Source organism: Cyprinodon tularosa, unplaced genomic scaffold (genome assembly GCF_016077235.1).
Source record: "Cyprinodon tularosa strain WSP-4 unplaced genomic scaffold, ASM1607723v1 ctg878, whole genome shotgun sequence".
In the NCBI taxonomy this organism is placed as follows: Eukaryota; Metazoa; Chordata; class Actinopteri; order Cyprinodontiformes; family Cyprinodontidae; genus Cyprinodon; species Cyprinodon tularosa.
In genome coordinates, this window is record NW_024039649.1 from 213,952 (window position 1) to 286,040 (window position 72,089).

The 72,089-nt window shown below is 42.6% G+C and overlaps 2 protein-coding genes across 3 annotated transcripts; both read left to right on the top strand.

Moving 5' to 3' along the window:
- Positions 1-584: 584 nt before the first annotated feature.
- Positions 585-27,773, top strand: glyr1 (glyoxylate reductase 1 homolog (Arabidopsis)). 2 transcript variants are annotated; one of them, XM_038273574.1, is made up of 16 exons: positions 585-691; positions 5,134-5,170; positions 6,697-6,776; positions 6,870-7,008; positions 9,301-9,411; positions 12,106-12,189; positions 15,120-15,173; positions 17,526-17,576; positions 17,659-17,732; positions 17,806-17,905; positions 18,921-19,031; positions 23,879-23,980; positions 24,054-24,216; positions 24,327-24,506; positions 24,580-24,704; positions 26,769-27,773. In XM_038273574.1, the coding sequence occupies exons 1-16, from the start codon at positions 654-656 to the stop codon at positions 26,841-26,843; spliced, it is 1,524 nt and encodes a 507-aa protein (XP_038129502.1). In that variant the 5' UTR covers positions 585-653; the 3' UTR covers positions 26,844-27,773. The 2 variants fall into 2 exon arrangements, with proteins under 2 accessions (XP_038129502.1, XP_038129503.1); XM_038273575.1 differs by lacking the exon at positions 12,106-12,189.
- An 8,670-nt stretch (positions 27,774-36,443) lies between these two features.
- rogdi (rogdi atypical leucine zipper) lies at positions 36,444-70,959 on the top strand. Its single transcript, XM_038273573.1, has 11 exons — positions 36,444-36,621; positions 39,607-39,678; positions 40,744-40,826; positions 47,571-47,625; positions 47,704-47,784; positions 54,187-54,282; positions 54,365-54,463; positions 55,549-55,662; positions 55,741-55,790; positions 67,266-67,392; positions 70,337-70,959. Exons 1-11 carry the CDS (start codon positions 36,547-36,549, stop codon positions 70,376-70,378), a joined length of 894 nt encoding a protein of 297 aa, XP_038129501.1. The 5' UTR covers positions 36,444-36,546; the 3' UTR covers positions 70,379-70,959.
- The last annotated feature ends 1,130 nt before the right edge of the window (positions 70,960-72,089 follow it).

The window sequence follows — 72,089 nt, forward strand, 5'->3', positions numbered from 1 at the left end:
GGATGGATGATGGATGGATGGATGGATGGATGGATGGATGGATGAATGGATGGTTGGATGGATGGATGGAGAATGGATGGAAGATGGATGGATGGATGTCAGATGGATTGATGGATGGATGGATGGATGGATGGATGGTTGGATGGATGGAGAATGGATGGAAGATGGATGTTGGATGAATGTTTGTCTCATGATAGATGAGACAAAGTGCATCTATCTCAGATTTCTGGGTTTTGAGTGATTAAAGCAGACTCTGACTGATACTAAAATTATTTTATTATTATTTATTATTATCATTTGACTTTTTGAACATCTGTTTGGTTTCAATAAACATGTTTAGCACTGTACATAAAAGAGGAAACTTACTAACAAAGCATTCAACATTATTTTACTTATCATAACATATTACTCTAGTTAATTAATTAAGTGAAGTATGAAACATTTTAAACATCTGTGATTTCAGAGCTTTTCATCTCATATTTCTGGTTATAATAACGTATTTTTCATTCAGTATAATATGTGTTTATGTTGTTCGGTTGTTGAATCAGCCTGGGGGACTAGGATGGGTGTTACACACGCAGGGAGGAGGAGTTCCGGTGGGTGTGTGGCGTCTTTTCCTCTCATTCAGTGCGACGTTTTATTTAAGTTGAAAGATGGCGGCGGTGCATCTCAGGATCGGGGATCTAGTGTGGTGAGAAGACCTTTAAACACAACTAAACTCTTCTTTTTAGGCTTAAACTGTTTACCAGGCTGTTATAGTTGCTAGTTTGAATCCCCACAGCCAGACCGCGGTAATCAGAGGTTACTAAGTAGAGAGGAAGCGGGTTTTTGGGCAGTTGGTGTTCAACCCAAACAAATTGCTAGCCTAGCTCAGTTAGCTGCCGTTAGCTCCCAGTCAGCGAGCCAAACTTCTAAAAGCAGCGTTGAAATGTCTCATAGTCAGCTCCCTCTGTCACACAGATGCTGTGTGCTTTGAAAAACAGACAGTTGTTGGATTTATAAAGCTCGGGGTTTGAGTTTTTAGTTGTTGTTGTTGTTGACATGTTGAGCTAGCTCTGCTAGCATCAGAGCTTCTTTTCCCCAGCGGATGTCGTTTGGCTCTGAGCCTGCTCGGCTTCCGTGTTATTAACTCCGCGTTAGCTCGGGTTTATTTTACAGCCTCTTTAGCTGTTTGGTGATATTGCCCTTCTAACTGCATACAGGGAATTAAACCATAAAACACGTATTATTTACTCTCCATTAAATAACGCAGTGGGTTAGCGACCACAGTTGATCACATGCTGCTTAAATGACAGCATTGGCCTCTGTTGAACTCTCCTCTCCACCCTCAGAGTTCCTTTATTCAGACGCCTGGATAATCTGTTATCGTTTTCCTGGAGAAGTTAAGCTATATTTGTAGGAATCCAAGGCCTTTAGATGTTAACTAATGTGAAGCTGCAGAGGGTTTTATGAAAACAATCCGGATGAACTCAGACACGGCCTTGTGAAACTGGCAGACTTTGACCAGCCTTCTACAAACACGTTTTGTACACAACTAGTTTCCAGTGGGACAAATGAATCAGTCCTCATCACCAAAACAAACACATCTATTACATTTAGCTCTAAGGCCTCTTTGACAGAGATCTGTTAAAAGCAAAAACCGGGAAGAATCTCCCTCTGGTTTTTATGGATGTTTCTGGATTAATTTGTTATTTGGGTGTTATAAGAAACCTGAACTATATTAACCTGGAGTAAAAACAGCATCACGAGTTTACAATGAGAACACACATAAAGTTTGAAAACCCATAACTAATATATAACATATTATTGCCTAATGAAAAAAATTAGGCAATACTAGGCAGTTAACTCGGGCCCCAAGTTCCTGGGGGGCCCATAAAACTCTGTTTACATGTATGGTTAATACAACTATTCCTTATTTGTGCACATTAATTATGTTTTTGATAAAAATGCCATCAGAACTCTTATAATATTAATATTATAATACCAGTGTCCACCATATTGGATCAGTCCATTTGCTGCACATGTTCAGAAAGGTCCAAACAGACAGCAGCAAACTAATTGAAAACTAATTTGTTGCCAACTTAGCGCTTTAGTCGCTATATTTAGCCACTTTTCAGACCCCTCTAGCACTTTGATTTCTAAAAAGCTCCTGGCGCCAAATCTAGAGACTTTTTTCTGCTACTGGAGACTTTGGAGACAACATCTAAAAGCAGCGAACTCTGCTCTCCAGAGCAAATAGATTGGTAACCCCGCCTCCTGCTCTCCTCTATCTTGTCTGCTGTCATGATTCATGCAGCTATTATTTCATCCAAATGAAAAATGGAGAACAGATAAGCAGATCATGGCTTGTCTACAGTGAAAAGAAGGACTGGGTTATTTACTTTGGCCTTTTTAGAAACACAGGAAGGAGCAATCAGCTAAGTGAGCTTAGTGCTTGGAAAAAATCGTTCATTCCTTTAGAGACGGCATGAAAAGTCAGCTGAGTACAAAACATAGAGAGGAAAACAAGAAGAAAAGGGACAAGAAGAGAGGGACACAACCTAGAACAGATAATGGATGTCTATTCTATTAACATTTCTCTATCTGGAGAATGGGGCTGTTTGATGTGTTGTCTTCTCAGTTCAGAGGGCCCCCTGCCTGTCTTTGCCTAGGGCCCCAAATTTCCTAAATCCACCCCTGATTATTTTCTGTTTAGTTTCTTTCTCTTTATACATTTGGCTCTAAAAATGTCCTAAGATAATTTTTGGAGGTTGGTTAGTTGGATTTCTATCCAGATGTTCTGCCTGCAGCTCATCCAGCTGTGGTTTAAAAACAGCGTTGCATTGTTACCAGTGAAGCGCTGTAGGTTTTCACACCGTTACTGTCTGTGGCTGTTTCTGGGTTAGCGAGGCATCAGTCTGCAGCAGCAGGTGGGCTTTCATAAAACCAGGGGAAAAAAAGCTTGATTCTTTCTCTGAAGTTTTATTTCAAAGACTTTAAACTAAAAAAAATAAAGAAAAACACTTTACCAGACTGTGTTAGCTCTTTATGAAACGTCTAAACGTGGGATGTCAGCCAGAGCAGCTTTCTCTTTTAACTCTGTTGTTGACATGGAAATAATGAATTTATTCGATTAAACCAAAATAACCACATGGGCCACTTATTTTCAGGGTTTCTGTGTTTGCTGTGATCCCAAACAGAAAAACGATTTCAATCATTTGGGTATAATTGCTGCTTGGAATGTTTTTTTTATCCCTGCAGCCAAAGAGAAAGGCTGGCGTTGTGCAGCTCTGTCATTTTGTTCAAACTTTTCTGTGCTTTAATAACGATATCGGCATATGCCCAAGTTAGCTTGGAGCACAGAGTGTCTGTTAAATCAACACTGTGTAACTTAAAGGTGGTGAAAACCAGGATTGAATGCGGCTGTTCATACTCCCTCCTTACGTTAATATCTGTGACGTATATCCAACTCCAGTTTTCATAAACACCTCGTGATCCTCTGCTAACGAGGCCAACCAGCTGCCAGGGTTCGGGGACAGTTTCCACTCCCAGATCCCAGTGAAAACAAATGAAAACATATTTTAGAATAACCTTTTCTGCTCATTCAGGTTGTGTTTGTCTGATATTCAGCTTTCTTTGATGGCCTGAAAAATTTTACTGTGGCAAAAAAAAAAAAAAAAAAAAAAAACTAAAACAAATCAAGAGCAAACTGATTTTTGTCCATGGACAGAAATAATGGGACGGAAGGCTCGATCAGATCTAAAATGTTTTTAATGTAAACATGTCAGATGGAAGATTATTAAAATACGATTCGGAAAGAAATTTCATTCAAATTGAGAGTTGTTTTTTTTTTATCAATTAGGATAATCTCCTCTGCTGATGGATGTACATCAACATGACCTTTCTCTCTTTGCTAACCTTCATCCTAAATATAATGTGTGGATCAAGATCCTATCCTGCCCTGTAGCTAATCAGCGTTAGCATACGGTACAGCTGAGCCCTTAACTTCACTAAAATGACCAGCAATAGCAAAAGGATGATATAACGAAGGTCCATAGTGGAAAAAACTACATCAACAGACACGACTGAAGCACCAGAGAAAAAGAAAAATGGAGAGGCTGCAGCAGCGGATGAGCTGAAGATTACCGGTTTGTTTACAAACAGGCGGCAGCTTCTTCTGCCTCTAAAACGTTTCCAGAAATCTAGCTGCTTCTGCTCATTAAATAATTTAATCTGACCAAACGCTCGGTACGTGTTTTCACACATCAGATTGCATGATTTTATTGGTGTCCATGGAAACACAGATTTTAAACTTCCGATTAACCAAGAGTTAGATCGGATCGGCGAAAGTTTGCACATGCAAACACAGCTAATTTAAATTTGCACTTTAATTGCCACAACAATCCTAATCAGGAGGTAAATGTTAGATATCGAGTTATAAATTTTTTTTTTCAGGGTGATTCTGATTATTTCGACATCAGTCTGACGATGCCTGATTCTTCATGGCGATGTTGCTTTTTTCCTTCTCCATATATATGATAAATTGACACAATTAGGGCTGCAACTAATGATGATTTTACAAACCAATTAATTTGTTGCTTATTATTTCGATGAATGGATTAATAATCGGAAAGCTAAATGTTCCTTAAAGAGGATTTTCTATGAAATTAAACCCGGTGAAACAAAAACGTTTCTACTTGAGGAGTTTAAGTATTATAGTATAAATGCTGCTCTAAGTGGGTCGCTCTGGCAACTAAAGGCATGTTTTACTATATGCTCTAATCAATTACTGAATTAGTTTTTTGATTATTTCAATAATCGATTATTTCGAACTAATTGTTTCAGCCGTAGACACAATGATAACAAACGGTTCATCAGTCTCAGTTTTAACAAAAGAAACGTTTATTGACGACTCAAACAAAGCATTAACAATGGCTAGCAGGTGAAGGCAGCGGTGCTGATGAGTCTGCGAATGTTGGTTAAGCTAAGCGTCCAGTTTAGGGGAGGGTAGATGTTAGCTAATCTGAAGCTATAAATGTTTAGCATTTTACTCTCAGAGCCCAGATTGTGCTGCATGTGATACTGCAGCCTTTTGATTCTGTTTTTCAAACATTTCTGCAGCTGAGCTAATGCTAACGTTAAGTGTTATTTCAGGGGCAAGCTGGGCCGTTACCCACCATGGCCAGGAAAGGTAAGAGAAAACCCCGAATAGCTTTAAAAAGCAAAGAACTATGGAGCTCACAAAGCTCCTATGTATAAACCAATCACAAGAAAGCACTCCACATGGGATGACTTGCATCCAGATCCTCCAGACCGCCTGCACAAAGCAAAGTCTACATCCTCCACAGTTCTTCCCATCCTGCTCTGCTCCGACTTCTGCTCTAAGCTGTAGTTACTGATCTGTCGTTACTATATCTTAATTTGACAAAACGGATCTTCTCGCCGTTCTTTTTCCTGTTTGGTGCGATTGCACTTGGCCGGAGTGGAGCATAAAAATAGCTCAGCTCCATATTTTGATGGTGAAGGATGGAGACCAGGGCCCTATAATTTCCGCGATCACTGAATCGCGGGCGGAATCGCAGAATTGGCAAATTTACGCAGAATCTAGTGTAAACGCGGGATTTCTACATTTGGAATGAAATTCTGTTTATGTGTGGGAGAAGAACGTACGTCGGGGGCAAATGCACACCGGGGGACGCAAATCTGGGCGACACAACGCCTCCCGCTCCGTCATTTCCGCTCACCCTCCCCCATCAAAACATTGAAAAAAAGGCGACACGGCTCTCCACAACTCCGCTTTCGGCGAAGAAGTTGAGAAACACGACACTAAGCCTTGAGTACAGAGCCGAGCCATTCCCTCGTGACTTTTACGTGTCAGGGGAACAATTGTTTTGCATGTTTTCTCAACATTCCATTGATTCCATTGAAAGTTAGCTCACAGGGATTAGTCCTACAACTTGAATACTTGTTTCAGTAACTTTTGATCAAAAGTTTTTGTCTGTTACATGATGATAAAGTCCGCTTTAGTTGTATAACTCAGGAGTACTGAGTAAAAAGATAATGGGGCACTTTTATTTATAAGCATTGGTTCATAACCATTAATATTGTGTTAGTACTTAGAGTGCAGCGTTATGTTGCATCATGCAGTAAAAGAACTGAGTAAATATGTTTTTTTACCTCAATAAATTTAAGGTCATTCCTATTTTATTTGTGTACATTTTAATCATTAACATTAAAAGCACATTCTTTTTACGACTGAAATAATAGTAAAAGGTAAAAAAAAATTGCATTTTCAAAAATTAAAACGGAAATAACTGAATTTGGGGAAAAATAAAACGGATTTTATAGGGCCCTAGGAGACGTTCTGAGGAGTAGCGGTGGGTGTGAAACAGTTCACATTGTTTAACATGAATGCACAAGGTCTTCGCACGATGTTCGTGAGCGGGGGGGTGACAGAGGATGTGGAATCTGGGGCTAAGTCATCCCACGTGGCATGCCTTCTGGTGATTGGCTTATACAATGGAGCTTTGTGATTGGTGGCCAACCACTCCTGCTTTAAGTCTCATAAATCCACACACAAAAGCAGTGGAGTTTAAAGACCACTGGCACTTTTTAATTTCATTTATAGTTGTTTATGGAGCAGAAATACTTTGGTGAATCTTGTACTGTGCATGTTTGAATCACATATGTGTATTTGGGAAAATAATTCTCTTTCAGATAGTAAGCCCCCCCAAGGACCTGAAAAAGCCCAGGGGCAAAAAATGCCACTTTGTGAAATTCTTTGGAACTGAGGACCAGTGAGTTAAAGCCCCGCCGTAGCTGCTCCGATGTTTTCCCTGCTTCTCATCCTTTACCACATGTCAGAGTTTGTGCTTCTTGTTTCTGAGCAGCGCCTGGATCAAAGTGGAGCAGCTGAAGCCCTACCACGCCCACAAAGAAGAGATGATCAAGATCAACAAAGGAAAACGGTTCCAGCAGGCAGTGGACGCCGTGGAAGACTACCTGAAGAAAGCCAAAGGGAAAGATCAGGTAACTCAGAGTTACACTTAAGTTACACTTAAAGGAATAGTACACCCAAAACATGATTAGCCTTCATTTTCTACTCACCCCCATGCTGAACAACACTCTGGAGTACTTTTTTGATATCTCAAATGCATCTGGAGATCTGGGAGGCTTTTTGCTGTCTGCTGACATTCAAATAATGGAGGTCTATGGCGCCCGAGGCAGAAAGGTCCATAAAAGTCCACAAAAAACGTGTCAATTTTCCTCAATACTGCTCGTCCAATGTATTCCAAGTGTCCTGAGTGGGTAGCATCCAGAATTTACTCGAAGTCATTTAGAATGTTTTTAGAGCATAAACAGTAGTGTATAGGATTTCCTAAAAGCGCGTTCACGAGTCTACGGAAACCGCGGCAGACCAAACCAGATGAAAGTGCGCATTCAGCGTCTGCTCTGCCGATAATGCAAGCGTAGAAGAAGAAATGTGCTGTTTACCTGTGCAAAGAAAGAAACAACGAAAGAAAAATGTCTGAGGACTTCAGTGTTGAGGAAGAGCATGAGTTCTTTGCCGAGCTGAATGCGCACTTTCATCTGGTTTGGTCTGCCGGCTTCCGTAGACTCGTGAGCGCGCATGTGCGCGCTTTCAGGAAATCCTATACACTACTGTTTATGCTCTAAAAACATTCTAAATGACTTAGTTTCGAGTAAATTCTGGATGCTACCCACTCAGGACACTTGGAATACATTGGACGAGCAGTATGGAGGAATATTGACACGTTTTTTGTGGACTTTTATGGACCTTTCTGCCTCGGGCGCCATAGACCTCCATTATTTGAATGTCAGCAGAGAGCAAGAAGCCTCCCAGATCTCCAGATGCATTTGAGATATCAAAAAAGTACTCCACAGTGTTGTTCAGCATGGGGGTGAGTAGAAAATGAAGGCTAATCATGTTTTGGGTGTACTATTCCTTTAAAATGTTTGGTATCATAGAGCAACTAAAAGGGAAAAAGGTTTTAGAAATTAATTTAAGAGCAGCTAAAACATTCGGCCCCCTTACTGCTAAATCCCTAAATAAACCTTGAGAAACAGACAAACCTCAATGAAATGAATGGATCCAGCTGCAGCTGCCCCGGTTCTGCTCTCTTAGCTTCTTTAGAGCGAAATCGGATTATAAATCCCAGCAGAACCACCAGGGAGGAAGTTCTGGTCCAGTTTAAAGTAGGTTCCGGTCCATCATTGGACCACTTGCAGTCTAGCATGACAGGCTGGACAAGGAGAGCACTGATGGCAGCGGCAGGCAGTAGACCTGTGGTAGCTCTGGAGGAGCTGCAGTGATCCACAGCTCAGGTGGAAGAACCCTCAGCTTTCTGTCCCGTTTTCCAGAACAGAACTTTCTGGTTGATGTTAACTTCCAGCTGGACAAAGACTGTAAACATGCGTCCAACGGGCCTAGTCAAAGTCCACACCTGTATCTTAAGCTGGGCGTACACTGGACGATGTTTTAAAACTTTGAACACAGCTACAAGCTCACACTGTACAACTAAACCGCAGGGTTTAGAAGTTCCCAGCTCACCATGTTTGTTCTCAAGCTGTGCGACCCGACGCTCTGATGCGATCTATCTGCTCGCACTGTACATCTAAAAACCAGGTGGGACTCAGCTCCGCAGTGAGATGGCGCTACTCAGACTCGTCTATCTGGAAGCCAAACGAGTAGAAGAGGAACATGAGGCTCACTAGAGTGAAACGCGCTGCCTTGGATATTTGTGCAATTTAGTGCTGAAAGCCCTAAAAAGAAAAGAAGACGACATATTTGGACAAAGACATGGCTGAGCAAACGTGGCTACTACGGTCTGTCAGTTTGACAGAAAGAACTCAATTTCACTCATTCCGATTCCTGATGGGGGGGTGGTCGTTGGAGGCTGATCGCCCCTCGTTAGCCCCTGTACAGCTACACCACGCACCATCAGGCTGGGAATTGGCCTGAAAACGGCTAAAAATCGTACAGTGTGTACTCGGCTTTAGACCCCTAAAGAGGAGAGACGGGGTTTCAGGTTCCCCTGAATAAGTTTATGAATACTCTGAATGTGTTTATGTGCCGAACTTTCCAGATTTTTGTTTCCTGTTGCGTTAAAAAAACGCAGAATGGTTTTTCTGATTCCCAAAGTTGCGTCGTTTTCCATCTGTCGTAAAAATCAGTTCTGCTGGTCTGCGAACCCACAGCAGCTCAAAGGTTGAACTAGTTCTGCAGCAGCTAAAGTCGGGTTTTTAAATCTTCTTAAAAGCTTTGGATGGACGTGTAAAATGTCTGTGTGTTTCTGGCAGAACTCTGACAGTAAAGGAGAATCAAAAGGCAAAAAAACCTCCAACAAGCCGCTGAAGATTCTAGAAGAAGATGACGAGGATCTCAGCGCGTTGAAGGACCCGTCAGAAACGGTTAGTTGGACTTCATGTCTGCTCGAGAAAATATTTTCCTCCGGTTTCTGGTTGTGTTTCAGTGAAACACCGTCTGTTTCCTATGAAAAGCTGGTGTGAATCGGGCCGTTCTCACTCTGGTTTCTTAATCCACAGTCAGTCTCACTTCAGCTTTACAGTGTTCCTTAAGATTCGGCCAAATAAAACCCTAAAAAATCATTTATAGACACAAATTTATTTTAGTTCATCGGTTCCAGTTAAGTCTCTGTTAGACATTAAAGACCATTGAACTGCTGGCGTGTTAACAGCCTGTTGGTCTGGGAAACTCAGCCTCTGCGTCTAAAGCTGCGTTTTCACCAACGCAGAGGATTCCCACGTTATCTCTGTAGAGGGCGAATCTGCAGTGGAGCGACGGTGGCGAATTTAGGGAGGCAGGCGGCTCGGTTTTGGCCGGTTGGTGTCATTTGGTCGCCGTCTTGTCTGCAAATGAAGTGGAAAAATCAAATCTTTTGTTGGCGATGCGAAATCAAGTCAGTGACTAGAATAGAATAATAAGTAAAGTAGATTTATTTCATTACTGTACTTAAGTACTTTTTTGAGTATCTTTAGTTTATTTGCGTCTTTTTTTTGGAGGCTTTAGTTTCCAGGAAGCTGCTAATTCTTCGTTCCTTCTGTTCATCTTAGCTTTTAATCCTCTGTTGCTGTTTTTCATCCATCATGGCGGACAGCAGCCCTCAGGACTGAATCTGGACGCCACTGATCTGAAGATTTATTCACGTTCCACAGATGAGAGAAACTCAGAGCAGATATTATTACTAGATTATAATTTATTAAGGCGTTAGTTGTTACCATGTGGCCAAGTTGTTCAGTAGGATGAGTCTCAGATCAGAGTTCTAGTTTCTTTATAGTCATAGATTCAACCTTTAAGCTCTATTCTATAGTGAAAGAATGAGGAGAATTAAGACTCTGTTTTCTTTTTGGTTTGTTTCTAAATAACAAATCATAATCTAAATATGTCCTTATTTCTGTGGCCTTTTATGCTGAACTTCTTTCCAGGTGGTGTAGAATCTATAGCAGGTGGGTCTATGCATCAGTACATCACTTGATTTCTGACAGTTACAGGTTCTAATTTTATACAGAAATTTTCTGAAATGGGAAGATTTAATTTGCATTTTTTTAATGCTCAAATGCTTTAAAATGCATGTACTTTTGAATACTCGAATATTATCAAAGGTGAGTACTTCAATGCTTCAACCTGAGTAGATTATTGACTGAGTTCTTTTAATTGTAGCTGAGTAAGATTTGATGACGAGTATCAATACTTTTACTGAAGTAGTACTGCTGAGTACTTGGTCCATCACTCACTATATGTGGCTGTGAGCTACAGTGAAGGAACTTCAGCAGAGAACAGCTTATTAAAGAATGGAGAAAATAATGTTGACGAAGGATAAAGTGGGAATGTTGCTTTTAAAAAGTCGTTTTCATTTAGCTCTAGAAGGACTGTTTGGTCGTCTTTCCTCCAGCGCAGACGGATTCCTTCAGGAGAGAAGGCGTCGTCGTCTTCAGCTACACCCCGTCCAGCAGCGGGATGAAAGTGTTAGACTCCTGAATTTCCTATCATCAAACATATTTTTAGATTAATAAATCCAACAACCTTGAGGTTATAGTAGATCTTTATAGAATTCAGTGTGATTTAAGGAAATTTGATCCCATTACTGGATGTGAAGCTGATTTTAGTAAAGATTAGCTTCTGATTATCAGTTGGAGCTCTTAAATTGTCTAGGGCTGCATCTAATGATTATTTTATTGATTGATTAATAATGTGATATCAAAAGGTTCCTTAAAGAAGTTTTTTTTTTTCAGTATGAAACTAAAACTTTTCCACTGGTGGAGTTCTGGATCAATCCTGTTGATAGATGGATTTTTTTTTCTTAAATGCAAAATATGAAGATATTTTTAGAAGTTTTATATAATTACTCCTTAGTGGGTTTCTCTATCAGTTAAACCCTTTAAAGGCCATTTAAAGTTTTTGATCAGATGCATTACCCCCCCACTTAGTGAGGTCTAGAAGCACTAGATCTATATCCAGCCATTCAGCAAAGATCCTGCTACATGGCGGTACATGTAGCAGGAAATTAAGTTGGGAAAAAGGTTAAAAAAGGAAAAAAGCTAATTTAAAAGTTAATAAGTCTAGTTAACAATTATATTTAGGTTTATAAACTAAAAAATGTCAGTGCCAGTATCGGCATTAATGCCTCTAAGGTTATGTTGGACCAAAACAAATGTTTTTCTTTTCTTATAGAAACCTTTTAGTTATTTTTCTTAATAAATTCGGGCAAGTTGGGTGTTTTTGTTGTTATGAGTTAATTTTTTGCCATCAAAATATCCATATTTTTACAAAGGTAATAAGCTCTGGTCCTGGATAACACTACTAGCTTAAAATTTAGGTTTTCAAAGTATTTCTCTGAGCTTCCTATAACGGGTTACGGTATGTTTTAGAGTCTCTGTACTCCAGTTAACGATCGATCGATTACTAAATTTGTTAACGATCTTTTCAGCCGTAGTGTCGTCTAACCAGGAGGATCCGTTCTCCGTCATTCAGGCGGGTTTGGGGTGTTCCTGCCTTCCAGCCGTTCCCATAAAGAAAACATCCGTTCAGTTTCAGCCTTTTCTTTGATTTTTAAAGGTGAACATGTTTGTTTTTTCCTCCTTAAGGACTTAACTGAATCTGACCCTGAGCCGTCTGCTATTGAGAGGCTGGGGGCCGAACCTGGTTCAGGATTCAAATGGGAAAGCAGTGTAGGTGAACCCCTCCCTGCCCCCCCCCTGCTATCAGCCTGCCCTGCCTTGCTGTCTTTCTACCTGACCTTAACCCTAACTTTGGCTTCAAATCACCGACTGCAGACCTTTCCCTTCTGACCTTTGACCGCTGATGCTGTTTGCTGGGTGTCTGTGCTGTGAGACGGTCAGTGAACGGCCGGATGGTTTTTAGAACATTTGGCCTGAAATGAACCGTCCTGATTGGTTTAATATGAGGAAAAAAGAAGCACAATGTGAGAGCGGGGACATGGGTCCAGTTTCCCCCACTGAAGCTCTGGAGCAGACGGCTTCTGAAGTTGTGGGCCGCTGTAGGAACCAGATCTGCTCGGGTCCTGCTTCATGCCAGAGACGTTACGCTACGAGTGGCTGAACGTTGCCACATGATGTAAAACACTGTGGTTACCCTGAAAACGATAACAATGCAGCGTCTGCGGGTCGAGTTAAAAGCAACTGTAGCGTTAGCGTGTCTAATAACGGATGAAGTTTTACCTGATTGAAAACAAAGCTGAAAAAAATCTGTTAACGTGAACAAAGATATGATGATATAGAGGTAGGTAGCGCTGTGGCAAGCTGTGCTCAGTAGATGGATCATTATTTATACCTAAAACTAATACGTTCGTGGTAATTGAATTAATTTAACATTAATCTATAATTTTCGTCGTGATCATTGAGTCTGGGAGCGGCCATTTTTTCCCAAATATAGTAGCCCCTCCCTCCTGCCATCTTCCAGCAGTGACGTCACCGTGCGGTTAGCCTAGCGCCATTCTCCCCGCTTTGCAAGCTAAATCAATGGGAACTACTAGACACATCTGCAATCAACAACAATTAGTGAAGATTTCCAGAGGACTTCACCATTGAAATTCACCAGAGCTATAGTGAAACTGACAATGCCCACGTGCATGGCAGCTGGATGCTGGAATACATCGGGGAAAAGTGGAAAAAAAGAGTTATTTCAGAAGTTTTAATTCTGAATGTGAGCGACTTTTCCTTTAAAGCTACAGTGTGTAATAATTACAGGGATATACAGTCATAAATGTAATATATTATACATAACTGTTATTTATCATCATCTACGAGCTCAGCCTCTTAACCTTAATATTTGCGTCGCCTTAGAATTTGTTATTTATAATTACATAGGAGCGGGTCTCGCAGCCATGGAGGCAGACATTTTTGCGCTACGGCAGCGCAGAGCCAACAAACTAGCGATTGCCAGATCGCCAATTACGCTCGAAAATAACTACGGCAAGTTGAGAGAGATGAACTGAGACGGTACTGAACAGTAGATGACAGTATTAAAATTATCTATGTAAACAAACCTCATCACTTGAGAAGGTAGGTGATGCGGACGTTGTGGAAGACATTTTGTCCCGTAACGCTCGCCGTACTGTTGGGGGGGAGAAGCGGTGGGGGGGAGATGTTCATGTTGCTGTGGTCTGCAGTCTGGACGTTAGATGTCGCTGAAAATTACACACTGTAGCTTTAAATACCAACAGGCTATAAGGAAATTTAGTTCTTCTAACTCTGTCAACAGCAAGTAGAATAACTGTTTTTGTCTAAAATCTTTGAAAATCATTTTTAGATGTTCCATTTGTCTTCGTCTGCTCTCAGAAGGTAATAAAAAAAACTTTTTTTGTCACCTTGTTAAATAGCAGAGCTCAGTCCGTCTTAGAAGGCAGGACTTTCATTCAACACTATAATTGTTTTTTATTTTCAGCTACTTAGACTTTAGATCTACTTTAGATCGCCAATGAAACATAAAATATGGGCAAATATGGAGAACAATATGTAAAGACTCCAGAAGCGATCTGATTCTTAAGAAGCTGGTGCAATACAGTTTGTGTGAATGTCGTTGCAATAATATGATGTGACAAGAAAGTGCAGGGCCCCGAGCAGATCTGGTACCTACAGCGTCTCAGTGCTGAGCTGATGCTGGAGCACAATATGGCTTTTTCCTCCTGAACTAAAGCATCCATTTCCCCTCACTGGAGGACATTGGCAGCCCCGCAAAACTCATCTAAAAATAAACCATTAAATGAAATTAGGGCATTAAATAAACTGTGGATTTGATTCCCTTTGGAGCAGGTTGGTAAATATGGAAGCAAATCGTTGCCATATTTCAAATGAAAAAGCATTTTCAGAAATGCTTTTTCATTTTAATAATTTGGCTGCATTATTTGACTCATAAATAAAATTAGTAATCAATCATCCTATTTGCATTTTCATTTTCTTCTTTAACACCGCTCATCCTTTTACTTAATTAAAATGAAAAAGAAAAAGATATTTGAGATTTATTTTTCAAAATGTACCCCAGCAAATACAAACCAAAATTCTATTTGAAATGTAAAATTTGAAAATGAAAATGCAAATGCAAATAGGATTGATGACTAATTTAATGAGTCAAACAATGCAGCTACATTCTTAAAATGAAAAAGCATTTCTGGGTTTAGTTTTCTAGAAATGCTTTTTCATTTGAAATATGATAACGATTTGCCTCCGTAGGTGAAATGATCTGCATCAAACACCAAAAAGACCTGACATAATAGAAACAGCCTTTCATTAGAATAATGCAGCGAACAGAAACTGTAAACTATTTTAACATATGATGCAGATTTCCTCTGGTTCTGATCTGATTGGGACCCAAACAGGAAGTGGTTCTAGTTGACCTGCTGGACGCTGATTGGAACCGGGGTCTCAGTTTTTACACACACGGAGCTCCGCCTCTCAGCTGCCGTTTGCCTTTTCTCCTGAATCCCTTTCAAAATATATTGGTATGAAAATCTGACCAATCAGGACGTTAAGATTTAATCCGACATGTTTTCACTGATTGAACCGTTTGGGGTTTTTGTGTCTCTGCTCGACTGTTCTGGGTTCATAGAAACACTTTCCCACTGAGATCTCTCTCCTTACAGCCCGTCAAGGATGACCCACATTTCCATCACTTCCTGCTTAGCCAGTCTGAAAAGGTAAGAATTTTCCTTTTTTTTTTTTACTTTGCCTTATAAGAAGTATTCACACCCTTCTGCCTGAGCTCTTTAGTTGGGCTTTAACAGAACAAATATATAAAAGATGAAGCTTTTGTCCAACCATCCCATTACTCTGCAGAGCTTTGCTCTGATCACATATTTCCATTTTCATAATCCTAACCCTGCTGTCGTAGTGAGGACCGACTCCCTTCCTTTGGGTTTCAGTCACCTTCTTCCCTTTCTCTGGCCTGACTGACAGTAACCTAAAGCTACCGTCTACCACCCAACCTGAACCTAAACTTAAGGCCTGAACACACCGGCTGCCTCTGACTTTCTAATCTCTGATTCTGATTTTCTTCCATGTCACACTGACTGCGTATAGAGAGGCTCTGACCAGCCAGGATGGGCAGATCTGTGCAGATCTTTTTTATATTCCATCTCTATGCTACACAGATTAAAACAATGACTTGGACTGATGATGAAAAGTTTTTAAAAATAAATAAGCCATCAGAGTATTCTATAAAATAAAGCTCTACCTAACGAGTCTGTCCTGCGTCTCAAACCAGAACATATAGAGAATGTTCATAGATTAAAAACATGAGATTTCTATTCAGTTTATTTCTATAGCTCCAATTCACATCATGTCATCTCAGGGCACTTTATAGAGATAATTCAACCAGATCATCCAGTCAGATTGATTCACAGTTTTCTATCTAAGGAAAACCAGCTGATTGCATCGACTCATTGACTCTTCAGCAATCCCTCACACTAAGCATGCTTGTAGCGACAGTGGAGAGGAAAAACTCCCTTTGAACAGGAAGAAACCTCCAGCAGAACCAGGCTCAGTGTGAGCGGCCATCTGCTGAGGCCCACTGGGGTTCAAGGAGACAGAAGCAGACATAGAAAAGTTGCAGTAACGCTAATAAACATTAGCTTGCCTGTAGTAATCCCAGACACGGCGCCGTCCTCTCTGATGAGGCGGAGTCTGGTGGTTGATACTTTTATTCACTCCGCTCCGGCTTTGCACTGCCGACAAACTGCTGAGAAGAGGATGGTGGCGCCGGCTGCGGTCCGCTCTTCTTGTAGTCAAACACCGAGCAACTTTCCTCTCTTAAATTGATCCCGCGCACGATATATTGCATTGCGCACTATTGGCATAGTGAAGCCACACTTTCGACCTGGTTGGCTTTTTAAAGGGGTTCCACGACGCTCACAACCAGTACACAACAGATACACATGAACCCTGGCGTTAGGCGTGACCACCTATGTATTTTTCCTGGATGACGCAATCACGTTAAATGTTACCAATCACCGAAACTTGGCACTAAAGGGAGAGGCATGCTTTGATACTACTACTTTTGATAAAACCGAAGCGTTTCGGTTGGTACCATAAAAGAGCCGATGTTCGGTACCCAGCCCTAGATGTGGAACAGCTGTCATTGTTTAACATGACAGACAAGTAGGCCGCACGATGTACATAAGCGGGGTGCTGACTAGGGTTGTCACGATACTAAACTTTTCAACTCCATACCAATACTAAGGAAAATATTCGATACTCGATACCATTTTCGATACGACGAGGATAAAAACAAAGACTCCAAAATTCTACAGAAATATTCTCATTAATAAATAAATACAATAAAGGTTGTATGCTGTGCACAATATTAAGCAAGCTTGATATAAAACTAAAATTAAGTGTTCCTTCCATGGCTATGCTTTGCAAACATAACAGTAACACTAGCCAAACCGGTCAGCTGCACCTCTTACAGAAAAAAACTCTGAAACTGAAAAGTGCGTAGAATTATTCAATCACACAGTGTTCTGAAAGTGCATTTTCCTCTATTCTGCACTTTAGATGAATGACTGCTTAGGTGCCACTGGTGGAAGCGCTGTATCCATACTTTTGAAAACGAGTATTGTATCCGGATACAACGTTTCAGTATCGATACTTTTTCAGTATCGATACTTTTGACAACCCTAGTGCTGACGGAGGATGTGGAATTTGGGGGTCACTGCATTTCCCCCCCACGGTATACCTCACATGACTAAGAACCCACGTTTAAAGCGGGTTTAGTTTTCTTCCAAAGGCAACAGTGTAACTGGGTTTTAATGTAGGGCTATCTGAGTAAAGGTTCTGAATACCAGTGCCAGCCCCGTCATTTAGCGTAACATTCTGCCCTGTTAGCCGCTGAATCAAAGAGAGTTGAAGTTCATCCCAAATGCTCCTGAGGAGGCTGTTCCACATCATTCTATAAAATCCAAAGATCAGAGCGAACTTTGACACCTTTACTCCACAAGGAGCCGTTCTACATGAACATATGAACAGCTCTGTTTTGTTTTTTTTCCCCACAGCCAGCGTCATCCATGGAGCCCATCAGCAAGCGTCTGAAAATCATCGAAGAGGTAAAGGACGTGTTGAATTTCCCACAGGAAGTAAGTGGAGCTCTTCTTTACTGCGGTATTGACGAGTGCTTTCATGGCGCAGGTCACAGGTTCCACTTCTATCCAAGCAGCAGACAGTACAGCCATCAACGGCAGCATCACGCCCACAGATAAAAGGTTCGCTCTCATTTTCAGACCGCTTCCACACCTGCTCCGTACGGTTTATATCAACCATGGTCTCACCCTGCAGGATAGGCTTCCTGGGCCTCGGCCTCATGGGCAGCGGCATCGTTTCCAACCTGTTGAAAATGGGCCACGTCGTCACCGTGTGGAATCGCACCGCAGAAAAGGTACGGCTGAAGCCCAAGAGATGCGTCTGCATCTCCTCCTGCTTTTAGATGGACGCAGCAGAATTTAGCAACAACTGGTGAGCAGGCCTGGGTTTGATGTCTGATTGAAAGGAACGGGAGCAGAGATGCACTGGAAATGAAGCCAAAAGCTCAGATTGTTCAGCATCTTTTTACAATTAAAGCTTAGAGTATTTTTTTTCCTTTAGGTTCTAAATGTTAAAGAAATAGATTTCAAAGAAAGCATGCAGAGTAAGATCCGATGTTTTGACTCTTTAAAGTAAATGTTCAATGGCTTAATTTAAAACGGAGATGCAAATTATCGTTTAATAAGCTAAAGAGGACGGATAATAAGCAGCCATTTCTTTAAACACCTGAAGTTTTTTTTTTTTTTTCGTTTTATGGAGATGAGTTTTCATCACATAAAGGATTTATTTATTTTTTTACAATATGCCGAGTTGAAAAATAGTGCATTATTATATTGAGGCAGCTGTTAAAGGTGTGATTGAAGCTAAACAGAGTTTCCATTGTCGTAGTTGAATAACGGTAGTGGGGGAAATGCACTGGCGTAACTTTCTGAAGGACTGCTGTGGACATGTCAACATATACTTTGGGCAATTTCCGCTTTTTTTCCCCCTTTCCGCTGATTTACTTCAGCTAACAGTAACTGGGTGCAGCTAACTGCGTTCAGAGCGTTTTCAGTCTGTGTTTTCCACGCTCTCCTGTCCCTCCTCTCGGTAAAACATCATCAGATCTGTAGCTTTGGGAGATTGACTGCGGACAGAGTCGCTACGATTGAAATGAAATGATACGTTTTTTAAGGTTAACCACGGCACGTCAGATCTGGAGTAGTTAGCGTTAGCTGGCAAACAGCCTAGCATGGCTAATGTTAACTTCTAAGAATGTGGGTAAATGGTCAAATGTATTTTGATGGTCCAGTAAAATGTTTAGAGCAGGATTTGGTACGAAGTGCTGAATGGACCCGTCTGATCCTGATCCGTCCTCTGCTGTGCTTCAGTGCGACCTGTTCATCCAGGAGGGGGCCAGGTTAGGCCGGACCCCTGCAGAGGTGGCCTCCATGTGTGACATCACCTTCTCATGTGTGTCAGACCCCAAAGCTGCCAGGGATGTGAGTATCTCTCTGAGGCTTTGAGAGGATGTGTAGCACGCAGTACTAGGGCCAGGCTAGAGAAATACCAGGATAAAGTCATTATGAGAATAATGTAACTTTATAAAGTCATTATGAGAATAATGTAACTTTATTAAGTCATTATGAGAATAATGTAACTTTATTAAGTCATTATGAGAATAATGTAACTTTATTAAGTCATTATGAGAATAAAGTAACTTTAAGTCATTGTGAGAATAATGTAACTTTATTAAGTCATTATGAGAATAATGTAACTTTATAAAGTCATTATGAGAATAATGTAACTTTATTAAGTCATTATGAGAATAATGTAACTTTATTAAGTCATTATGAGAATAATGTAACTTTATTAAGTCATTATGAGAATAAAGTAACTTTATTAAGTCATTATGAGAATAATGTAACTTTATAAAGTCATTATGAGAATAATGTAACTTTATTAAGTCATTATGAGAATAATGTAACTTTATTAAGTCATTATGAGAATAATGTAACTTTATTAAGTCATTATGAGAATAAAGTAACTTTAAGTCATTGTGAGAATAATGTAACTTTATTAAGTCATTATGAGAATAATGACTTTATAAAGTCATTATGAGAATAATGTAACTTTATAAAGTCATTATGAGAATAATGTAACTTTATAAAGTCATTATGAGAATAATGACTTTATAAAGTCATTATGAGAATAATGTAACTTTATAAAGTCATTATGAGAATAATGTAACTTTATAAAGTCATTATGAGAATAATGTAACTTTATAAAGTCATTATGAGAATAATGTAACTTTATTAAGTCATTATGAGAATAATGTAACTTTATTAAGTCATTATGAGAATAATGTAACTTTATTAAGTCATTATGAGAATAATGTAACTTTATTAAGTCATTATGAGAATAATGTAACTTTATTAAGTCATTATGAGAATAATGTAACTTTATTAAGTCATTATGAGAATAATGACTTTATAAAGTCATTATGAGAATAATGTAACTTTATTAAGTCATTATGAGAATAATGTAACTTTATTAAGTCATTATGAGAATAATGTAACTTTATAAAGTCATTATGAGAATAATGTAACTTTATTAAGTCATTATGAGAATAATGTAACTTTATTAAGTCATTATGAGAATAATGACTTTATAAAGTCATTATGAGAATAATGTAACTTTATAAAGTCATTATGAGAATAATGTAACTTTATTAAGTCATTATGAGAATAATGACTTTATAAAGTCATTATGAGAATAATGTAACTTTATAAAGTCATTATGAGAATAATGTAACTTTATTAAGTCATTATGAGAATAATGTAACTTTATTAAGTCATTATGAGAATAATGTAACTTTATTAAGTCATTATGAGAATAATGTAACTTTATTAAGTCATTATGAGAATAATGTAACTTTATTAAGTCATTATGAGAATAATGTAACTTTATAAAGTCATTATGAGAATAATGTAACTTTATTAAGTCATTATGAGAATAATGTAACTTTATAAAGTCATTATGAGAATAATGTAACTTTATTGAGTCATTATGAGAATAAAGTAACTTTAAGTCATTGTGAGAATAATGTAACTTTATTAAGTCATTATGAGAATAATGACTTTATAAAGTCATTATGAGAATAATGTAACTTTATAAAGTCATTATGAGAATAATGTAACTTTATAAAGTCATTATGAGAATAATGACTTTATAAAGTCATTATGAGAATAATGTAACTTTATAAAGTCATTATGAGAATAATGTAACTTTATAAAGTCATTATGAGAATAATGTAACTTTATAAAGTCATTATGAGAATAATGTAACTTTATTAAGTCATTATGAGAATAATGTAACTTTATTAAGTCATTATGAGAATAATGTAACTTTATTAAGTCATTATGAGAATAATGTAACTTTATTAAGTCATTATGAGAATAATGTAACTTTATTAAGTCATTATGAGAATAATGTAACTTTATTAAGTCATTATGAGAATAATGACTTTATAAAGTCATTATGAGAATAATGTAACTTTATAAAGTCATTATGAGAATAATGTAACTTTATTAAGTCATTATGAGAATAATGACTTTATAAAGTCATTATGAGAATAATGTAACTTTATAAAGTCATTATGAGAATAATGTAACTTTATAAAGTCATTATGAGAATAATGTAACTTTATTAAGTCATTATGAGAATAATGTAACTTTATTAAGTCATTATGAGAATAATGTAACTTTATTAAGTCATTATGAGAATAATGTAACTTTATTAAGTCATTATGAGAATAATGTAACTTTATTGAGTCATTATGAGAATAATGTAACTTTAAGTCATTATGAGAATAATGTAACTTTATTAAGTCATTATGAGAATAATGTAACTTTATTAAGTCATTATGAGAATAATGACTTTATAAAGTCATTATGAGAATAATGTAACTTTATAAAGTCATTATGAGAATAATGTAACTTTATTAAGTCATTATGAGAATAATGACTTTATAAAGTCATTATGAGAATAATGTAACTTTATAAAGTCATTATGAGAATAATGTAACTTTATTAAGTCATTATGAGAATAATGTAACTTTATTAAGTCATTATGAGAATAATGTAACTTTATAAAGTCATTATGAGAATAATGTAACTTTATTAAGTCATTATGAGAATAATGTAACTTTATTAAGTCATTATGAGAATAATGTAACTTTATAAAGTCATTATGAGAATAAAGTAACTTTATTAAGTCATTATGAGAATAAAGTAACTTTATTAAGTCATTATGAGAATAATGTAACTTTATTAAGTCATTATGAGAATAATGTAACTTTAAGTCATTATGAGAATAAAGTAACTTTATTAAGTCATTATGAGAATAATGTAACTTTATTAAGTCATAATGAGAATAATGTAACTTTATTAAGTCATTATGAGAATAATGTAACTTTATTAAGTCATTATGAGAATAATGTAACTTTATTAAGTCATTATGAGAATAAAGTAACTTTATTAAGTCATTATGAGAATAATGTAACTTTATTAAGTCATTATGAGAATAATGTAACTTTATTAAGTCATTATGAGAATAATGTAACTTTAAGTCATTATGAGAATAAAGTAACTTTATTAAGTCATTATGAGAATAATGTAACTTTATTAAGTCATTATGAGAATAATGTAACTTTATTAAGTCATAATGAGAATAATGTAACTTTATTAAGTCATTATGAGAATAATGTAACTTTATTAAGTCATTATGAGAATAAAGTAACTTTTTTAAGTCATTATGAGAATAAAGTAACTTTATTAAGTCATTATGAGAATAAAGTAACTTTATTAAGTCATTATGAGAATAAAGTAACTTTATTAAGTCATTATGAGAATAATGTAACTTTATTAAGTCATTATGAGAATAATGTAACTTTATTAAGTCATTATGAGAATAAAGTAACTTTTTTAAGTCATTATGAGAATAAAGTAACTTTATTAAGTCATTATGAGAATAAAGTAACTTTATTAAGTCATTATGAGAATAAAGTAACTTTATTAAGTCATTATGAGAATAATGTAACTTTATTAAGTCATTATGAGAATAATGTAACTTTATTAAGTCATTATGAGAATAAAGTAACTTTTTTAAGTCATAATGAGAATAATGTAACTTTATTAAGTCATAATGAGAATAATGTAACTTTATTAAGTCATTATGAGAATAATGTAACTTTATTAAGTCATTATGAGAATAAAGTAACTTTATTAAGTCATTATGAGAATAAAGTAACTTTATTAAGTCATTATGAGAATAAAGTAACTTTATTAAGTCATTATGAGAATAAAGTAACTTTATTAAGTCATTATGAGAATAATGTAACTTTATTAAGTCATTATGAGAATAAAGTAACTTTATTAAGTCATTATGAGAATAAAGTAACTTTATTAAGTCATTATGAGAATAAAGTAACTTTATTAAGTCATTATGAGAATAAAGTAACTTTATTAAGTCATTATGAGAATAATGTAACTTTATAAAGTCATTATGAGAATAAAGTAACTTTATAAAGTCATTATGAGAATAAAGTAACTTTATTACGTCATTATGAGAATAAAGTAACTTTATTACGTCATTATGAGAATAAAGTAACTTTATTAAGTCATAATAATATGAGAATAAAGTTGTAATATTACAAGAATCAGATCGCAGCAATAACAAAGTCTTAAAATTCTGAGAATAATGTTGAAAACTTTCTAGTATGAAGTCCTCATACCACAACCAGTTTTTAGCATGTGCCGATTAGCATCTGTGTATATATATATATATATATATATACACACACACACACATACATCACATTTCCTGATTTGCTATCCGACGCCAAAGTATAACTTCACAAGATGCTCGACATTCTTTATTTTAGGGAAGAAAGTGCTTCTGTTATCATAAAATGCAACTTTATTGTTGTAATATTAAGACTTTATTTTCATAATATTATGAATTTCTCATAAATTCTCTTACATAAGAGAATACTTAACTTTATTTTTGTAATGTTAACATGTTATTCTTTTAATATGATTTTATTCTCATATTATGACTTTATTCTGATAATGTTGTGACTTTATTTTTGTGATATTACGACTTTATTCCCGTAAAATTTACGACTGTATTTTAATAGTATGAATTTATTTCGTAATATGAGGTTATTGTTGTAACATTATTCTCATATTGTTATGACCTTATTCTGGTATTTAACACAGTAAAATCAAATCTAAACTGCGTGTTAGATGTGAAGGTGTGTGATGACTGACTGTCTGATCTGATGCAGCTGGTGTTGGGTCCCAGTGGAGTTCTGCAGGGAATCAGACCAGGCAAATGCTACATAGAGATGTCCACCGTAGATCCAGAAACCATCACAGAGCTGTCCCAGGTAGCATCCCGCCGTCAGAAGCAGTCGGTGTTGCGCCGGGACAGATTTATTCACAGATCTGTTTGGACATCAGGTGATCACGTCGCGGGGGGGGCGATTCCTGGAGGCTCCGGTAGCAGGAAGCCAGCAGCTCTCCAATGATGGGATGCTGGTTATCCTGGCCGCAGGCGACAGGAGTGTCTATGAGGACTGCAGCAGCTGCTTCCAGGCCATGGGCAAGACCTCTTTCTTCCTGGGTAAGCAGGAGTGTGAAGAATGCTGCTGCGAATCATCAGATCAGGTCCTCCCGTGTGGGAGATTAACTGGCCAGGCTGATGCTGGAGCTAAAACCTCGGGGTGTCTCCAGGTGAAGCGGGAAATGCAGCCAGGATGATGCTCATCCTCAACATGGTCCAGGGCAGCTTCATGGCCACCATCGCAGAGGGACTCACCCTGGCTCAGGCCACCGGCCAATCACAGCAGACCTTCCTGGACATCCTGTCCCAGGGCCAGATGGCGAGCACCTTCGTGGACCAGAAGTGTCAGAGTAAGTGTCTGTAAGGCGGCCTCTGCATAAAGTCCAGTTAGCAGCAGCATGAGATGTATTCTGTTTCTCCCAGATATCCTCCAAGGTAACTTCAAACCAGACTACTATTTGAAACACATTCAGAAGGACCTGAGGCTAGCCATCTCCATGGGCGACATGGCCAACCATCCCACTCCAATGGCTGCAGCAGCCAATGAGGTATTTCCTGTTTGCTCTGTTTTCACTAACTCACTTCAAAGCGTGAAGCTTAAACTCATGACAATAAAAAACGGACGAAGCAGAACCAGAACCGGACTGCTGCTCTGTGGTCCAAAGAATCCACGAGCCTTAAAGCGTGTTGGTCGCTGGTTATCCGCTGCTCTGCTCCGATCGCATTGGTCCTCACACAAGTGGAGTATGGGGGGAATTTTGTTCCATTATTGTTGCAAAAACACTTTTTTTTAAAATGGAAATGCTACTAATGCAATCCAGAAATTAACTTAAAATTTTTTTTTAAGAACTATGCTATTTTTTTTTTCTTTCAGATTTTTTTTCTAATTATTTTTATTTGAAATGTTTTTTTCACATTTTTTTACATTTATCATTTTAAATATATATATATATATATATTACTAATATTTCTTTACAGATTTTTTATTTTTTCAAATTATTTTTTTTATCAAATTTATTTATTTTTTTTCAAAATTCTGTTTTGTAGATTGAGTTTTATGTTTAGATCTCTTCTGGGGCGGGACTTCCTCTGGGGTGAGGAGCAAAGGCACGTTTCTATTGGTCTGCCGTTTGCTGATGAAAGTGAGTGTCTGATTGGGCTTGAAGTAGTGCTGTCAATCGATTACATTTTTTTAATCGCGATTAATCGCATCAATGCCTAAGTTAACTCGCGATTAATCGCATTTTAATCACACATTTTTTTTCTGATTGAAAATCATTTAAATACTCTCGATGACATACAAAAAATACATACAGGCTAGGTTTGTGCCAATGTTCTTTTTTTTTTTAAATGAAAACAGGTCACAGATACTGATTTATGCCATAGAAACATATGGCAAGAAGATGGGGAGGCATGTAGCAAAAAATAACAAATATGTAGCCAAAAAAAAGGCCCTGAAAACAGGCTGATGTAAAAGACAGTCTTTACAGTTAATACAGTCTTTTGAACAAAGACAAGCATTTTACCCTACTGCTATAAAATGTAGTACAGTTAACATTAGATGTTAATTAACCAAGATAATAATGAACAATTTTCAATCAATACATCAAAATCAATAGACCGACATCACTAGATGGAGGTAGTCTATGTTCTAGAAAGTTACTTTTCAACGTCTTAACAAAAATGACAACACACACCCACCCACCCACCCACACACACACACGATACTGACCTGTGGCGTACACAGACGGCAAGAGTGCCGTAGCAGATTCCATTTCACCTCAGTAATCTGTTTTCTCAGCGTATTTCAGGTTGCTACTAGTTACCAGACACTAAACTTGTTTGTTGGTGGTGGGGCTTAAAGAAAAGGCACTAGCGCCACCCAGTGTATGAGCGTCTTTTTCCCTTGAGGAGCTCCGCTCTCGAAGCATATGGAAAATTAATAGACTGGGGGAAAATAGCCCCGCCTTCCCGCAGGCTGCAGCGGGATGTACTTGGAAAATTGTACCATAAAACCACATAGCGTTAATCTCACGTTAAAAAAATTATCGCCATTAAAATGGCCTCGCGTTAACGCGATAATAACGCGATAATTTTGACAGCACTAGTTTGAAGGGAAAAGAATCTCATCTGCTAAATTATATTTGAAAAGAAGGCAATTTGAAAAACTGAAATTCAAAAATGTCAATCTTTAAAAAGGAAATTAAAACGGCAAACCTGTATTACAAAAAAAAGAAAAAAAAATGTAATCTGAGAAAAGCAAAGATGTAAAATCTTTTCCTGAATTAAAATGTTTTTAAAAGTTTCTTGTTGGATTTAATTTGTTTCGAATTTCCATTTATCGAATGTCTTCTTTGCAACAATAATGGAACAAATTTGACTCCCTATGAGAGCAGCCGTCCAGCAGGGTGCGTTACTGATTCACGCTGCCTAAGTCTCATCATAGCAACACTAGCAGAATGAGCTGACCTGAACACATGGCTCCCATGGAGCCCTGCAGAAACGCGTCAGTCTGCGCCTCAGCATTGAAGCAGGAGCAGCTGGACCTGATGATAAATTAGCTTCTTTTGTTCGGTGGAGCTCGTTCTTCACTCTCTACCGTCTCTTTGCAGGTTTACAAGAGGGCAAAAGCACTGGACCAGTCAGACAACGACATCTCTGCAGTCTACAGAGCCTACATTCACTAGAGGGAGAGGCCACCCATCCTCTGGACCACGCAGTCTTTAATCATTTCTCTCTTCTGTCATCTAATGAGTTCCTGTTTTAAATTCCAGTGGTTTTTATTTCATATGCCCCAGTGCCAGCCATGTTGTTCCCCCATACTGGCCAGTCTGGGATTTTCTTTGCTTTGTTTTCAACCTGGAGCATTGCACAGACTGCACTGGGAAGGAAGGAAGGAAACTCCTCCGATGGGTTCTGCATCCGTGCTGCGGCGGCGGCGGTCCTGGGTTTGTGTGGCGCAGCAGTCCGCCGTGCGGCAGGAGCTCCGCGCCACACGTCAAGCTAAACCCTTTTATTTTAATTTGCCCATGTGTGCATTTTAAGTGTAATCCTTTCTTTTGACGTTTTTACTGTCAAGAAAAGCGAAACAGAAACCACCAAGAACCACTGCATTGCCTTAAAACTGAACCCCTTCAAGTATTTCTATTTATTTATCTTCCCTCTTGGTCTTCTCGGCGCCGCGTGCTCGTGACCGGAGCGGATGGGGTCTGTGAGGGCGGAGCCACAGCTGTGTAGGGGCCTTAAACTGCGCTAAAAGCTATCACCACCAGAACCTGGGTTTGGGTTTCTGATGGGTTCGGGGAGGGTTTTCCTAGATCCGGGTTTGTTTTGTGTTTTAGAGATGAGTTAATGAAGAAATCCCCACAGTGGAAACGAGTTTAGCAATGAGCTGAAGAAAAAGACGTCTGTGAACTGAAACCTTTAACTGGTGGGACGACCTTTATCTGGCGGTGAATGGACTGCGGACGCGTCGGGCTGCAGGGGTTTGCTTTCACGCCGTGAAGCTAAAGCCGCTTCCTGACCACGTCCCTGCAGACGCGGGAATCAGACGGCGCTTTTCTCCTCACACTCTGAGGAAATCTGAGTTCTGCTTTTAAACGCAGCGTTCTCCACATTCAGCAGGAACTTTTCCTACAGCGGCCAGAAATAAAAGGAAGGGAAATGAATTTGCCTTCAGTAGAAGGTCGACGACTCTGATCTACGTAGAAAGCTTTAGTTTTCATTGGGTTTTACTAGCGGCTCAAATGGCCGCAGAAAGGCATTTTATTAAAAAAAATATTTACTTTTGCTGCAAAGAAAAACTCAACTTTTGACTCCAGCTTATTTAGGGAGAAAAAAAACAATTTTTCAGTCACCAATGATTAATAAATAAGCAGCAATTTCCTTTAAAACCTGAGTTTGTATCTTCTATCAATGAGTTTCATCACATGAAGGGCTAAAGATTTATTTTTTAAACCAAACAGGTTTTTTGACAAATTGAACAAATTAATTTCCAGAGAAATTTGGCGTAATTCCCTTTTTGCAGAGTTCTGCTGCTCCTCCGTTGAGCTGAACCGAAGGAGTTTATCCAGAGTTTCTGTTTGACATTAAAGTTCGATTATCATCTTTATTCATTCTAATGAAACAAATGCATTTTTATTTTTTAAGTTTCTAGTCTCTCCAAACATTTCATGCCTCTGTTTGCTGGGTGATTGTTGCCTTTATAGCAGAACATTTAGGTGACGCCCCCCTGCAGGTGCTGCATGCTGGCTGAGAGCTGCTGCTCATGTGGAGTTTGCTGCAGCTCCATCAGTGAATGATGCTGAGGTCGGAGTCACGACGCCGCTCGTTCCCGAACACGGAGACTGCTGACCTTTCAGTCTGTCGGTCTGTACCAGATGAGACACCCCAGTGTTTTTCTTCTTTTTCACTAGTTGGAAGGAATCGATTTCTTTACAAATTAAACACTTTTTTTTCCTCTTTCTTTTTATGAAAGTGTTTTATTTTGAAAAGCTTCCTGTTTGCCACGGTAAAGTTTTTAGGTTTATTTTCCAGACACTTGAGGTGTTTTTAGAAGAACGTTGTAAATAGCACATGAAGTAGGGTTCCTTTTGTATCGCCAAGAAGCAAAATTAACGACGACTCCGTTTAGTTTGGACTCTGCAGAGCGACCGACGTCTCTCTGGTGACGCTGTAGATGGATTTCGTTCGACTGTAAATGGTTTATAAATACGCGGCTCCCACAGTCCGACTCATTGCATCGAACTCATGAGGATTCGGATCCCGTCAGTAGAGAGGAAGCAACTTTGGTTTTGGGGTTTATTTATGATTTTGTGTACATGTAGAAATACCCAGAATTTTGTGCTGTTTAATAAATCCTCTCCTGATTACTGACATGATTTCCTGCCATCTCTGTTTGCATGCTTCATCCCTGTGGTGCTGAAAAAGATGTACTGCACAGATGGGGAACGGCAGAAGGGCCGACGTCCTCTGATGGTCCCTCATCTGTGCTTTAGATCTGCTGCCATTTCAGGGTTCATGATCCAGTGGAAGCAAAGGTGTCGGCGCCTGATGGTGGCGGTAACGACGGTCTCAGTTGGTCTGCACCACCTGCAGAGGAACCCGTCTGCCAGGGAGGAAAGGTTTAGTCTATTCTACACATTACAAAGCAAGAAATATAAATGTTTCGACTCATTTCAAAACAAGCATGAGGGATTGCTGAAGAGTCCATGAGTCGATGCAATCAGCTGGTTTTCCTTAGATAGAAAACTTTGAATCAATCTGACTGGATGATCTGGTGAACTGGAAAGTGACCCGAGATGACATGATGTGAATTGGAGCTATAGAAATAAACTGAATAGAATTTCATGAAGTGGAAATCATAGATCATTGATGCATAGAGTGGATTATTAGAAGTCTTTGTTTGTATTTTAATGATTCTGGTTTCAGACACTAAAACACAAATTCAGCGTCTCAAAAACTATAATATTACAACAAATAATCTGTGGTGGAAAGTAACAAAGTGCATTTACTTTATTACTGTACTTAAGTACTTATTTGAGTTTCTTTTTTTTGAGTTTTTTTTTTTTTTGGGAAGCTTCCATTTCCAGATATTAGTAGTTTATCATTTCATTAAGGCGTTAGTTGTTGTCATGAGGCCAAGTTGTTCAGTAGGATGAGTCTCGGATCGGAGTTTGGCTCTGTTCTAAAACCTGAACTGGATCCTCCAAGGACGCGGTCTACCTAGACTGGATCCTCCAAGGACGCGGTCTACCTAGACTGGATCCTCCAAGGACGCGGTCTACCTAGACTGGATCCTCCAAGGACGCGGCCTACCTAGACTGGATCCTCCAAGGACGCGGTCTACCTGGACTGGAACCTCCAAGGACGAGGTCTACCTAGACTGGAACCTCCAAGGACGCGGTCTACCTAGACTGGAACCTCCAAGGACGCGGTCTACCTGGACTGGAACCTCCAAGGACGAGGTCTACCTAGACTGGAACCTCCAAGGACGCGGCCTACCTAGACTGGATCCTCCAAGGACGCGGTCTACCTGGACTGGATCCTCCAAGGACGAGGTCTACCTAGACTGGAACCTCCAAGGACGCGGTCTACCTAGACTGGATCCTCCCAGGACGCGGTCTACCTAGACTGGATCCTCCAAAGACGCGGTCTACCTAGACTGGATCCTCCAAAGACGCGGTCTACCTAGACTGGATCCTCCCAGGACGCGGTCTACCTAGACTGGATCCTCCCAGGACGCGGTCTACCTAGACTGGATCCTCCAAAGACGCGGTCTACCTAGACTGGATCCTCCAAAGACGCGGTCTACCTAGACTGGATCCTCCCAGGACGCGGTCTACCTAGACTGGATCCTCCAAAGACGCGGTCTACCTAGACTGGATCCTCCCAGGACGCGGTCTACCTAGACTGGATCCTCCAAGGACGCGGTCTACCTAGACTGGATCCTCCAAGGACGCGGTCTACCTAGACTGGATCCTCCCAGGACGCGGTCTACCTAGACTGGATCCTCCAAAGACGCGGTCTACCTAGACTGGATCCTCCAAAGACGCGGTCTACCTAGACTGGATCCTCCAAAGACGCGGTCTACCCGGACTGGAACCTCCAAGGACGCGGCCTACCCGGACTGGATCCTCCAAGGACGCGGCCTACCCGGACTGGATCCTCCAAGGACGCGGCCTACCCGGACTGGAACCTCCAAGGACGCGGTCTACCTAGACTGGAACCTCCAAGGACGCGGTCTACCTAGACTGGATCCTCCAAGGACGCGGTCTACCTAGACTGGATCCTCCAAAGATGCGGTCTACCTAGACTGGATCCTCCAAAGATGCGGTCTACCTAGACTGGATCCTCCAAAGACGCGGTCTACCAAGACTGGAACTCCAAGGACGCGGCCTACCCGGACTGGATCCTCCAAGACGCGGTCCTACCCGGACTGGATCCTCCAAGGACGCGGCCTACCCCGGACTGGAACTCCAAGGACGCGGCCTACCCGGACTGGAACCTCCAAGGACGCGGCCTACCCGGACTGGAACCTCCAAGGACGCGGTCTACCCGGACTGGATCCTCCAAAGACGCGGTCTACCTAGACTGGAACCTCCAAGGACGCGGTCTACCTAGACTGGATCCTCCAAGGACGCGGTCTACCTAGACTGGATCCTCCAAGGACGCGGTTTACCTAGACTGGATCCTCCAAAGATGCGGTCTACCTAGACTGGATCCTCCAAAGACGCGGTCTACCTAGACTGGAACCTCCAAGGACGCGGTCTACCTAGACTGGATCCTCCAAGGACGCGGTTTACCTAGACTGGATCCTCCAAGGACGCGGTTTACCTAGACTGGATCCTCCAAAGATGCGGTCTACCTAGACTGGATCCTCCAAAGACGCGGCCTACCCGGGCTGGATCCTCCCAGGACGCGGCCTACCCGGGCTGGATCCTCCCAGGACGCGGCCCACCCGGGCTGGATCCTCCCAGGACGCGGCCCACCCGGGCTGGATCCTCCCAGGAGGCGGCCCACCCGGGCTGGATCCTCCCAGGAGGCGGCCCACCCGGGCTGGATCCTCCCAGGAGGCGGCCCACCCGGGCTGGATCCTCCCAGGAGGCGGCCCACCCGGGCTGGATCCTCCCAGGAGGCGGCCCACCCGGGCTGGATCCTCCCAGGAGGCGGCCCACCCGGGCTGGATCCTTCGAAGTCCTTGAAAATAAGGAGACCGGAAGAGTTTTGGCTGTAAATTCGAACAGGTCTACCCTTCTGCGGATTTTACCGCTGTAAGCTCTGTTGCTTAGCAACCGTTACAGTTGACACAAAAAGCAGGAAAAGAATGAATACCGAAGTTTTCAAAACTGTTTATTTTTTATTGAGTTGAATAAAGGTTCCATCCACTGGGACCATGAACAAATCAAATCAAATGTAATGATAGAAACCTTAGTCAGTTAAATAACCTGCTGCTGTCATTCTGCACATCTCTGATGTTGCTGCTATTTTCAAATATCCAATACTGTAAAAATGTCCATAGATGCATATTGGTTATTTATTCTCCAGTTTTATATTGTTAAAACACTTTACAGGATTTTATTGTTTATATTTTAACTCTTCCCTATTATGTTATTCTTATACATTTCTCTAAGGTCCTCATCTGTGTGACCATTTTCAATAATCTTTCTGCTGCTGTAAATTTGCCCATTGTGGGACAATAAAGGGATTTTCTATTCTATAAAAGGGGTAGAAAGATATAAGTAAATCTAAACAATGTATGTATTAAAAAATATATCTGCAAAATGTCTAATATTCCACAAAAAAATATCTTTAAGCAAATTGTGCAAAACAGCAATAAAAAGTTAAAACTATCAGATTTATAGTCCCCACCCTGCAGATATATTAGAATCTGTCCTTAAATTATAGTCAAACCCATTTTCACAGTAACAGATAAAACCTTTAGATAAACCAAACATTACCGCCACATATCTGACTCTATAACCATTAAAACAAATATTTTCATTCATCTCAGACGGAACTATTCACAGACTGGATTATATTAAACTGAACTTCCAATTTTCACCACTGTTCGGCGCCAAGTAACCTTTCCTCTGATCACGGCTTGCTTGGTCTCGCAATGAATCCTGGGATATCCAAGGATAGCGAGGATACATCGGACCCGTCCTTCAAATCAGGGCAGAAAGAAGGACGCATTTTAAGGCCGCATAACGAGGACTCTTGGAATCCGACCAGACCTCGGCGCCGCGCTATGACGTAATCAGCCTTCGAATCTGACCTTCTAAAGACGCAGCCCAGGATTTCAGAGTTCTAGTTTCTCTATAGTCATAGATTCAACCTTTAACCTCTATTCTATTGTGAAAGAATGAGATAAATCAAGACTACTGTTTTGTTTTTGTTTTTTTGGTTTGTTTTTAAATAAATCAAAATATCTGTCCAGTAGAAAAAGTCAGTAAAGTAGATTAGAGTACAAAACATAAAGGGGGAAAAAACCAACAAAACCTTCTCTATCTGTAGAATGAGTCTGTTTAATGTCTTCTCATTTCAGAGGGCCCCCTGCCTGTCTCTGCCTAGGGCCCCAAATTTCCTAAATCCGCCCCTGTCTGCAGTTACATCAAAAATGCACCACTTTCATTTAACCAGTTAGTTTTTAGATGTAATAATTTTCTTGTGTTGTCGGTTATTTAAAGTATAATCTGCTATTTGCTTTTATTTCCTCTTTAAGTCCATTCTGATACGCATCAAAACTTCAAAACCAACATCCAGTCAACCACAGCAGAAGGTAGTGAGGAACAATACAAGTTCAACAAATACCATATCAACAAATTGCATTGCTTTAAAAGACGAAACAAAGAGGAAGAAAAACCTTTGGTTTGTTGTGAAGACCTCTGCATGATGGCCCCTCATGTTTGGGGCCGTTCCGGTTCAACCCTTTGCACATGGGATGACGTCAAATCTATGTTGAAACCATTTAAAAAGTGGCTTGTCACCTCAGGCAGTGTTTACCCATTCCTGCTGACCAGCATGGATCTTCTTATGACATCATGCAGGGGCGGAGCTAGATGGCGGGCCAGGGGGGGCATGGCCACCCTTAACCAATCATTGGCCACCCCTACCATTTGTTTCCCTCTAATACAGACGGTGGCAGCAGTAATACTCTCAAGTTGCACATTCAAACTTATATTAACAATTAATTCTATTCAGTTTATTTCTATAGCTCCAATTCACATCATGTCATCTCAGGTCACTTTCCAGTTCACCAGATCGTCCAGTCAGATTGATTCAAAGTTTTCTATCTAAGGAAAACCAGCTGATTGAATCGACTCATTGACTCTTCAGCAATCCCTCACACTAAGCATGCTTGTAGCGACAGTGGAGAGGAAAAACTCCCTTTGAACAGGAAGAAACCTCCAGCAGAACCAGGCTCAGTGTGAGCGGCCATCTGCTGAGGCCCACTGGGGTTCAAGGAGACAGAAGCAGACATAGAAAAAGAAGCATAGATACAAAAGGCAACTGTCAACCAGCTCCACAGGCGGCCCCGTCCAGGAAACACACAGCCAGGCAGACGAGCTCCGAGCCAGCTCCCATGTCAGAGGATGAAGAGAGCACATCCAGTTAGTCACAGTCAGAGAAAAAGCAGAGAGAGCAGAACTTTAGAGACTGAACTAACAGATTCTGCAGAGTGGGAGAATAGAGATAGAATGATGAAAAAGGGGTCCCTATGTCCTCCAGCAGTCTAAGCCTATAGCAGCAGAACTATAGAGATAGCTCAGGATTATAATTGACAACTATAATGCTGTGATTAATTATGCACATCACAATACCAACATTGAAGTTGATTAATACAGAATTTATGCTCTTTTCAGAACTAGATTTTGTGTTATATGAGGTAGAGAGAAAATGATGTCTCTGCAAGTCATCTAGGAGTCTTCAGTGAAATCAAAGATAAATAACTATTAACTTACAAATCCAGATATTAGTACATGTAAATATTAATTTTATGCAGCACAATTTTTGATAAAGTAGGTAGGTAATGAAAATGGAAAGATTTTCGCCCCAGAATTGTGTCCACTATAGCTCTAATTTAGACAGCATGGATGTTTAAATATATTCGTCTATTTGTTAGCAAAGTCTTTAGGAAAGTAAAGTTAGTGTTTATTTAGAAAACATGGATGTTTTGCTCGTTCCTGTTGGAACCCTGAGGTTCTGGAACCCGATCCGCTTTCAGCTTTCAGTGTGCATTGGTTACTGCCCGGACACCCTGATTCCAACTGGCCTTAAAACACAGAGCACACCTGGAAGGGTTTTTATTTCCTTATCTGAACCTCCTCTGCTCAGATGGTCACCTAAAGCAGAACCACTGGAAAGTTTTTATTGCAGGAGAACTCTTCCATCTGCTACAGAATGTCTAAATATGCAGTAAAAACGAGGCAGAGGTGGAGATAAGAGGATCAGCAGCACTGAGTGGCTGAATTGTTGATTCTGCAAACAGAAGCTGGATCCCTGCTCTCCATTGATCCTCTGATAAACTTAAATGACTCACCTGAACTCTGCCTGCTGGGGTCTATGTGGGCGCGCGGGAAGGCGGGGTTCACCAAATAAGGCCTGGTGGGTGGGGCCATTTTAATAGCAAGCGTGTGACCTGTATAATGATGCGCTTAAAGAGTCTCGTAAAAAGCAGCGTCATTTTTTTGTTTGTTATTAAGTGACATTTAGGTTAGAAATTCACCAATCAGCACGATGCAATTTAAATACTGAGATAATTTTTTTATGATCACCTGCAGACTGAAACAACTGGTTTCTTTACACATCCTGTTTTTGGTAGTAAATAAAGTAATTCTACATTTGTTTCAATGAAAGCTAATTTAGTTTGACTTGGCGCTGATCTTTGAACAGGTTCACCCATAGAACAGCCCCATTCTCCAGATAGAGAAATGTTAATAGAATAGACATCCATTATCTGTTCTAGGTTGTGTCCCTCTCTTCTTGTCCCTTTTCTTCTTGTTTTCCTCTCTATGTTTTGTACTCAGCTGACTTTTCATGCTGTCTCTAAAGGAATGAAAGATTTTTTCCAAGCACTAAGCTCACTTAGCTGATTGCTCCTTCCTGTGTTTCCAAAAAGGCCAAAGTAAATAACCCAGTCCTTCTTTTCACTGTAGACAAGCCATGATCTGCTTATCTGTTCTCCATTTTTCATTTGGATGAAATAATAGCTGCATGAATCATGACAGCAGACAAGATAGAGGAGAGCAGGAGGCGGGGTTGCCAATCTACTCGCTCTGGGGAGCAGAGTTCGCTGCTTTTAGATGTTGTCTCCAAAGTCTCCAGCAGCAGAAAAAAGTCTCTAGATTTGGCGCTAGGAGCTTTTTAGAAATCAAAGTGCTAGAGGGGTCTGAAAAGTGGCTAAATATAGCGACTAAAGCGCTAAGTTGGCAACACTGCTCTTTGCATGGTTTGTTTTCAAATGGTTTGCTGCTGTCTGTTTGGACCTTTCTGAACATGTGCAGCAAATGGACTGATCCAATATGGTGGACACTGAAGGGGGGGCTGAGACACATTTAATATTATCAGCGTTCTGATGGCATTTTAGCAAAAACATAATTAATGTGCACAAATCAGGAATGTTTGTATTAACCATACATGGAAACACAGTTTTATGGGGCCCCCAGGATCTTGGCCCCCCCGGCAGCTGCCTAGTTTTGCCTAATGGTAAATCTCTGTCTGCATTCAGCGGCGATTTTTTTTTTTTTTTGTCCACTCTAATCGGTAATCTTAATGTCCGACCGTCCTGAACGCACCTCCTCCTTCGCTAAGCTAGTGAGCTGCAATAACAGCTCCATCTGTTAGAGCGGCTGAACACCGAGTCCAGCATCGGCCTGCAGAGCAGAGAGCATGCTGCACCCGCAGAGGTCCCTGTCCGAGCTGCCCAGGATGTCCGCGGCCAGCCAGGTGGAGACAGCCGTCCTGGTAAGGGACTACCTGCCGGGGACAGCTAGCTGTCCCACCCCCACCAGCCCCATAACATGTCGCCTTTTGTCGGCTCCTTTTATTTTCTAAATCCATTCCCGATTAAAGGGCAGAGTGGTGTTAGAGGGGGGGGGGGGCAATCGAGGGGCCCCATCAGCGGCAGAGCATCAGTGGACATGGAGGCCGGAAGGTCCACGACCAGAGGGACCAGCACCACAGAAAACTGCTGCTTTAAAGCTGAACAGGATCTATGTAGATTAGATCTACATCGGTGCATAGGTTCATTCTGTTCTATGTTCCTAGAATGACATCAATGGAACCTCCTGCAGAAATACCACAACAAAGAACCGCTTCCAGGGGCGGATCCAGGATTTTCAACCGGGGGGGGGGCTGAAGCTCCTACCTGTGACAGTAAATAACTCCAGGAGATCATGAAGTAATTTAATGTTAAAGAGGAACGCCATTTTTTTTCCATTGGGTCCTTGATTTTCCGTTATTCCATCGTGTTCTCCTCACCCATATGAGTTTAGTGTCATTTGGAGCCGTTCTGAAGATATTCCGTTAGGTTATATCCAGTAACGTCTTCCTATGGGCAACGACTTGAAGGCACAAACTAAACTGTTCATCATTTATTCTTTATGGTACGCCAGCATTCAGAACATGGAGGCCAATCACTGTCCCCCAGACATCCACCGTTAGATTATTTATATCTTTTAAAAAAATAGCGGCGTGTTTATGTTTATGACGTCATCCGTGCGGCGGACTGTAGTAGTGACAGGCAGCCCGGGCCACAGGCGGCGACGCTCTACTCCTTCTATTCATTCTAGCTAATCTGAATCGTTCATCTGGAGAGGGAGATCATCTGTGGTAGCAGCACTAGACATCTTCCAGGCATGTGAGGAAAACTAGCAGCAGTTCAGCGGACAGGATGAAGGAACGGTAGCCGGCGTGCGCGGATGATGTCATACATGCGCCGCTTTGTTTTAAAAAGATATAAATATCAAAAATATATCCGCAGATGTCTGGGGCATATGGTGTCATTTTCTACTCAAACTATAAAATCTTTGCAACAAACTAAATTATAATAAAACTAAAATCCTTTCTCTAAACCAAACTACGATGTTCCTCTTATATCGGTCTCCACCAGTCACGTGACATTTGTTGCTAAGACGCCATTTTAGGTGGAAAAGGCATAGTGTAAACAACCGCAGCATAGCTAAACGAAGGACTAAAGGCCCGTTTACACAGCAGTCTGTCCAAGATAAGTCATTACAGTTAACATAAGCCTGAAAACAGGGGCGGATTTAGGAAAATCGGTCTCCGCCAGTCACGTGACATTTGTTGCTAAGACGCCATTTTCGGTGGACAAGGCGTAGTGTACCGCGCCCGAGGTAAACAATTTACGTCACTTGGCGGAGACCGATTAGGCGAATTTATGTTTGAATATTTTGCAAAAATATGTTGCGGTGCTTGATGGGGTTTTGGAATTAAAGGCTAACGTTTCCTGTCTTAGGTCCATTGTTGCCTGGTTGGAATGTTTCCCAGTCTGGCAGTTTAGGACGGCCGTCTGTGGGTAAAAAAAAAAACATTTCTTTAGATTTACAGCCTAAGAGATCAATAGACTTTTGTTCAAATTGGGTGAGATTTCATATATCCAGGCGGTTTATGAACATATTTTGGGGTGGAAAACGTGAGTCGGTGACATCTGGCAACCCTGCTGATGTGGTGAGTGGCGCTCCCGTTACGCAGCAGCAGTCACTGTGGCGTCCATGTTAATAACCAAAGCCGTAAAACCGTGTTATAGAAGTCTTGGTGATGGTTTTCATGTAATGCTTGAATATAGACCGATTAATCCACAATGTGTATTCGTATCTGTTTCACATTTGAGACGCACGCGTTTGACTGCTTCTATTTTTTTCAGGGGGGGGGCTCCATAAGTGGACTGGTGTAGATGGAAAAATACCAGGGCCGAAAATGGTTCCCAGTCCGAGCCAGTGTCCAGACAAGGCAACTAGCAGTACTAGCCAATCAGAAGAAGAAGGGGGCGGGTCTTAGGAAAGCGTCTACCTCCTCCTCTCGTTTCTTGCTCATGTCACCAGATGGATTGTGGTTCAGTGCTGAAGGGAGAGTGACCTGCCGCCGTTTACGCCTCCATTCAACGGAGAGACGTGTTAAAAGTAAAAAAATAAATAAAGGAAACTTTGTGTTTGGAGAGAAGTACAATGGAGAGAATGGACTGGCATGGAGCGGGAATAATGCAGCTCATGAACTATGGTCAACTATGTGTGTATATATATATATATATATATATATATATATATATATATATATATATATATATATATATACATATTTCTTGCCTGGGTGGAAAAAGTTCAGGCTGAGAATTTTTAAAATGTGAATACAGTGAACCCTCGTTTATCGCAGGGGTTACGTTCCAACAAGAACCCGCGATAGGCTAAGTCCGTGAAGTAGAAACCTTTATTTTTTTACAGTTATTATACAATGAAATACTCCATACAACATGGAAATCAAGGAACAAAAACTTTTTACAGGCCCAAGCATTTGTTTAACAACTAAAAGTACTGGATAAACGGTTGTTGTTGTTGTTGTTTTTTACAAAAACCACTGTACTGTACTGTAAAATAATATAGTTATAGATAAATAAATGATCATTTTAATCATCAATATGAACTGAAGGGTTAATATTGTGGGGATTTTTTTTCTTCTGGGCCAAAAGATCCTTATAAACCGACATGCCACCAACGATTGTGTTTGACAATAAAGTTTAACAATGCATGATGCAAATCTGTGAAGCAGCGAGATCGTGAAAAGTGAACGGCGTTATGGCGAGGGTTCACTGTAGTTGAATTTTCTCAATGCTGCAATAGTTGATGGATCAGTGCAAGGCTCTGTGAGCACCATGCAGGTGTATGTATGGATGGAGCATTGAGATACTGACTGGGTTTGTCTTGTTTCTGTCAGGAGGAGGAGTTTAACTGGCTGCTAAGAGAGGAGGTGCACGCCGTGCTAAAGCAACTCCAGGAGATCCTCAAGGTAAGACTGAAGCTTGGAGTTAGACCATTTTAAATTTAACTGATTCAAGTGGACTTTTTATTTCTGTTGTTAATTATGTTCTAACATTGGAGATGTTAAGAATAGGAAGTTTTGACCTCTGCATGAGCTCTTTGATCAGATTTCTGAATTTAAAGGCGTATCGTCACATTGAATGCTTCCATAAAGATGACAAAAAAAACATTTGATCTTAATGAAATGAAAGAGAAAACCAGCTGGTGCAATCTGAGTATAGAAGAGTTTTCCTTCTGATCCCATGACCCAACACCCCCCTGGCATGGCGAGCACCCCTTAATCGAGGGGTGCTTGCTTGGGATTAAGCACACACACACTTAAGGGGAATTTAGAGAAGCCAATTAACCTAACAGTCGTGTTTATGGACTGTGGGAGGAAGCTGGAGTACCCAGAGAGAACCCACGTATGCTCAGGGAGAACATGCAAACTCCATGCAGAAAGACCCCCGGCCGGGAATCAAACGCAGAACCTTCATTCTGCAAGGCAGCAGTGCTACCCACTGCTCCACTGAGCAGCCCTCTTTAAGTTTCAATTATTATTATTATTCTTGTTTGACGGGAAACCGAGAGAGGATGTAGTCTGAGGTATTAGCCTGCAGCCATGTTTCAGTGAAACATAATGCAGCTTTTCTCATTTCCTGTCCTTTAAATTGATCTGATTTCTCTGCCAAAAATCTTCCCTTGCTCAGTTCTAGACCAGAATCTTCCACACTGGAAAAAACTATTTAGAAATAGGTAAAAATTTCTCAAATTAAGTGCATTTACCCTTAATTTGAGTAGCTAAATAAGATGATTTGACAATGAAATGAGTATTTTTACTCTTAAAATAAGACTTGAAATAAGACAATGCAATTGCTCTTTCTTATTTTAAATGTAAATTGTCTTGTTCCATTGGCAAAATGTCTCAATTCAAGAACAAATGCTCTTATTTTAAGAAAAAAATAACTTTTTCTAGATTAAGTTTTTTTTCCAGTGCATTTGATCTGCTGAATGAAACGCTGTGACCAAAATGTTTCTTGGTCTTTGTCGACAGGAGGCCTCCAGACGTTTCTCCATGCCCTCACCAGGCCTGGAAAGTCAGCTGAAGCAGGAAAACTTCATCCTGGGCAGCTCAACGTAATGTTTCCAAAGCTTCTCTGTTTGTTTCAAAGCTCATGGAAAGTTAGATGTTCTTCCAGCTGCCGTTAGCTGAAGCCTCCAGCAAACGGGCCTTATTTTCAGATAATATTCTCATACTGTAAGCGGCTGCCTGTCTCTAATCATTTAGACTTGGCTAGTTTTGATCAGCGTACGAGAAAACCATTTTACTTTGACAGTAAACCTGATTGTCCCTGCTGTCCTCTGATGCCTGACCGTCCTCTGTCTTCATTTGGTTTATGGCTAAATGTTCAGGGCATGGTTAACATGGTAGATCAGGGGTCAGCAACCCAGACTGTTCAAAGAGCCAGATTGAACCAAAAAACTAATCTGTCTTCTTTAAGCCTCGTATGGCAACACAAGCTCCACAGTAGCAGCCATTCAAAATGGCCTTCCCAGTCAAACGCCAACTGAATGCCAGCAGACTGCCCTTCACTGAATTACAGGGTCTGACCAGGAGATGGCGCTTCTCTTTAGATATTAATGTCCACAAATCATGACAGAAGGAATATTTTAGAACAAAGACTGATGCTTAAAAAGAAATTGTGGGGGACCAGCCAATGACCAGCCAAGGACCAGCCAAGGATCAACCAAGAACCAACCAAGGACCAACCAAGGACCAGCCAAGGACCAACCAAGGACCAACCAAGGACCAACCAGTGACCAGCCAAGGACCAACCAATGACCAACCAGTGACCAGCCAAGGACCAACCAAGGACCAACCAATGACCAACCAATGAGCACCCAAGGACCAACCAATGAGCACCCAAGGACCAACCAATGACCAGCCATAGACCAACCAATGACCAACCAAGGACCAGCCAAGGACCAACCAATGACCAGCCAAGGACCAGCCAATGACCAGCCAAGGACCAACCAATGACCAACCAATGACCAGCCATAGACCAACCAATGACCAACCAAGGACCAGCCAATGACCAACCAATGACCAGCCATAGACCAACCAATGACCAACCAAGGACCAGCCAAGGACCAACCAATGACCAGCCAAGGACCAGCCAATGACCAGCCAAGGACCAACCAATGACTAGCCATAGACCAACCAATGACCAACCAAGGACCAGCCAAAGACCAACCAATGACCAGCCAAGGACCAGCCAATGACCAGCCAAGGACCAACCAAGGACCAGCCAAGGACCAGCCAATGACCAACCAATGACCAGCCAAGGACCAACCAAAGACCAACCAATGACCAACCAAGGACCAACCAAGGACCAGCCAAGGCCCAACCACTGACCAGCCAAGGACCAGCCAATGACCAACCAATGACCAGCCAAGGACCAGCCAATGACCAACCAATGACCAACCAATGACCAGCCAAGGACCAACCAATGACCAACCAAGGACCAGCCAAGGACCAACCAATGACCAGCCAAGGACCAACCAATGACCAACCAAGGACCAGCCAAGGACCAACCAATGACTAGCCGAGGACCAACCAATGACAACCAATGACCAACCAAGGACTAACCAATGACCAGCCAAGGACCAGCCAATGACCAGCCAAGGACCAACCAATGACCAACCAATGACCAGCCATAGACCAACCAATGACCAACCAAGGACCAGCCAATGACCAACCAATGACCAGCCATAGACCAACCAATGACCAACCAAGGACCAGCCAAGGACCAACCAATGACCAGCCAAGGACCAGCCAATGACCAGCCAAGGACCAACCAATGACCAACCAATGACTAGCCATAGACCAACCAATGACCAACCAAGGACCAGCCAAAGACCAACCAATGACCAGCCAAGGACCAGCCAATGACCAGCCAAGGACCAACCAAGGACCAGCCAAAGACCAACCAATGACCAGCCAAGGACCAGCCAATGACCAACCAATGACCAGCCAAGGACCAACCAAAGACCAACCAAGGACCAGCCAAGGACCAACCAATGACCAGCCAAGGACCAGCCAATGACCAACCAATGACCAGCCAAGGACCAGCCAAGGACCAACCAATGACCAACCAAGGACCAGCCAAGGACCAACCAATGACCAGCCAAGGACCAACCAATGACCAACCAAGGACCAGCCAAGGACCAACCAATGACTAGCCAAGGACCAACCAATGACAACCAATGACCAACCAAGGACTAACCAATGACCAGCCAAGGACCAGCCAAGGACCAACCAGTGACCAACCAAGGACCAGCCAATGACCAGCCAAGGACCAACCAATGACCAACCAATGACCAGCCATAGACCAACCAATGACCAACCAAGGACCAGCCAATGACCAACCAATGACCAGCCATAGACCAACCAATGACCAACCAAGGACCAGCCAAGGACCAACCAATGACCAGCCAAGGACCAGCCAATGACCAGCCAAGGACCAACCAATGACCAACCAATGACTAGCCATAGACCAACCAATGACCAACCAAGGACCAGCCAAAGACCAACCAATGACCAGCCAAGGACCAGCCAATGACCAGCCAAGGACCAACCGCCAACAGCCAAGGCTTCGTCCCTTTGCTGTTGGACCACCAATGGAGGCCGACTGATTTCTAATTAATATTACAAAATAATAAATTTTATGTCGAAGCTGCTTGTCTGGACACTCAAGGTCACACAATGGATCAACAAAAATAATAAAAAAGGTTGGGAAATGAATACTAAAGAGAAGTTTTAAACGGCTGAGTTTTGATTTAAAAATGGAGAAGTGAGTCTCAGAGGAGGCCTCTCTGTGTTCTCACCAAATACCTCAATTCATCACCACATTAGACAATAACTTCTGTTTTTTACCACAACCCTGGAGAAAACAATGCACGCAAAAAACAAACTATTTTATTTGGAGTATTTTTATTGTTAGACAGCAGATTTCTTAGCCTGTGACGCAGCGTTTAACGTCAGGTGAAGTTCCAGCGGGAATCGCAGAGAAACTCACGTCTGTAAGAAGAACATAATGTTAGAATAAACAGAAGAAAATCAGCTAAAAATGATGATAAAACACAGCAGGAAGTCATTTGAACAGGGGCTGCTGTGAGCCTCTAGGCTCATTTAAAATACAATAAATTAATAGATTCACTACTTTATTGTCATAAAGGCTTCAGTGCAACCAGGGTCTGTAACAGACGTCAGTTCTAAGGTGAATATCTACGCTATTAATTAAACTTCAGAATTACACTCTAGTAGATCAGGTCAGCTGGCAGAGTCACTGTTAATGTCACACCTGAGTCTTTTACACCGTGGGCAGGACTTTTAGGCAAGTTGTTTTTTTGAGGATTATGTTTATTATTGGGCAACATGTGATCTTAATCAACCCAAAAGACTCCTTAATATCAATGTTTTATATTTTTGGAAGTTGATGTGTTTTCTTTTTAGATTTGGCCATTTAGGTGTGTGCAGGTAAATATTTCTGTGCAGAAAATTACCATGACGCTCTAAAGCCTTCCATCCATAGATGCTGTCAGTGTCTTGATCACAGGGTTCCCGCAGGTCCTTAAAAAGTCTTAAAAGGCATTGAATTCTTCAAAATAAAAATAAGGCCTTAATTGGTATTAAAATGTCTTAAATCAGTCTTTCGTAGGTCTTAATTTTTAAAACATCATAAATAGGATTATTTTTATTACGATTTATTTTTGTAATCTAAACAAAATGTTAAAATTTATCTTTTTTATTTATTTTTTTGATAAAAAAAAAAAAAAAAACTGCTCTCCATTATTGGTTCCGTCCCGATAGCGGAACCAATAAAGCGTTGTTGCTGGGGAGACATTTGGGAGATGCACCATTAACTTTTTGTCTGGAAAATATGAGCAAGTGTAAATGTAACCAAAATTGTCTCCAGCCAAGAGTTTTTCTCCATGGCTAAAACCAGGGAACATACATGAGGCTCAGTGGATTTAGTGCAAGAAGTCATTCAAGCTCAGAACGATGGGAATTAAGGCAGTGGAGTCGCACATGCGAAGCACGAAACACAAAGCGTCAAAATGGAGTTACCTAGAAACAGCCGGTATTTCTCAGTTTAGTTCCACCCTTGTCTCTGCAACGCCTCCACTTATCACCAAATCAAACATACTAAGAAAACCATACAAAGAAAAATAGCTGCAAAAAAGACTTAGCACTGGTTATGTTGGGGCTTTAAAACTGATTTGTTTTGTTCCCTGCTAAAACAAAGTTTGTGAATTCAGTTAAATAATTGTTCAAATATATCTGTCATTTGTGTGTTTTTAGCTTTCTCCCTGTATGGGAAGCTTTTCAACATTTGAAACATTAGTGCAGTGGTTTATGTTAAAATAAACCTTTGGGTTAAGTTGTCGCAAGCAGTTTTTTTGTGTTTCTTGTGAATTTGATCTTAAATTTTTATTTCAAGTGGCATTAAAAAGTCTTAAAAAGTCTTGAATTTTGTGATCCTCATGGCGTGCAGCAGCCTCCACAGCCTCCCAGACACTGTTTTCCCTCCCTGTAGATCTCACCTTTCATGAAGGACCACAGGTTCTCCATGGGGTTCAGATCAGGTGACCAAGGCGGCCATGTCATTATTTTTTTCTCCTTTTAGCCTTTTCCTGGCCGCCACGCTGTGGTGGATTCTGATGCGTGTGACGGAGCATCGTCCTGCATGAATATCAGGTGTTTCTGGAATGATGGCGACTTCATCTTGTTCCGCTGTTTGAAGAAGGTGTCTTCCAGAAACTGGCAGTAGGTCTGGGAGTTGATCTTGACTCCATCATCAACCTGAAGAGGTCCCACAAGCTCATCTTTGATGATAGCAGCCCATAGCATTACCCCACCTCCACCTTGCTGGCGTCTGAGTGGATAAGGAACTTGCTGCCCTTTACTGATCCAGCCTGGTGCCCATCCATCCATCTGGCCCATCTAGACTCTCTCTCATTCCATCAGACCAAACACCTTGGAGGAATCAGTCTGCAGAGATTTCTTGTGCGTCTTGTTCAAAGGTGGCCCTTTTTTCAGCTTTCCTTACCTTGGCCAGGTCCCTGAGTATTGAGCACCTTGTGCTCCAGACATGTTGCAGCTCTGAAATATGGCCCAACTGGTGGCTAATGGCTTCCTGGCAGCTTCATGCATCATCCTTCTCAATTCATGAGGAGTTATTTTGCGTCTTCTTTGTTCAACACGCTTCTTGGCTATTTGCCATGAACCTCTTGATTGTGCAATGATCCCGCTTCAACAGCTTGTTTATTTCCAAACTTTTCTGACCCATTTTGCCAAAGGAAGGAAGTTGTCTAATAATTAAGCACACCTTATATAGGGTGTTGATGTCATTAGGCCACGCCCCTTCTCATTACAGAGATGAACACCACCTGATTTACTGAAGTGGTAGTTGGCTTTCCAGCCTCTACAGCTTGGAGGATGATAACATGAATGAAAAAGATGATGTGGTGGAAATATTAATTTGCCGAATAATTCTGCACACGGTGAAGCTCCAACATCCTTATATGCAAACCACAAGGAATTAATTATGTTATTATACTATTTAAACGTTATTGAACAGTTCTCCATTACACAAAAAAACACAGGATCAAAATAGATCAAAGATCAAAATAAGACTTTAAAATGCCGTGGTTACGTTAAACTACAGGAATAAATATGAAAGTGGCAGCAGCACCGTGCTCTTTCTTTGCGCTAGAAGCTGTCCTGGTTACACGCTAGGTTGGGTTGCAGGTGCAGCTGCTATCAGAGGCGGGCGGACGGTCTCCTCACGTTGATGACATCTATGTCTTCGGCAGGCGTAGAGCTAACAGAACTGGCAGCGTTGCGAGGCAAGGGCTCAAACATGTACGGCTGGAAGCCTTCTACACCAAACCAAGCTTCTGCCGCCCTGGCGTCCTCTTCCACAACATCTTCGTCCCCGCTTTCCTCCTCTAAATAAAAAATGGATGACGGAGGAGACTCATCCACGACCTCCGACACTAAACTCTCCTCCTCTTGCATGTTTCCGCTGTCCATAGCGTTCCTTGACAGCGTCGTTTCTAGAGTCACCAATTTAGTGCTACTTGGTCCCAATGGAATTTCCCATTGGGAACCTGCTAGCACTAAGATGCTAACTGGTTAGCAGGATGCTTCCAACAAACCGGCCACAACCAAACTTGCTTGCGAACCTTCCGCCACAACAATCCCGCCCCCTTGATAATCGACCAATCACATTCACTCTATTCACTCGTGTAAAGTCGGGCACCACTGGGAGAATTCGGAACTGCAGCGGTTGGAACGGCTTCTTCTCTACGACTTTTAATGCATTTTTTTTTATCTTCTTCTCGCCACTAGGGGGTGCTGCAGCACCTCCATTTCCTGCAGCCATGAAACACAGTTTTCTTGGTGTTTAAATGGGGAAAAGTAGGGAAAATGCAAATTTCAGTTAACAAAAAAATATGTCTTCTTCTAATAAAATATGGCAGCAGCTACGTGCTACACGCTATTCCTGAAGGCTTCCAATGAAAGGTTGAGAATAAACTTCCAGACCTGACAGTGCAGGTGACTCCATCGTGCAGGTCTGCAGCCAGAGTCCTCTCACCTTGATATTTTCATTAACGAATAAACGTTCGAACGAACAGACTCTAAACTTTGCCCCTGATTTTACTTCAGACCTTTCCGATGTTTTAAATCCATGTTTCTTTGCCCAATGAGGCTGATAAGGTTTTAGAGGCTTAAATAAAAGTCAGAGTGAATACTTGGTCTGCATGTTTCTGCTTGGCTTCATGGAGGCTTTATCTGCTGATTTGTTTTTGCAGCATGGATCAGGTGAAAGGGGTGCTGACTCTGCAGGGAGAAGCTCTGACTCAGGCTGTGAGTAGTCACTCTTTCCACATTCACCCTCCGAATTTAGTTGCATGACATCTTTTAATGTTTAACTCTCCTCCACAGGACATTAACCTGAAGGTCGCCAAGAGCAGCCAAGTCCTGCATTTTCAGTTCAGAGAAGACAAACAATGGAAGCTGCAGCAGGTAGTCTGAAATTCCTGTCCGTTCAGGAAACGGTTTCAAAAAGTAAACCAACCAGATTATTTTAGAGGAAACAAAGCTGCAGCATGACTGCTTGTAATAATATGCTGGTGCAGATTCTCAGTCATCCAGGTCATATAGTCGTTCCATAAAAGTTAAAATCAATCCACTGGACTTTGTTTCCAAGTTTGAAGACGTTTCTCTTCCATCCAGGAAGATTTTTCAATTCAAAATGTCAGAAATAGAAAAGGCCTGGTTTTAGTTTAGAAAACATGCAAATAGAAACGGATGAACGGGTCCCCCCCTTTGGAATGGGGGTCATTTCAGAGACATAGACAGGTATGGGGCATTGCAGGCCAAAAAAGAAGCCAAACGACCCCCATTCCAAAGGGGGGGACCCGTTCATCCGTTTCTATCTGCATGTTTTCTAAATTAAAACATGCAGTGTTTTTACAGTGGCCCAGAGGTGTCAACACTGATACGAAAGCTGCAACAGATTTAAATATAAAAGCCATAGACATTATATACGTAGACATCTCATTGGACGCTGACGGCAGCGAGGCCGACATGCACGGCGGGCGGCCATCTTGGATCGGACCACAGTTCAGCTGCTGTCAGAAGGCAGAGGAGGCGCCTTAGATCTCATTTTAATCCCATGAAAGACGGGTCAGAGATGATATTACAATAATCTCTGACACGTCACAACCCCTTAAAAGACCAAAACAAATTCTAAAATTACCTTTTAGCTAGATTACACCGATTTATTCACATAAGAAACTATTTAAACTGAACTCAAACTGGATGAAATGCATGCAAAGTTATATATTTTGCAATTAAATATTAATATGATAAACACAAAGTTTTATATTAATATATTATAAGATTATATGTATATATATGTATATATTTATGCTGCAGCTTTTGTATTTGTGTTGACACCTCTGGGCCACCGTATAAACAAGGCGTTGTTGCTCTACTTTATAAAGCCTGGAACTAAACGCTATTTCTGACATTTTGAATTGAAAAAGCTTCCTGGATGGAAGAGAAACGTCTTCAGACTTGGAAACAAAGTCCAGCGGATTGTAATAATGCATCATATTAACTATGCACATTGGATAGAGCTGCCTGTTCACTTCCTGGTTCCCCCTGTGTGCGTTCTGCAGTCTCAGCCAGCCTGCCTGTGTTTCTCTGGTTCCCCTCCGCTGCTAAAGCACCAACATGTCTGGTTAAAGCAGTGGATTCCAGCAGGGCCGGCCACCGTTCAATTAGTACTGAAATACTGGTAACAGGACACCATGTTGGTGTCATAATAACAGAAGCACTTCCTCTCAGATCTCAGTGAACTTTAGTTTCTAAGGAGCTTTTCAAAGTGGAACTGGATGACATTTAAAAAAAAACCAAAACATGAATCCGATCATTCTGCAGAAAACATTTTATCATTAGATGAACCAACTGAAGCCCCTACAGGCCGGGCTGAACCTGAGCACCCCCCCGGACTGAACCAGCAACCAGACCGGAAACAGAGCAGAGAGATTTCCAGACCAGCTAAAACCAACTGGATGCTTCCCAGTAGCACTGGGAGCAGAGGAGTCAAATTATTCATGTTTATTCCTCCAGTATAAATCCTGCTGTTTAAAAACACTTTTAAAGAAGTTAGAGGATCAACTTCAGCTTTTTACTACTATAAAAGTGTAATAGCACCATTTTAAAAACTAAATTATAAAAGTAATGCAGTAAAAACTGTTCAGGCCAGAAGCTTTCCTGCTTTACTCTATTAAAGGAACATTTTTCTAACATTCTGGATGATAACTTCCTTAGATTTTATTTTCTTAGTTTTATAACTAATGGTAACAGCGTCACTTTAAACTTTGCATCATCTGCAAAAAACTATTTATTCCGGTCTGTGGTGAGCAACAAGTTGGGGCAGCACCGAGTCCAACTATAAAGAAATTAATTGTCTGGATGAAACTAATTATTTTGTTGGTTTTTATTTTTTTAAACACCAACAGGCCATAAATGAAAATGAGCTTAAATAAAAAAAAACTAACAAGACTATTTTTAAAACGTAAGGAATAGAAGGAAAAAGTTCTCTAGAGATAATTACTGCAGTAAAGTATAGATGGGCAACATTTCTACTGATGGTAACAAAGTATTTGTTCTTTACTGGACCCCTCTGTCTATTGGTAGAAGATCTATATTTATAAAGGATTGGTTGATTAAACAAATCTGGTCAATTTCTCACTGAATGGATGGAAATGGTGATATTTTAAGTTTAACAGGCTTCATGGAACTGATTGTTCGTTAACAAGTTTCAATAAAGTTTTGCGTTGTATACCTGATGTTCTCCTTATGTCCGTTAAAAACAGTATATCTAATTTCTCTTTTCCAAGACTCTGTTAGCTTCAAATTGAGCATTAGAGATAATAAATGCACCAATAGGTTCTTGAATCAATATTTAATATACAGTTGTGGTCAAAAGTGTACCTACACTTGTAAAAAATCATAATGTTATGGCTGTCTTGAGTCTTCAATAAGTTCTACAACTCTTATTTTTCTGTGATAGAGTGATCGGAACACATACATGTTTGTCACAAAAAACAGTCATAAAATTTGGTTCGTTCATAAATTTATTATGGGTCTGCTGAAAATGTCACCAAATCTGCTGGGTCAAAAATATACATACAGCAACATTAGTATTTGGTTACATGTCCCTTGGCCATTTTCACGGCAACTAGGCGCTTTTGGTAGCCATCCACAAGGTCCTGGCAAGCTTCAGGTCGAATGTTTGACCACTCTTCTTGACAGAATTGGTGCAGTTCAGCTAAATGTGATGGTTTTCTTGCATGAACCTGTTTCTTTAGCACTGTCCACATGTTCTCAATGTGGTTTAAGTCAGGACTTTGGGAAGGCCATTCTAAAACCTTAATTCTAGCCTGGTTTAGCCATTCCTTTACCACTTTTGATGTTTGTTTTGGGTCATTGTCTTGTTGGAACACCCAACTGCGCCCAAGACCCAACCTTCGGGCTGATGGTTTTAAGTTTTCCTGCAGAATTTGGAGGTAATCCTCCTTCTTCATTATCCCATTTACTTTCTGCAAAGAACCAGTTCCACTGGCAGCAAAACATCCCCAGAGCATAATACTACCACCACCATGCTTGATAGTAGGCATGGTGTTCCTGGGATTAAAGGCCTCACCTTTTCTCCTCCAAACATATTGCTGGGTGTTGTGGCCAAACAGCTCAATTTTTGTTTCATCTGACCAGAGAACTTTCCTCCAGAAGGTTTTATCTTTGTCCATGTGATCAGCAGCAAACTTCAGCCGAGTCTTAAGGTGCCTTTTCTGGACTTCTTTCTTGCACGGCAGCCTCTCAGTCCATGCCGATGTAAAACACGCTTGACTGTGGAGACTGACACCTGTGTTCCATCAGCTTCCAAATCCTTGCAGACCTGCTTCTTGGTGATTCTTGGTTGACTCTTGACCATCCTGACCAATCTCCTCTCGGCAGCATGTGATAGCTTGCGTTTTCTTCCTGATCGTGGCAGTGACACAACTGTTCCATGCACTTTATACTTGCGTATAATTGTCTGCACAGTTGCTCTTGGGACCTGTAGCTGCTTTGAAATGGCTCCAAGTGACTTCCCTGACTTGTTCAAGTCAATAATTCGCTTTTTCAGATCCACACTGAGTTCCTTTGACTTTCCCATTGTAGCTTTTGTAGCTGAGTCTAATCACTGGGTCAAACGAGCCCTATTTAAATGGGCTCATGAGAAGTCAACAGCTGTAGTCAATCAGAATCACTTAGAAGAAGTGAAGAGGCCATGACATGAAGCTAATTTGATTGACACAACTCGCTACATCACCAAAGTTGACACATTTTGTTGCTGTATGTATATTTTTGACCCAGCAGATTTGGTGACATTTTCAGCAGACCCATAATAAATTTATGAAAGAACCAAATTTTATGACTGTTTTTTGTGACAAACATGTATGTGTTCCGATCACTCTATCACAGAAAAATAAGAGTTGTAGAACTTATTGAAGACTCAAGACAGCCATAACATTATGATTTTTTACAAGTGTAGGTACACTTTTGACCACAACTGTATAATATGTACCCTGGTGGAACTAAACATACACTTCTCTTAAAACATTTTAACAAATCTACAATAATCAAAATTAGGAAAAAAATATTATTAATTATTATAATTATTTGAAATGCCCAATTCCTCCTAAATATAAAAAATTACCATTTAAGATAATAAATGACACATATCCTTCAAATGAGTCCTTAAGAGAGAGATTTAAACTCAATGTTGGGAAATGTGGTTTCAATTGGAAACTACTAATCATTTGTTTTATGGATGTAAAGAAGTTAAAAACCTCTGGGATCTACTTCAGATCTTTTTATCTTCTAGATCTATAAATGTAGACTTTAATTCCTTACAAATAATTCAGTTTGGTTTATATATTAATGAAAAAAAGGTGGAATTCTTAGTTAATACTTTGATGATTATAACCAAATATTATATCCATAAATGTCGTTATGCAAAATGCCTCCTCTCATTCTCTGCTCTCAAAAACGATTTTCCTCCTTTAACCGACGTCTGAAGAAGATGAAACCTTAAAGCAAATAAATTGATTTATTGGAAGAATTTCAGTTAGTCCCCTCTTCTTAATAATTTATTTATTTATTTTAGTCTGTAATTTTTTATTGGAGTTAATAGGAGTTGTGATCTTATTTTTTCTTGTAATGTTCAATATTGACGTATTGTTGAATTTGTCATTGATATTCTGGTTTTTTTTCAATAAAACAGACCTACCAGCAGGTGGCGATAGTAGCAGCTACTCAGAAATGAATCTGAAAATGGTTCATTTTATCCCAAAAGTCGATGATGTTTTAGATGCTGAGAGTTTTACTTTTATCTGAGTCAGTAGAAAACTTTTAATATTTCGCCTTGATGATGAAAATAGAGGATTTATCACCAAAAAGAAATATTTTCTTATTCAGAAACTTTTAATTGAAGAGACATTATGGAATATTTTACAGTAAAATATCTATAAATCATTTTTTATTCTGCCTTTTTAGGACTAAAACCTGGTTTGATGTTTTAGTAGTTCAGTATTGATGTGTCTATCAGCCTGTTTTCCCTGAATTTACTTCCTGTCAGAAGTTCCCGCGCTGTTCCATGTTAAATGGTCTGACTTAGCAAACAATCCAGGCTTTATATTCAGAAGCGAACTGCATCCAGCTCAACTGAACCTGACGGCAGCTCCAGGAAAAGGTGGAAGTAGAGAAAAAAGAAACTAACAATTATTTTATCGCTTAATAATCAGAAAGCCAAATGTTCCTTAAAGAAGACTTTTTACAAAAGTAAACCAGCTGAACTTCAAACTGTTTTGGAAATAGCACATTGATGGACAAAAACATATTTTCGCAGTTTAATTTTAATTTAAAAAATCTGTTTTTACAGTTCAGTCTAATTTTAGTGATCTATAAATGGAAAAACAGAAAGAACAGTGTTTTTAATAAATGTAATATAGTCACTTCATTTAATTTACGCATTAACCTGAGCAGCAATCCTTTCCTTCACCATTTTCCTCTCCTTATTTCTCTGTCTGGCAAATCTGGTCTGATTGGTTTATTCTACGGGTTTAGTAGTTAACACTGGATTAAAAGCTGGATTAAATCGAGCTGAGATAACCAAGACCATCACTGCAGTATCACTTATTTTATCTATATTTAAGCAACTTTAGTTAAAATGTTTATTTCTTTACAATCTTGGTATAATTGCTGCTTTAAGTGTGTCGCTCTGTCAGCTAAAATAATATTTTACAGTCTCTATACTCCTGTTAACGTTTCATTTTTTACTAAATTAGTTGAGGATTATTTAAGTAATTTATTAATCTGATTAATTGTTTCATTCCTGGTTTAGTTTGAGCGTGAGCAGGACAGAGCTGCAGTTCTGTGTTTTGGCCACAGGTGGCAGTATAATTAGAAGACTTGGTAATCCTTCTTTATGATCCAATTTAACTTATTTGCTTTAAAAAAACAAACATTTATCGATTAAAGAGTGTTTGCAGATTGATTGAAGGTCTTGCTGCCCACAGCATTACAGTTCCTCCACCTTAGCTGGTTGGTAGAACAAGACGATTCCAGTTAAAGTCCAAACCCAGTTCAGTTAATGTCTGTGATATTTCCAAGGCAGCAGCTGGCCTGCAGCAGCATGCAGAGGTTGTCATGGAGACCTGTTTATCCATAGATGCCACTCTCCTGCTGCTCTGCAGACCATCCTGCTTGCTGCGTACGGAGGAGAAATATGGCCGCCTGTCCATCCTGTTAACCCTTTTCCATGTGAACGTCTGAAGCTGTCCTCATTCCTCTGCTCTCCGTCCCCCCCCTCAGATACAGGATGCCAGGAACCACGTGAACCAAGCTCTGCTGCTTCTGAGCAGCCGCGATGAGACGTACCAGTTCAAGACTGGAGCCGAGGTCAACAAGGTGGGTCAATCTGAGCCGGACGCGTCTGAAACCCGCAGCGTCTGTGATGATGACCGACCGGATGTTTGTGTTTACGCTGCAGCTCATGGACGCGGTGATGCTGCAGCTGACCCGAGCACGGAACCGCCTCACCACCCCTGCATCCCTGACTCTGCCAGAACTTGCCACCAGTGGACTGATGGTATGGAACGCCATGGGAAGGCCGTTCACACCCTGGAGCATGCAGGCGGCAGCATCATGCTGTGGGCCTGCTGTTTCCTCAGTAGGAAAGGGAGAGCTGCTGCAGTGTTAGCTTTTCATTGTCGCTCTTCACATATTAACATCTATCTGTTATGCTACGTTCAAAATGAACGCTTTCAGCAGCAGAAGCAGCCGCTTTACATGCTAAGTCTATGGATGACGCGCATGAAGGCGCATCAAAAGGTCCTGCAGTGCATGTAGAGCAGCAGGAGCCTCATGAGCTTCTGAGCATCTGAGGCGCTTCACAAGCAGCAACTGCTGGAGGTGGAAAAATGGAACTTAAAGGAATAGTACACCCAAAACATGATTAGCCTTCATTTTCTACTCACCCCCATGCTGAACAACACTCTGGAGTACTTTTTTGATATCTCAAATGCATCTGGAGATCTGGGAGGCTTCTTGCTGTCTGCTGACATTCAAATAATGGAGGTCTATGGCGCCCGAGTCAGAAAGGTCCATAAAAGTCCACAAAAACGTGTCAATATTCCTCCATACTGCTCGTCCAATGTATTCCAAGTGTCCTGAGTGGGTAGCATCCAGAATTTACTCGAAACGAAGTCATTTAGAATGTTTTTAGAGCATAAACAGTAGTGTATAGGATTTCCTGAAAGCGTGTTCACGAGTCTACGGAAACCGCGGCAGACCAAACCAGATGAAAGTGCGCATTCAGCGTCTGCTCTGCCGATAATGCAAGCGTAGAAGAAGAAATGTGCTGTTTACCTGTGCAAAGAAAGAAACAAGGAAAGAAAAATGTCTGAGGACTTCAGTGTTGAGGAAGAGCATGAGTTCTTTGCCGAGCTGAATGCGCACTTTCATCTGGTTTGGTCTGCCGCGGTTTCCGTAGACTCGTGAACGCGCTTTTAGGAAATCCTATACACTACTGTTTATGCTCTAAAAACATTCTAAATGTTAACAAAATTCACTGAGGATTTTGGTTGGAAAGTCAGAAAGTCTGGACCGTTCCAGGGTGGGAATACTTTAGCAAGGGTTACAAAGCCTTTCCCTGTCCTTTCCTCTTACCACCAGAAAATGTTCACGCCCCCCATGCCTGGTGACGTGATGGTGAACTTTTACATCAATCTGAGCAAACTGTGTCTGACCGTCTACCAGCTGCACGTTCTGCCCCCAAACACCACCAAGGTAAGAGGCTCCTCCTGCTCATCGGCTCCTCCTGCTTTTCACCTGCTGATTTACTGCTTCCTCTGCTTTCCTCCTCAGAACTTCAAACCAACAGGAAGCTCATTGTTGCACAATCCTGGAGCCATGTTGTAAGTTTCCAGACGAAGTGTTGCACAATCTGCCTGTTTGCTTTTATTTTATTAATGGAGGAAGAACACTGATCGGTGTCCTAAGCTGAAGCCGGTGTTCTGTCAGCTCGGCATACTGCATCAGGCCAGCATACGGCATCAGGCCGGCATACGGCATCAGGCCGGCATACGGCATCAGGCCAGCATACCACATACTGCATCAGGCCAGCATACGGCATCAGGCCAGCATACGGCATCAGCTCGGCATACGGCATCAGGCCAGCATACGGCATCAGCTCAGCATACGGCATCAGGCCGGCATACAGCATCAGGCCAGCATACCACATACTGCATCAGGCCAGCATACGGCATCAGGCCATTATACGGCATCAGCTCGGCATACGGCATCAGGCCGGCATACGGCATCAGGCCAGCATACCACATACTGCATCCGGCCAGCATACCACATACTGCATCCGGCCAGCATACCACATACAGCATCAGGCCAGCATACCACATACTGCATCAGGCCAGCATACGGCATCAGGCCATTATACGGCATCAGCTCGGCATACGGCATCAGGCCGGCATACGGCATCAGGCCAGCATACCACATACTGCATCCGGCCAGCATACGGCATCAGGCCATTATACGGCATCAGCTCGGCATACGGCATCAGGCCGGCATACTGCATCAGGCCAGCATACCACATACTGCATCCGGCCAGCATACCACATACAGCATCAGGCCAGCATACCACATACTGCATCAGGCCAGCATACGGCATCAGGCCATTATACGGCATCAGCTCGGCATACGGCATCAGGCCGGCATACGGCATCAGGCCAGCATACCACATACTGCATCCGGCCAGCATACCACATACTGCATCCGGCCAGCATACCACATACTGCATCCGGCCAGCATACCACATACTGCATCCGGCCAGCATACCACATACTGCATCAGGCCAGCATACCACATACTGCATCAGGCCAGCATACCACATACTGCATCAGGCCAGCATACCACATACGGCATCAGGCCAGCATACCACATACTGCATCAGGCCAGCATACCACATACGGCATCAGGCCAGCATACCACATACTGCATCAGGCCAGCATACCACATACTGCATCAGGCCAGCATACCACATACGGCATCAGGCCAGCATACCACATACTGCATCAGGCCAGCATACCACATACGGCATCAGGCCAGCATACCACATACTGCATCAGGCCAGCATACCACATACGGCATCAGGCCAGCATACCACATACTGCATCAGGCCAGCATACCACATACTGCATCAGGCCAGCATACCACATACTGCATCAGGCCAGCATACCACATACTGCATCAGGCCAGCATACCACATACGGCATCAGGCCAGCATACCACATACTGCATCAGGCCAGCATACCCAATACGGCATCAGGCCAGCATACCACATACTGCATCAGGCCAGCATACCACATACTGCATCAGGCCAGCATACCACATACTGCATCAGGCCAGCATACCACATACTGCATCAGGCCAGCATACCACATACGGCATCAGGCCAGCATACCACATACTGCATCAGGCCAGCATACCACATACGGCATCAGGCCAGCATACCACATACTGCATCAGGCCAGCATACCACATACTGCATCAGGCCAGCATACCACATACGGCATCAGGCCAGCATACCACATACTGCATCAGGCCAGCATACGGCATCAGGCCGGCGTACGGCATCAGGCCAGCATACGGCATCAGCTCGGCATACGGCATCAGGCCAGCATACGGCATCAGCTCGGCATACGGCATCAGGCCGGCATACAGCATCAGGCCAGCATACCACATACTGCATCAGGCCAGCATACGGCATCAGGCCATTATACGGCATCAGCTCGGCATACGGCATCAGGCCGGCATACGGCATCAGGCCAGCATACCACATACTGCATCCGGCCAGCATACCACATACTGCATCCGGCCAGCATACCACATACTGCATCAGGCCAGCATACCACATACTGCATCAGGCCAGCATACCACATACTGCATCAGGCCAGCATACCACATACTGCATCAGGCCAGCATACCACATACTGCATCAGGCCAGCATACCACATACGGCATCAGGCCAGCATACCACATACTGCATCAGGCCAGCATACCCAATACGGCATCAGGCCAGCATACCACATACTGCATCAGGCCAGCATACCACATACTGCATCAGGCCAGCATACCACATACTGCATCAGGCCAGCATACCACATACTGCATCAGGCCAGCATACCACATACGGCATCAGGCCAGCATACCACATACTGCATCAGGCCAGCATACCACATACGGCATCAGGCCAGCATACCACATACTGCATCAGGCCAGCATACCACATACGGCATCAGGCCAGCATACCACATACTGCATCAGGCCAGCATACCACATACGGCATCAGGCCAGCATACCACATACTGCATCAGGCCAGCATACGGCATCAGGCCGGCGTACGGCATCAGGCCAGCGTACCGCATCAGGCCAGCATACTGCATCAGGCCAGCATACTGCATCAGGCCAGCATACTACATACTGCATCAGGCCAGCATACCACATACTGCATCAGGCCAGCATACCACATACTGCATCAGGCCAGCATACCACATACTGCATCAGGCCAGCATACCACATACTGCATCAGGCCAGCATACGGCATCAGGCCGGCGTACGGCATCAGGCCAGCGTACCGCATCAGGCCAGCATACTGCATCAGGCCAGCATACTGCATCAGGCCAGCATACTACATACTGCATCAGGCCAGCATACCACATACTGCATCAGGCCAGCATACCACATACTGCATCAGGCCAGCATACCACATACTGCATCAGGCCAGCATACCACATACTGCATCAGGCCAGCATACTGCATCAGGCCAGCATACTACATACTGTATCAGGCCAGCATACCACATACTGCATCAGGCCAGCATACCACATACTGCATCAGGCCAGCATACCACATACTGCATCAGGCCAGCATACCACATACAGCATCAGGCCAGCATACCACATACTGCATCAGGCCAGCATACCACATACTGCATCAGGCCAGCATACCACATACGGCATCAGGCCAGCATACCACATACTGCATCAGGCCAGCATACCACATACTGCATCAGGCCAGCATACCACATACGGCATCAGGCCAGCATACCACATACTGCATCAGGCCAGCATACCACATACGGCATCAGGCCAGCATACCACATACTGCATCAGGCCAGCATACCACATACTGCATCAGGCCAGCATACCACATACTGCATCAGGCCAGCATACCACATACTGCATCAGGCCAGCATACCACATACTGCATCAGGCCAGCATACCACATTCTGCATCAGGCCAGCATACGGCATCAGGCCGGCATACCGCATCAGGCCGGCATACGGCATCAGGCCAGCGTACCGCATCAGGCCAGCATACTGCATCAGGCCAGCATACCGCATACTGCATCAGGCCAGCATACCACATACTGCATCAGGCCAGCATACCACATACTGCATCAGGCCAGCATACCACATACTGCATCAGGCCAGCATACCACATACTGCATCAGGCCAGCATACCACATACGGCATCAGGCCAGCATACCACATACTGCATCAGGCCAGCATACCACATACTGCATCAGGCCAGCATACCACATACTGCATCAGGCCAGCATACCACATACTGCATCAGGCCAGCATACCACATACGGCATCAGGCCAGCATACCACATACGGCATCAGGCCAGCATACCACATACGGCATCAGGCCAGCATACCACATACTGCATCAGGCCAGCATACGGCATCAGGCCAGCATACCACATACTGCATCAGGTCAGCATACGGCATCAGGCCAGCATGCCACATACTGCATCAGGCCGGCATACGGCATCAGGCCAGCATACCACACACCACATCAGGCCGGCATACCACATACGGCATCAGGCCAGCATACCACATACGGCATCAGGCCAGCATACCACATACTGCATCAGGCCAGCATACCACATACGGCATCAGGCCAGCATACCACATACTGCATCAGGCCAGCATACCACATACGGCATCAGGCCAGCATACCACATACTGCATCAGGCCAGCATACCACATACGGCATCAGGCCAGCATACCACATACTGCATCAGGCCAGCATACCACATACGGCATCAGGCCAGCATACCACATACTGCATCAGGCCAGCATACGGCATCAGGCCGGCGTACGGCATCAGGCCAGCGTACCGCATCAGGCCAGCATACCGCATCAGGCCAGCATACTGCATCAGGCCAGCATACTACATACTGCATCAGGCCAGCATACCACATACTGCATCAGGCCAGCATACCACATACTGCATCAGGCCAGCATACCACATACTGCATCAGGCCAGCATACCACATACTGCATCAGGCCAGCATACTGCATCAGGCCAGCATACTACATACTGTATCAGGCCAGCATACCACATACTGCATCAGGCCAGCATACCACATACTGCATCAGGCCAGCATACCACATACTGCATCAGGCCAGCATACCACATACAGCATCAGGCCAGCATACCACATACTGCATCAGGCCAGCATACCACATACTGCATCAGGCCAGCATACCACATACGGCATCAGGCCAGCATACCACATACTGCATCAGGCCAGCATACCACATACTGCATCAGGCCAGCATACCACATACGGCATCAGGCCAGCATACCACATACTGCATCAGGCCAGCATACCACATACGGCATCAGGCCAGCATACCACATACTGCATCAGGCCAGCATACCACATACTGCATCAGGCCAGCATACCACATACTGCATCAGGCCAGCATACCACATACTGCATCAGGCCAGCATACCACATACTGCATCAGGCCAGCATACCACATTCTGCATCAGGCCAGCATACGGCATCAGGCCGGCATACCGCATCAGGCCGGCATACGGCATCAGGCCAGCGTACCGCATCAGGCCAGCATACTGCATCAGGCCAGCATACCGCATACTGCATCAGGCCAGCATACCACATACTGCATCAGGCCAGCATACCACATACTGCATCAGGCCAGCATACCACATACTGCATCAGGCCAGCATACCACATACTGCATCAGGCCAGCATACCACATACGGCATCAGGCCAGCATACCACATACTGCATCAGGCCAGCATACCACATACTGCATCAGGCCAGCATACCACATACTGCATCAGGCCAGCATACCACATACTGCATCAGGCCAGCATACCACATACGGCATCAGGCCAGCATACCACATACGGCATCAGGCCAGCATACCACATACGGCATCAGGCCAGCATACCACATACTGCATCAGGCCAGCATACGGCATCAGGCCAGCATACCACATACTGCATCAGGTCAGCATACGGCATCAGGCCAGCATGCCACATACTGCATCAGGCCGGCATACGGCATCAGGCCAGCATACCACACACCACATCAGGCCGGCATACCACATACGGCATCAGGCCAGCATACCACATACGGCATCAGGCCAGCATACCACATACTGCATCAGGCCAGCATACGGCATCAGGCCGGCATACGGCATCAGGCCTGATGCCGTATGCCGGCCTGATGCGGTAGGCCAGCCTGATGCCGTATGCCGGCCTGATGCTGTATGCCGGCCTGATGCAGTATGTGGTATGCTGGCTACGGCATCAGGCCGGCATACCGCATCAGGCCGGCTACGGCATCAGGCCGGCATACGGCATCAGGCCGGCATACGGCATCAGGCCGGCATACGGCATCAGGCCGGCATACGGCATCAGGCCGGCATACGGCATCAGGCCGGCCTACGGCATCAGGCCGGCATACGGCATCAGGCCGGCTACGGCATAAGGCCGGCTACGGCATAAGGCCGGCTACGGCATCAGGCCGGCCTACGGCATCAGGCCGGCCTACGGCATCAGGCCGGCCTACGGCATCAGGCCGGCCTACGGCATCAGGCCGGCATACGGCATCAGGCCGGCATACCGCATCAGGCCGGCATACCGCATCAGGCCGGCATACGGCATCAGGCCGGCATACGGCATCAGGCCGGCATACGGCATCAGGCCGGCATACGGCATCAGGCCGGCATGCGGCATCAGGCCGGCATGCGGCATCAGGCCGGCATGCGGCATCAGGCCGGCATACCGCATCAGGCCGGCATGCGGCATCAGGCCGGCATACGGCATCAGGCCGGCATACGGCATCAGGCCGGCATACCGCATCAGGCCGGCTACGGCATCAGGCCGGCATACGGCATCAGGCCGGCATACGGCATCAGGCCGGCATACGGCATAAGGCCAGCTACGGCATCAGGCCGGCATACGGCATCAGGCCGGCATACGGCATCAGGCCGGCCTACGGCATCAGGCCGGCCTACGGCATCAGGCCGGCCTACGGCATCAGGCCGGCCTACGGCATCAGGCCGGCCTACCGCATCAGGCCGGCTACGGCATAAGGCCGGCTACGGCATCAGGCCGGCTACGGCATAAGGCCGGCTACGGCATCAGGCCGGCATACCGCATCAGGCCGGCTACGGCATCAGGCCGGCATACGGCATCAGGCCGGCATACGGCATCAGGCCGGCCTACGGCATCAGGCCGGCATACGGCATAAGGCCGGCTACGGCATCAGGCCGGCATACGGCATCAGGCCGGCCTACGGCATCAGGCCGGCATACGGCATAAGGCCGGCTACGGCATCAGGCCGGCATACGGCATCAGGCCGGCCTACGGCATCAGGCCGGCCTACGGCATCAGGCCGGCCTACGGCATCAGGCCGGCCTACCGCATCAGGCCGGCTACGGCATAAGGCCGGCTACGGCATAAGGCCGGCTACGGCATCAGGCCGGCTACGGCATAAGGCCGGCTACGGCATCAGGCCGGCATACCGCATCAGGCCGGCTACGGCATCAGGCCGGCATACGGCATCAGGCCGGCATACGGCATCAGGCCGGCCTACGGCATCAGGCCGGCATACGGCATAAGGCCGGCTACGGCATCAGGCCGGCCTACGGCATCAGGCCGGCCTACGGCATCAGGCCGGCCTACCGCATCAGGCCGGCCTACCGCATCAGGCCGGCCTACCGCATCAGGCCGGCTACGGCATAAGGCCGGCTACGGCATCAGGCCGGCTACGGCATAAGGCCGGCTACGGCATCAGGCCGGCTACGGCATCAGGCCGGCATACGGCATCAGGCCGGCATACGGCATCAGGCTGGCATACCCATAGTAATGCGCATTATCAGAGTTTTCTGTCTCTGCTCTCCTTACAGCCAATCACACTGTTTTATTTCCTGATTTAGTCCGATTTTTGTCGTAGTTTTGTGCATAAAACAACAAAAAATGTCTTTTACACACATTAGTTAAAAAAAAAAAACATTTCCATGTGTGACTCCGCCCCCATGAAACCACTACTGCACCATGCCGGGAGGTTGTCGTTTCAATGAACGTTGGCTGGAAGATGAAAAATACAAATTATGGATTAAACGGGGACAAACCCCACGAGTCGCCTCTGGTAAAGTCTGCAAAAAAGATGTGCAGCTTTTCACAATGGGCGAGTCTGCGCTGTCGAGTCACATGAAGAGTAAGACTTTTAAGTAAGCCAACTGAAGTAGCCTAGTACACGTTAACGTTAGCGCCTATTTGTTTACGCTAGTAACTGCTAGCTAGGAATTCACAGGCTAAGTTACTGAGTGACTGAGAGTACGCTGTAATAAAGTAATGTTAGTATTGCAGTGTTTCCTGCAGCACTGTCTTGGCGAGGCGGTCGCCAACGTTCCAAAAAACAAACAAAAAAAAGAACCGAAGTTTTAATTCATTGCCAGGCCCAGACCTTCAAACAGCATTGATAACTCTACGGCTGATAACACTGAATTGCGACACCGTCTGGTTGGTTATATTACTACGCCATGGCAGAGGAGTCATTTTCTTTGATCATCCGAGGAATAATTTTGACTATGTATTGGTATGTAATTTACGTTGTAGTAAGGTGCTGGAAAAAGTTTTAAAATGGATCTTGAAAGTGCTTGAAAAGTGCTTGATTTTGACTTTGGAAGAGGTGTACGAACCCTGTTTTCTTTTTAGGGCTTTCAGCACTAAATTGCCCAAATATCCAAGGCAGCGCGTTTCACTCTAGTGAGCTTCATGTTCCTCTGCTACTGGTTTGGCTTCTGGATAGACGAGTCCGAGTAGCGCCATCTCACTGCGGAGCTGAGTCCCACCTGGTTTATAGACGCACAGTGTGAGCAGGTAGATCGCATCAGAGCGTCGGGTCGCAGTGTGAGAACAAACATCATGAGCTGGGAACTTTTAAACCCTGCGGTTTGGTCGTACCGTCTGAGCTGTAGCTGCGTGCAACGATTAGAAAAATCGTCCAGTCTATGGCCGCCTTAATGGGGCAAACAACTCTGGCCAGCAGTTAAAACCTTCCAGGTTGAACTAGAAAAGAAGTGCTGACCTACGAACATGAGCCGACCGATCGGTTATCAGTCAGGAGGGAAAACACTGAATCTTTTTAACCTCATCAGGTCTCAGGTTCAAATCTATAAACATTGATTTCCTGCTGCTTTCACTCAGCTCAGTGATTCCAGGGCTCTGAAAACTTGTTTTCCAGCCACAGAGGTTTCTGTTTGTGATTCAGCTTCACACATTTTAGGTAGGGATCATTTTTTATTTCAGTCTAAGATAACCTGATCAAATACAAACACAAGCTGTAGACCTATAGGAGGAAAAGGTTTTAGTTTTCTTTTAGCTTCTGCTCTGATTTTGGGGGAAACAAACTGACCTGAAGGCACCAAACGCTGTCCAGAGTAAAGTCTTAGTGGCGCCGTCCACCCAGCAAACATGATATGCTTGATAGCAATGAGGACACAGATTAACGTTTAGAGATTTATTGAAATGTTTGTTGATATATCGACAGGATTCAGCGGAATCTGGAAAATCTGAAGGTAGAGATGCATTAGTGGCTGCACAGGAACATCTGGAGTATAGCTCAGAAACAAAGCCACTGACCTTCAGAGAGTGTGTGAGAGAGCCGAGATAATAAAGATACTAGAGCAGACTGACGGGGAGCTGACAGGCTGCGAGTTCGAATCCCTGAGTTTGATCAAACTCAGGGGAAATCAGCCAAGGAGTCAAAAGTATTAATGTTCGTTACTTCAGTAGAAGTAGAAATCCTGCTGTTTAAAAACACTTTTATAGAAGTTAGAGGATCAACTTCAGCTTTTTACTCCAGTAAAAGTACAATTTTTAAAACTACTTAAACCTTAAAAGTCAAAGTACTGCAGGAATAACTGTTAAGGACAGAAGCTTTACTTCTCTACCCGATTAAAGAAACATATTTCTACAATTCTCGTTGATAACTTCCTTATGTTATGTTCAGACCGCACACGCTAGAGGCAGCAGAAGCAGCTAGTTTATAGTTTAGTCGTGCTTGTTTGATGCTAGGTTGATGCGCAGGTGCAGCAAAATGTCCTGCAGCGTGTCATGAACGTCTGGCATGCAGGACACACAGCAAATGCAGCAGCTGCTGGAGTTAAAAAATGTAACTTCAGCTGCTGGACGCGCCGCATCAACCAATGGGAGAAGCTGATCTGGGAGCTGGCAGGGAGTCAGACGCAGCACTGCTGATGCAGAGCGCTATGATCACTCCTCTGAAACAGTTTATTAACGCCTAAATTAACTTCGAATGTAGAAACCTGCCGGCAGAATATGTTGGCTTTTATTATCCTGCTGCCTGCAGTTTGTAGCACAGACCTGAAAAACGCTAACATCTACTTCCAGCCGCCACCAACAGGAGGGGAAAACCCTGGAGAGGCGAGCGGGCCTGAGGCAGCTGCTGCTGGGGATTCCCAGTGACAGCGCAGCGCCGGTATGTGGGGGTCTGAGCGGCTCCCACAGAGAAATAATCTTTGAAGGCAGGATGGTAATCTGGATGAACTGACTGCACAGACCATGTTTTCAGGAGGACTTTCTCACTTCAACATAGATTCTAACTACTTTCTACCCGCTGATCACAGCTAATATAGCAAAGCTGCTCTCTGGCATCGACTCACTTTACTGGACGGCTGACCTTAATGTGGATCAGAGATGAAGCAGCAGAAACATTTTTGTTGCTTCCAGTGCTTGCGGTCTGAACGGAGCAAAATACTTCATTTTCTTAGTTTTATAACTAATGGTAACAGTGTTAAATTTAACTTTAAATCATCTTGAAAAACCATTTATTTTGGTATGTGTTGAACAACAAGTTGGGGCAGCACCGAGTCCGACCACAAAGAATTGAACTGTCTGGATGAAACCAATTGTTTTGATGGGGTTTTTATTTTAAATACCAACAGACCAGAATGAAAATGAGCTTAAATGGAACAAACAAATGAGCCTGTTTATAAAACGTAAGGAGTAGAAGTAAAAAGTTGCCTAAGAAATAATTCAGTAAAGTATAGATATCCAACATTTCTACTGTAGTAAGGTAGTGAAGTATTTTTACTTTGTTACTTCATACCTGTGAAAATGATAGCACACAGTGAGAACGCTTAGGATTTACCAAGGCAGGAGTTTGGCAGGAATGGGTGATCAGAAGACAGAATCCCAATGAAGGCTGTTGAAGTAGAAGTAGGTGAAAGGATCCGAGGGTTTTGGTTTGAATCATTTGTCGGGGAACAGAAACGAGGCCAAACAGAGGGTGCCAAAAGCCAGGAGAATTTCCTAAATGAGCGAGAACCAGAAAATACAGAAGGCCGAACCGTGATCAAGATCAGGTGGAGGATAAACGCTGGACATTTACTCACTCAAAGGCTTTCTATAATCTAGCACCGTTTGCCAGCCACTGAGCAGAGTATAAAGTGTGGACAGCAGGTGGAGATAATGAGGCGTAGTTAGGCTGCAGGCAGGGGAGACACAGGTAGAAACACAGAGAGGAGGAGGAGACAGGACGGTCCCGACAAACAGGCCAGAATCAGCAGAGGGAGACTTTTCCATAGATCCAGGGACCCTGAAGCTCCTTTCAGCCACTTTCATGCAGAATATCATGCTTTGGTAAATTAGAGTAGGAAGACAGGTAACTGGAAAATGTACACTTTTCATTTCCCCATGTGTCGGCCTCCAGCTCTGTTCTTTCCTCTGACTGAGACCAATCTTTTAGTTGAAACAAAATGGTCTCCAAGTCATTTACATTCATTTTCATTAGTTCTTTTATTCATCATTCAAAAGCAGGAAATGGAGCAAGTGGACTCGATGTTTAATTTCCCTACAAGTTATAGACGTGTTCTTACTGATCTCCTTGTCCTGATTTCATCCTATATTCTAAATGTTTGTTGATATATATGATTATAGACAAAAGGCTAATCCTAGTTTTTAAGCTCTCAAACTCAACCCTCAAAGTAGATTCTGACGTTCTGGACGCTGTCTTCCCAGTGAGCTGAACAACAACCGCTTTGAGGTGAGCCATGTTCACAAAGTGGAGTGTGTGGTGCCATGGCTGAGCGACACGCTGGTCTTCTTCACCATCTCGCTGCAGCTGTGTCAGCAACTCAAGGACAAGGTGGGCATCCAACTGATCTCCGTCCTGCAGCTGTGACCCCTTATAGACGCCTTTATTCTTCTACCAAAAGTTGGGCAAGGTGTTGAAGTTAAGCCTTTGGAATTGGTTTGGATCAAAATGTTCAGCAGTTTCCATCGAGGGCGTAGGTTTGATTTCAGCTTTGGTAGGGACACTATTCTTCAGTGTCATTGGTCCTTTGCAAAAAATATGCATGCTCTTTTTTATGCTTAATGTGAGCTTCAGGGCTCATTTTGTTTAAAGAGATCAGCAGCATTTCTTGCTACATTAATACAAATCTTATAAGCACTACATGCACTAGATGCTGTTTATCAATATTTAAAGCATCACTGGCTCTGATGAATGTGGAATTAGGACTTTTTCCACTTTGAAAAGGATTGCATTTAAATTTACCTGCGACTAAGACAGTGTCTGTTTAACCAAATATAGTCTATAATATGTGGATTTATCCTGTTTTCTTCTGAAGATATAGAATTGTGCAGAGGTAAACAGAGGTAAAACCCACTCTTATTTTTTTTTATCTAATATGCTCTCTCTGGATCATGCAAAATAATACATTCAAGAGACGGAAAATAAATGTATTATATTTACATGTGCACTGGAACTAGAAGAGGAACTGACACTGAGCATTTAAAGTATTAATATTAGAAGTTTTACATCTGGGCTGTAGTTACTCTGTGTAGCTAATTTCATGTATTTTATCTATGGCTGAAACAATTAATCATATTAACAAATTATTTAAATAATCGTGAACTAATTTAGTAATTGATTAATCGTTAACTGGAGTATAGGGTCACTAAAATGTGCCTTTAGCCGACAGAGCGACCCACTTAGAGCAGAAATTATACCAGGATTGTAAAAAATATGTTAACATTTTGCATTTAAGAAGTAAAAAAAAAAAAGTTTTTGTCTGTCAATATTCTCCATCCAGAACTCCACCAAAGGAAACTTTTAAACGTTTCTGTTTCACCTGGTTTCATTTCATAAAAGATCTTTAAGAAGCCTTTGGCTATCTGATTAAAAGATAAAATAAAATAAATCCTAACGTTGTTAACTTAAATTTCTCAAGTTTCACAAATCAAAAAACTCTCTCCTGCTTCTTTACAGAACTCCAATCAGAGGCTTTTGCCTGTTTTAGCGTAGATAATATTTTTTTTTATTTGGACTAGTTTCGTAGCCCAATATTAATTTATTTTAGCGTCTTTTTTTTTTTCGCGCTTCAAGCACCCGCGGGCGCGCACATACAGCCTAGAAAACACGCAATCAGAAAGAGAGAAGGCGGAACTTAAGGCAGAATAATCAGAGAGTTAAACCGCGCAGCACAGTTGATGCGCTGCTATGTGAAAGGGACAGGAAAGAGCAGGCAGCTGCAGCTACCAGGCAGAGAAGCTGCGAGAGGACAAGAAGCGGCTGCTGTAAAGTAAATTATAAACATGTTGTTTACATCCAATTATTGGTAGGGACAAATAGGTCAGTCCAAAATTTTGGTAGGGACATGTCCCTATGGTCCCTATGCAAACCTACGCTCATGGTTTCCATGCAGTCAGACCCTGAGCTCCACAAATCAACCAGACAGAGTTAGCTAGGGACATGCTAACCTCATAATTAATGATAGTCTTTCATGTTAAAACAAAAAAATGTTCTGTTTCATTTCTATCTAGAATTAAACTTTTCTCCTAAAGATCAACAAGTGACAATAAGACCTAATTAATACCAATTCTATTCAGTTCTATTCAGTTTATTTCTATAGCTCCAATTCACATCATGTCATCTCAGGTCACTTTCCAGTTCACCAGATCATCCAGTCAGATTGATTCAAAGTTTTCTATCTAAGGAAAACCAGCTGATTGCATCGACTCATTGACTCTTCAGCAATCCCTCACACTAAGCATGCTTGTAGCGACAGTGGAGAGGAAAAACTCCCTTTGAACAGGAAGAAACCTCCAGACATTGGATTACTTCTTCAGCCCCTTCAGTTATTTACTGTCGCCGGTAGGAGCTTCAGCTGGAGAGGAAGTGTTGGGGTCGCTATGATTTAAGGAAATTAGGACCGGCCCACCGGTCAGAGCCTGCATCCAGGAAGCTTTTTCAATCCAAAATGTCAGAAATAGCGTTTAGTTCCAGGTTTTATCCAGCAGCCCAACAAAGCCTGGTTTTAGTTTAGAAAACATGCAAATAGAAACGGATGAACGGGTCCCCCCCTTTGGAATGGGGGTCGTTTGGCTTCTTTGTTAGCCTGCAATACCCCATACCTGTGGACATTTGAATTGAAAAAGCTTCCTGGTTTCAAACTCGGAAACAAAGTCCAGTGGATTGATTCTTCTCTAGGTTTTTGGATTGACTGTGACCTGGATGAATGAGAGTCATCACCAGCTCAGGTAATAATATGTTTAGACCCCAGAAAACATTTGATCCTTAAGAAACAGGTGCAATATGGTTTGTTCGAGTGGCGTTGCAGTATAATGACGTCATAAGAAAGGACAAGGCCCTGAGCAGATCTGGTACCTACACCGGCGGTTTGCTGGAGGTACGGCGCTCCAAACAACAACTGCAGATTTTACTGGGAAATATAATCCTGATGAAGTGATGAACATGGGATGTTTGGAGGTGGACTTTCTCACTTAAAAACGCATTCAAACTATTTTTCCAACTGATAAAGTAAATAAAGCCGAGCTGCCCTCTAGCTTGAAGCTACAGAACAGAGCAGATAAAGATCCAGAGCGTCAAAGCAAGCGGACCACGGTTTGATCCGGCGTCCAGATTTCTGAGTTTTTGTCACTGAAAAGGTGTCCTGTCTGAAAGCAGCATTTTGGTTTTACATTCATTCCGTTTTTTTCCTTTACTGCTTTTTGATCTTTTGGAGAGTTTTGGTAAATGTTGCTGTTTTTACTTGACAGTTGAAGCTAGTTTCCTCTCCTTCCCGCAGATCTCCGTCTTCTCCAGTTTCTGGAACTACAGGCCGTTCTGATCCAGTCCGTCCTGCAAAAACCGGATCATAACCAAACTAACCAATCGAGTGTAAGGGAAATGCTGCAAAGCTTTTTTTTTTTATTTTTATATGTATTTATCACACATTCAATCAGCCTGAGGTGTTGCACGATCAGCGTACGCCTCTGGACATCAATATTCAACGTATGTATTTGTGTCAGGCCCGCAGGCTGACACGCCTCTACCGGTATCTGGCATCACTAATCAACTGGAACGATTGAATGTGAATGTTATTTAAAAAGCAGCTTGTTCCTGGAAGTTGTCCCAGGTTAACACTAAGTATCATCACAGCAGGGGGGGGGGTGTCACCGCCCTTCCTGCAACGCTCAGTCTGCTCCTATGAAGAGTCAGTTCATGTCTGGAAGGGGAAACCTTCAGAAGCACAGAGAAATCTGCTGCTTCGTCTTCTCCGGTCAGTGAACGCAGCTCCTTTAAAGGACTACTTCCTGTTTTTAAACAGAGATTCTGTGATGTCATCAGTAACCTGCAAGGGGAGTGAACCAGTAGAGCTCCGACGCTCAGAACAACAGACCATTGGTACATTTATATTTTGGATGTCCAGCCAATCGGCGTCACATTGTTTGCTCCTTTAATTGCCAGATTTGATTTGTTTAAGAAAAAATACTTATATAACTAGAATCAATTTAATGAACAAAGCAGGGTTTGGTGATGATGTGGCATCTAAGGGACAGAAACTGTGAAATAATCCTTTAAGAGCCGCCGTGTTCCACTGACAGCTAAAAATGAGGACAGACGTAGGAAGCTGTTCGCTCTAAATGCAGCTGGACACTGGAGCAGAAATCTGCAGGCATTTCAGGAACAGAAGCTAACTGATCATTTAGCAGAAGATGAGATAAGTTAGAAAAAACAACAACAGCGCCCCCTCCAGGCAGGATTTCCAGCTGGGAGAAATTCTGGGTTCCCTGTCCAATATGGCTGCCGAACAAGCTGCAGGTATAAACTATATCTCTTAGCACTTCTAATTGTTTGTTACCACTGAACCCATGAAAAAGGTGTTTGTTTTGTGTTTAAAGGCCTGAAACGGGGAGGAAGAAATAATTATTGGTTGTTGCGTCTAAATCCCTCCGGTTTGCGATGGAGACGCAGCATAAGATACTAAAGAAAATCAAGAATTCAGCATTTATTTAGCTTTAAAACATTAACTCAGCCTCTCATTGTCACCACTGCTGCTGCCAGTACCAGTATGAATCCACCAATCACTGGGAGGCCTGCTGGTTTTAAACCAGACCCACACCTCTGATGGGTGGAGCTCCATTTCCAGCTGCTTCATACCTCTTTGATCCCAAACCATAAGCTAAGACGCATGAAGCCATCTGTTGTTATTTATTAACGTGAAGCAGTTTATTGTGTGTGTGGACCCAGAAGGCCCGGCGTCTACTCTGCTGACGCTGCAGCTTTGAAACCTCCTCCAAGCCCTGCTGAGCTCTTTCAGGTAAAGGCTTCTGCTGCGACCAGATGTTTCCTCTCCTTTGGTTGAGCAGACAGAGTCCAGAAAGGCTCAGAGGAGAAGCAGGAGGTTGTTTCTGCTTCTGCAGCGACAGCAGCAGGAAACTGGAGCAGGAAAAGGAGGCTTTAAACACATTCCTGCTGTTTAACCCGTAGGTAACTCCGTGTGTCACCCGATTCTTAATCTGTGGATAATTTATCTAATTCTGAACAAATAGCTTGAA

Excerpts from the sequence above, each read along its gene's own strand:
- rogdi (XM_038273573.1), top strand. The coding sequence starts at position 36,547 with ATGCTGCACCCGCAGAGGTCCCTGTCCGAGCTGCCCAGGATGTCCGCG. Across the intron at positions 55,663-55,740 it reads TGCCCCCAAACACCACCAAG|AACTTCAAACCAACAGGAAG; the intron begins GTAAGAGGCTCC and ends TTTCCTCCTCAG. Across the intron at positions 67,393-70,336 it reads GTCAGCAACTCAAGGACAAG|ATCTCCGTCTTCTCCAGTTT; the intron begins GTGGGCATCCAA and ends TCCTTCCCGCAG.
- glyr1 (XM_038273574.1), top strand. The coding sequence starts at position 654 with ATGGCGGCGGTGCATCTCAGGATCGGGGATCTAGTGTG. Across the intron at positions 692-5,133 it reads AGGATCGGGGATCTAGTGTG|GGGCAAGCTGGGCCGTTACC; the intron begins GTGAGAAGACCT and ends GTGTTATTTCAG. Across the intron at positions 24,507-24,579 it reads CGTGGACCAGAAGTGTCAGA|ATATCCTCCAAGGTAACTTC; the intron begins GTAAGTGTCTGT and ends TGTTTCTCCCAG.